The sequence below is a fragment of the Ornithodoros turicata genome, unplaced genomic scaffold (genome assembly GCF_037126465.1).
Source record: "Ornithodoros turicata isolate Travis unplaced genomic scaffold, ASM3712646v1 Chromosome78, whole genome shotgun sequence".
In the NCBI taxonomy this organism is placed as follows: Eukaryota; Metazoa; Arthropoda; class Arachnida; order Ixodida; family Argasidae; genus Ornithodoros; species Ornithodoros turicata.
The window spans coordinates 51031-123119 of NW_026999392.1; the positions used below are offsets into that span (position 1 = coordinate 51031).

The window sequence follows — 72089 nt, forward strand, 5'->3', positions numbered from 1 at the left end:
CCTAACATAACCTCAGTCACGACGGAAGCACAGTCTACATGGGCCCTCTCGACACATGGAGTACATGTTCGCCAGACCTAACCTAACCTCAGTCACAACGGATGCACAATATATAGAGGCCCTCTCGACACATGGAATACTTATTCGCCAGACCTAACATAACCTCAGTCACGACGGAAGCACAGTCTACATGCGCCCTCTCGACACATGGAATACATGTTCGCCAGACCTAACCTAACCTCAGTCACAACGGATGCACAGTATATATAGGCCCTCTCGACACATGGAATACGTATTCGCCAGACCTAACCTAACCTCAGTCACGACGGAAGCACAGTCTACATGGGCCCTCTCGACACATGGAATACATGTTCGCCAGGCCTAACCTAACCTCAGTCACAACGGATGCACAGTATATATAGGCCCTCTCGACACATGGAATACGTATTTGCCAGACCTAACCTAACCTCAGTCACGACGGAAGCACAGTCTACATGGGCCCTCTCGACACATGGAATACATGTTCGCCAGACCTAACCTAACCTCAGTCACAACGGATGCACAGTATATATAGGCCCTATCGACACATGGAATACGTATTCGCCACACCTAACCTGACCTCAGTCACGACGGAAGCACAGTCTACATGCGCCCTCTCGACACATGGAATGCATGTTCGCCAGACCTAACCTAACCTCAGTCGCAACGGATGCACGGTATATATAGGCCCTCTCGACACATGGAATACGTATTCGCCAGACCTAACCTAACCTCAGCCACGACGGAAGCACAGTCTACATGGGCCCTCTCGACACATGAAATACATGTTCGCCAGACCTAACCTAACCTCAGTCACAACGGATGCACAGTATATATAGGCCCTCTCGACACATGGAATACGTATTCGCCAGACCTAACCTAACCTCAGTCACGACGGAAGCACAGTCTACATGGACCCTCTCGACACATGGAATACATGTTGCCCAGACCTAACCTAACCTCAGTCACAACGGATGCACAGTATATATAGGCCCTCTCGACACATGGAATACGTATTCGCCAGACCTAACCTAACCTCAGTCACGACGGAAGCACAGTCTACATGGGCCCTCTCGACACATGGAATACATGTTCGCCAGACCTAACCTAACCTCAGTCACAACGGATGCACAGTATATATAGGCCCTCTCGACACATGGAATACGTATTCGCCAGACCTAACCTAACCTCAGTCACGACGGAAGCACAGTCTACATGGGCCCTCTCGACACATGGGATACATGTTCGCCAGACCTAACCTAACCTCAGTCACAACGGATGCACAGTATATATAGGCCCTCTCGACACATGGAATACGTATTCGCCAGACCTAACCTAACCTCAGTCACGACGGAAGCACAGTCTACATGGGCCCTCTCGACACATGGGATACATGTTCGCCAGACCTAACCTAACCTCAGTCACAACGGATGCACAGTATATATAGGCCCTCTCAACACATGGAATACGTATTCGCCAGACCTAACCTAACCTCAGTCACGACGGAAGCACAGTCTACATGCGCCCTCTTGACACATGGAATACATGTTCGCCAGACCTAACCTAACCTCAGTCACAACGGATGCACAGTATATATAGGCCCTCTCGACACATGGAATACGTATTCGCCAGACCTAACCTAACCTCAGTCACGACGGAAGCACAGTCTACATGGGCCCTCTCGACACATGGAATACATGTTCGCCAGACCTAACCTAACCTCAGTCACAACGGATGCACAGTATATATAGGCCCTCTCGACACATGGAATACGTATTCTCCAGACCTAACCTAACCTCAGTCACGACGGAAGCACAGTCTACATGCGCGCTCTCGACACATGGAATACGTATTTGCCAGACCTAACCTAACCACAGTCACGACGGATGCACAGTGGGCCCTCTCGGCACATGGAATACGGATTCGCCAGACCTAACCTCACCTCAGTCATGACGGATGCACAGTATATATATATGGGCTCTCTCCGGACGTGGAATACGTATTCAGCTGACCTAGTCACAACGAATATTGTAGTCGTAATGTATTCCATATACATATACATATATGTATGTGTAATTTGACGTGACATTTGTGATGCGTGAACATTCTACGTAGAATAACGAACAGAATGTGACCTTTGTCGTTAAGAGGGCATACCAGCTCTCCGTCCCAATGTATTTCCTATGGAACAGTTTTTATGCTTTCTCTCGGTAACCGCCGCGCAGATTTTGACGCGGGTGGTTTCATCATAAAGAGGAAGAGGAGATGAAGAGCATTACGCTACCAGATTTCTCATATATGTCGTATGTATTTTACGGCCACGTCACGAATGCGAAAAAAATACACAATTTTTCTCCTCCCTCTTTGAACAGGTTTTATTAAACTTCTATATGCATTTCGAAAAAAACTTTCAGTTTACTTTCCCTGGAAATGTTTCAGGAATTGATAGATATCAAATTTATATGTCTACCACTTTCCGTTTTTATAAAAAAGCATGAAACGTGAGTACGGATAAATACCGTCTCAGAGCCCCGTAAACCTCGTCATTCTGTGTCGCCCTCTAGCCGTAGCAGAGGAAAGACCGCGCGGAACATTTTGACCGTATCCATCCGCCGACTATGCGGCGCGCACGCGCACTGTAGTGCTCCCTCTCTCCTCTTTACTTTCATGGACAGCGAACTTAGGATTCCGTGCCATTACATCCAACGTGCCATTACATCCAACGCGCCGGTACATCCAAAAACGAGCCGTTACGTCCAACATGTTGTCACATCCATTGTGCCGTTACATCCAACGAGACGTTACATCCCTTTTTGGCCACTACATCCACGGGTCATTACATCCAACGAGCCAGTACATCGAACAAGTCATCACATCCATCGGGCCAGTACGTCCAACGAGCCATTACATCCACGGACACAGAATACTCGATCAATGTTCTCGTCGCTGTTCTGTGCTTGTTACGCAGCGCCTTCTATCGACCATCTCAAACGCGGTTCATTCCAACGTCGCTGTTCTGTACCTTTTTGTCGCGCCTACGTCAGTGGCCAGGAAGTCTTGAGGTCGTTAATTCCTTAGTTGTTTTTGAAACTCAGGAAACTTAGTTGTTTTGAAACTGAGTGGTCCCCGTGCGAATGTCGCGGTTCTGCGCTTTATTGCCAATGATCTGATTTATTTGCCAATGATCTGATGATTTATTGCCAATGCCACCTGGCCAAGCACAATTTTTTTATGGCTTGGCCAGGTGGCGCTGCAAACCTTGTGTGTCAGCGCCGCTCGTGGCGACCTTTTCAACACATGGCCGCTCCTTAGCAGACGACACTCAGTCTACGCTGGCCAAGTTGGTGTGGCATTGTCGTTTGTCGTCTGCTTTACGGATAGAAAAGTCAAAAAGATCGACAAATTCTTTAAAAGAAAGTTGCTGAAACACGTGTACAATGTGCAGCACGATGTACATATGCAGAACGCGTGTATGTCGTGTGTTTGTTAGAGTGCTTCTCTGGTGCATTGGGTGTGCCAAAGTATAAATTTCATTCTGAGAAAAATCAGGCTTAACAAGAACAAGGCAAAGATTAATTCGCAGGGTGCTTATCGAATTCAATGGGGACTTAACAAAACGTTTGCCGTTATTAATTGAAGATAGTTGAACAATAATAACACAACATCTAAATGAAACGCAAACTGTTTTATGGTTCAACACCCAAATAGTTGCTCTTTCCTAGGACCTCTGGCTATGTTCTCCGCGTGCGGAATGTTCACGACTCTACACATAACACTCATGAATACAGAATAAACAGTCATTGGGCAACACAGTACCGATGATTTCGAAGCGTTTTCGGGCACAGCCATGCCGCTTGAGTAAACTTCTCGACTATTTAAATTTGGAATCAGCTATTATCAGTGTTGTACGTATCGCCGTTAGAAGTAACGCCGTTACAGTAATCGATACTTTTTCGGTATCGGAGTGCGTATCGGCGATACTTTTTAAAATCAGTATCGGAAAAGTATTTCCGTTACGCATTTATGGTAACGCATCGTTACCGATACCGATACTTTTTAGTGCCCCACCGACCATATTTCTTACTCTTATTCATTGTCAATGGTCCGCCTAGCCCTCGACAAGAAGCTTGTGGACACGCCTACGTGCTCCGTAACCGGAATTATGAAATTATACCAAACACGTGTTCACCGTTTTTCTTTGAAACTGAAGGAAATAACCACGCTGTGTTCAACAAAAGAGTTGAGGTCAAGGAACAGAGGTCAAGTTCTTTAACAGTGCGCTCTAAATTCCACTGCTAAGCTGCCGTGTCGCACTGAGTGACACTCACATATACTGTGGCATTGTAAACTTCAGATAGGATTCCTGGGTCATTGGACTTCATGGTATGTGTGGGCCTGACACTAACGTAATTGTCACACTGGCCTCTGTCAGCTGCCGGAGACACCACAGCTGGCAAGGATGACAGAAGACGATTTCAAGAACCAGCTATTGCTAAAAGTCAAGCATAACGTTTCCGAGCTACATATGAAATATGCTGTCTTTTCACTGCAGAACTGTTCACGTAAGCGATATTTCCATGTTGCACCATCTCCGTATTTCAAACAAAAGTATCGCCCAAAGTATCGCGTTACTTTTTTTAGTAACGGTAGCGGTACTTCGTTACATTACAAAAGAAGTATCGATATCGGTATTTCGATACTTTTTACTCAAGTAACGAGTATCGGTATCGCGATATCATATTTCGGTAACGGGTACAACACTGGCTATTATGTATATACATATACAATATAGCCTCGTGTATATGTGCACAAGCTTTGGTTCCGTACGCATATTTAACAAAAAGTTATAGACAACAAAAAGTTATATATATGGGGTTTCTGGTGACGATGATCCAATGAAATAATTGCTTAAAACAAGTGAGCTGGTGAATGTAATTCATGATTGTAACACCTGGAGGCTAGGGACGACGAAAACAGACACATACAGATGTGTCCAAACTCTGTCTGTGTGTGCCTGTTTTCGTCGCCCCTAGACTCGGGATGTTACTGTCACACAGCGACAATTATCCGAGACATCGGCTGCGCAGTCGACTTTTAGTATAAAAAGCAGAAAAATGCAAAGCAAATACAAGAAAACGAAATCTATATGGTCAAAGTTTTTGTGTTCTATTTCATTAGAACGGATGCCTATATTTGTCTACTGCAATAATTATACTTGGATATTACACAGCCGCAATGCAAGTCTATGACTGAAAATGGTAAATGACAGCAGTAGTGAGGAATAATGATTTCAGGGCTTCATATTTCAGGAATTAGCTAACCCTTGAATACAAAAGAAAAGAAAATACCGCCGCCTGCATATCGTTAACAGCCGGAATAGCGCTGCCATTCGGGGACATTTCTTTCGGGGACATCTTTTCCGGGGACATTTCTAGGGCGGGCAAGAGCCACCTTCTTGCTGCTATGGCACCGTATGACACAACAGTAGTTCGCAATTTTTAATAGAGTTCGATTCAAGTAGAGTAGAACTCGATTTCGGAAAGAAAAAAACGGCGAACTCTTTGACGCGTCCTACCCGTTGTTAGCAGTTATGCATACAAGGCGTGAGCGGCCGCGTGTTGTAGCATTCCCACGGTAGGGGTCAAAGTGGCGCTCCAGTCACCCTCCTCAAACTTTAGCGCAACAGCTCTCATCCTCATCTCAACAGCGTCCTGGGTGTGAATCACGTGATGTGAATGGGAAGGTGCAGCACACACCTGGTCACCTGAATCCACGGGTTGAGCCAGAAACGGGCCATTCTTGCTCCCTGGACGATTCCTCTGATACAGAGACTCCACCCCGGATAGCGAAATGATCGTCTTGTACGGAGATAGCGACTTGGAAGCGCTTTTGTCGGCCGAGTAAGTGTTTTGGGACGGAAACTTTAAGCATAACTCACCAGAATTCATGAATCCCGTTGTACACCCTTCATGTGTCGATACGAGGAGAGTGCCACCCTGTGGTGTTTGCTACCACCAGGCGACGTGACACAGCCGCCCATGAATAAACCCTTGGTGTAATTCGTGACACACACCCTTTCAGTCACTTGGGAACACTACAAAGCTCAGGTTACTGGCACTTCCAAGTTGCAGCTATGAATGCAGCAGTGACAGTGTTCAGCGCTGTACGTGTGAATCAGCCGATAAAAATACTAAGTGCCGGCGCCTTTCATTATGCGACGGCGATAAATGAAAAGCGGGACTAGCTTTGCTTGAGAACCGTCTGCAGGACAATGAACAAGTACGAGAGTGGTTCAGGGTGGTAAGGCACCTGCCCTTCCTCCCCGAACGTTTCCGTCTCCCGTTCAGCGAGGATTTCATTTCCAATCCACCTCAGCAAGTATCACCTCCTCTGAGCGCTCTGCTGCAGCCCTTCATATCCTACTTCCGCAATTTTGGCAACCATAACTTCTCGTCTGTGTGACCACTCTGGCAACTCAGGAGCACGCACCATGAATGTGGTTGAAGGTTGGCACAATCAACTCCATGACCAACTCCCGAACCAGCACCCAAGCCTCGCGGAACTGCTTGCATTTTGCCGGAAGGTGCAGCACGCCGCAAAGAACCAGCTGCGGCTTCTGCTGTGCGACCCTGCAGAGCTGCCGAAGCCACAAACGCCACGAATCCGCGAGAGGAACGCCCAATATGCCGAAGAGATGGAACTATTTCGCCGCTATTTTTTGTGTGCATCCGTTCAACATGAAGACGTCGCAACGTACCTGAAGCGCGTGATAGACGTTGAGATTTTGCCATGTACATAATGTTATAGTCCGTGAATGAAGAGCTGTTTGTAACTGATGTACGTACTAAAATATAGTATGACGCTTTGCTCGAGAAACCGTGATCTTTTGCTGTTAAGTCACTGCTATACCTTTGGTAATGGTACCGTTGCGCAATTATATAGCTAGAGCAGCACACAGATAAGATCATTAAAGACACGTTCATACTTAATTCATTTAGTTATGTATTTTATTTTCAATGTCTGCCACATGTTGCAGCCACACGTTGTGGACGTGAGGCTGGCGCTTGAGCAGAGCTCCCATCGTGACGAGCCATCTTATGCTTGCAAAAGCTTTATTGTATGTGCGTGTTTCTTTTCTTTTTCTTTTTTGACACTGTCTGCGGTTAGTTTGTACTGGTTTACGTTTCAAGTTCGTCCGGGAAACAGTGGGGTGGAAATGAAAGCCACAATTTCATAAACTTTTCCGCATCGAATTTGGTCCGAATTGGTCCGAATTTGGAAGATGTCCGCGCGTCCATTGACAGCGAGACCGGGAGAAAAGAAACGATGGGCGGAACTAATACTATTGGCCAGGTACCGAAACGCGGTATTGATGGATATTCATGCACTATGCATTGTGGATGAATGTACATCGCCACTGACCAGCAACCAGGGAGGGAAGGGATATGTTTATTGAAAAAGAAGCGAGGAAAGGTTAGTCAGGAATAGGTCGACTTGCTATCCCTTCCATAAAAAGAATACGAAAAAGAAATAAAGCAAAGAAACACAGCAATCGCCTGCGGGTTGTAGTCGTCTTGAACACAGGCGGGTCACCGGTTCACTCCTGCTATTCCTAATCCAGGCCTCTCCTTTCGTCGACCTTCTTACCTCCCATCGCACCCATGGCGACGCAGTTTTTTTTGGCCGTTACGTCAATCGTGTCGTTACATCTATTGTGTCATTACGTCCATCATGCTGTTACGTCCAACGCGTCGTTACATCCATACCGTGCTATTACATCCAACGAGCTGCTACATCCATCGTGCCATTACGTCCATCGATGGATGTAACGACACGATGGATGCAACAGCTCGTTCGATGTACTGGCCCCGTACCCGAACTTAGAGCATGGCCTTGGAGACCAGAACAAAAGCTTACTTAGCTGCTCGTAAAGGAATTATCGTCAGCCAGCATTGTCGGGGGGGAGGAGGGAACGTTGGGTAGACGAGCCAGCATTGTCGCGGCCCGTGTAAGAGACCAATAAACCTCTTCTTTTTTCGGTGCGCTTATAGTGAAGTGATATGAGTTTATTAGCTTGACATAAACGTCAACTTGCTCGATTTTGCCGTTTCGGGTTTGTGCTTACTCAGTCAACTGTCTCATAAGGCTAACGAGAATCTCTCGTATTTACGGTTAGCGGAAGGCCGACTTCACAAACATTCCAGTAACGTTCAACAGGACTGCGCTGTAATGTTCGTAATGTTGAAACAGCCAGCAAGCGGATTACACACTGATAAATGTTTCTTAGGATAACGGTACTTAGAACTGCAGCTTTATTTGTTGTTTCTCTTTCTTTCTTTTATTGATCAATTTATTTTTATTTTTATCTTTATTATTTTCTTTTTCTTTTCATGAACGCTCCACGTGAACCAATAAGAAAAATCGATCAAGCGGCCGCTGCACAATGATTTCCGCCCACGCAATGAGCAACAGTCTTTTCCCGAACCGAAATTCATGTTCGCGAAGCAAGGAAAAACAACGACAACCAACGACAGCGACGGGGGAGGGGGATATATTTATTAGACGAAAACAAACAAACAGGCTTAAGGTCAGCCAAACGGGACGTCGGCTTGCTATTCCGGAAATACATACATAAATAAATAAAATTAAGAAATATGAGATAAATGAAACGGACGCGACGGAACAGCACGTTCGTTAGTTGATTATAAGGTTAGTAAAAGTTCGGTGTTTGCATTTTCATGCTACATCCACAGACGTAGGAAAGTGCGGGACTGGGGTCCCAATGCCAGCGCAAAGAACGCAGGTGTCGCTGAATATAGACGCCTGTGTCAAACCTAGATGCCTACGCGGTACCTCACGGGTACTTCTTTGAATAGGAAAAAAATAACTAAATGAAAAGAAGTGATCTGTAATACGGATTGACATTGATTGGTTCATAGACAGCTGCTATATTGGTACAACCACAAAACGAAGGTCGTTAGGGTATGAAGCATGTTACTGAGTTCCCTATTTCTCCCTATTATTTTTTCGTCAACATCAACATCAATTGAGTTCTAAGCAATGCGCATGTGTGGAGCAACGCGCATATTAATAAAATGTTAGGTGTACAGCATATGTTTTTTTTTTTTTTGTATTGTCAACAGACAGCACTTTGAAGATAGGAAAAATCGCAATGCTGCGTCTGCATTCGGGGAAGTTATCTTTGTCGCTGCTTTGTTGTCACTTTTATCATTGGCTGCCTTCGCGCCATTCGTTGTCGTAAAGCCGTGTTGGTGCTTTCTTACTTATGCTCAGTCCGGCCTTTATAGCCGGTATTTATAGCCTAATTTATAGCCGCTGGTAGATCCAATTGAGAGCCTCCGAGATACCGGCATCCGTACTATCCGATCACACTTGTACGTCGGCAACTCGGCATACAGTAAGTATGCACAAGTAAAACAATACTAAGAGCAACTAAACATTCCATAATCAGTCAGTACAGGCGGTAGTGACTTGTGAAAACAATAATTGTAGCATAAATATATAAGAACAAAAAAATAAAAATAAAGTACTCATGTAGCAATAGGAGACAAGCAAAAAGACGTGAATCGAACTGCCGACCTTTCGTGGCAAAGTCCAACACTTTACCACTCGACAAACAACTCACAGGGCGCGGGCCGCCTTACACTCGCGAGGTCAACCATGCACAATGGGGATTATTTCGGGAGGCGAACGGCGTGATAAGGACGGCGAGCGTGGGGCCATCTAGAATCGGGAAAATCGTGAATCGGAGTTGCTCCCCGACTGGTATGGCCTCTTAAGACTCCCCATGTAAAACATCACTTTTCCTCTGATTCATTTGTGCCTGTGCTAATGATTTCCAGTACTTTTGTGCACATTTCAATATTAAATGCTGTATTCTAGACATGCGCTCAAAATACGCCTATTTCACAGAGTAAAGCTCTTGCTTGACAAGCAGTTTTCTGTTTTACATCACAGTTGGCCCTAGGAGCTTTAGCTCTTCTAATAACCCTGTTCTGCCTTTCAAAAGCAGATATTCATTTCGTAGCCTGGTTTTAATGTCCATATGGTCCGTATTCACGCGTGTCGTCTGGCAACAATGACATAAAGGCGATATTCATTTCGTAACATGCGCTGGACGTCCGTATTCACAATGTCGTCTGGCAACAATGACCTTAGCGCACTCAGGACATGACTATCTAAATGATCACGAAAAACGTCTACGCAGTATGGCAACAAAATCGATGGCAATACTCCGACCCCGTGGACTATGGTCTTTCAATCGGTTCCTAGTGTTGAGAGAACTATAGAAAGCTGTGGCAGTCCCGGGCCTGACTAATGCGAATGCAGTCCGTTGTATATCATCATCGACTACGAGTTTCCTCGACTGCAAACAAAAGGAAGCAGGACGAGCCGCACTGAAGTCACACCGACCAGCCCCAAACGCGGTTATACAGGTGGTCAAGTTGCGGTGCCGCGAAGCTAGTGCGATGATTATCCCTACTGGCAAAAGTAGACCCGATCTCATTAAGCGCCCGCATCAATTTCAATGAGTTTCAATGAGAACTGAGGGAACCCGGAGCTAATTTGTCCAATGAGAACCAATGACTTTCAATGAGAACTGAGACACCCAATTCATTTAATGTGAATAACGCGGGTATTTCTCATTGAAGTAATGAGAAGTGTTGAGGGAAAGATAGCTTCATGTTTTAGCGCTCTAACAGGTGTTACAACAACAACAACTTTATTTTTCGGCCTTGGAGAGTGGGGAGTTTCATCGCAACAGGCGATACTCTACCCCAGTGCTTGGTGGAATGGGGGGAATAAAATAACGAGCCCCTTTAATAGGAAAGCAAGAACCAAATCAAGTAATTAGTTCACCGGCTGCCAATGAGAAAAAATGATTTCCAATTGGAGCCGACGTGTTGTGCAATGAAGATCTCCTTCACAGAAGAAGAACGAATTGCGCAATTGGTTTAGCATCGAACCATCATGATCACTGTGTCAATTGAATTAATGTGAGCAAACATGTTGTGCGGATAGGACTGCTCCATGCATAGATGAAAGGATGAAGATCATGAAAGACACATTCGAGGGATAGAGCAAGTTGGTGTACACTGAATACAGAAGTCAATCGTTCTAATTTAAAATATCATCTATTCGAAACGTGTTTGAATTCCTACGCACTTCAATTGGCACAAACTACGCAACTGACGAGTTTTAAATGGCTTACATTTAAATCCATATATTTTTTTGCACTGCACGAAAGTGAAAGGGAATATTCTTTTCCCCAGGAGCATGCATATAGAAATACGCAGGAGTTCCTCAAGTGAAGTATGCTCGCTACCCATGCATAGTTTTGCACATTGTGTTTGCAAGTGGTGAACAAACTTGTGTAAACAATATACAGTGAACCCTCGTTATTATGACCATGGTCGTTCCCGAAAATTTTGGTCATAATGCGGAATTGTCATATTAACGGGGGGATTTGCAGAGGTTTCACTGCATTGTTCCCCAGGAGTATGGTCGTAAAGCGCGTATGTCAGATTATCGGGGGTCATATTAACGAGGGTTCACTGTATAGCAAAACATATCCAAATAATGTACGCTTGTATGTGACAGCTGTAAGTACATATATACTTCTCAAAAATCTAAAAAAAAAATCTAAAAAACACGGTACATGACATCGTGTAAGAACGATTGATGGTTATAGCTGACGTTATTTCAGAAAAAAAGGAACTGCTAGAAAAGACATCAATGGTTGTCTCAAGATTGTCGCACTACTAATACAATTAAAAACTTCAATGATACATGCAATGAAAGAAATTTTACCAAGAAAGGAATAGGAATAGGAAAGGCACCGATAGGTTCAAAACTGAAAACGCCTGCTTTTTTGTTTTGTTTTGTTTTGTTTTTTTTTTTTTTTTGCAATATGAGTCAAACAATGAAAACTGAAGGACACTGACGACTTGCAATAGACTATAGTTCTATTCCGCACGCAAACATAAGAATGGGCCTTGAAAAAAAAAAATACTGCCGAGGCAGTTTCTATGCTGGGTCAGTGCAGGTTGAATTTACATTGTGAAACCATCCAACTGCCATTCGAAAACAAGAATAGTTCAATGCTGGATTCGAGCTGGAAATGGGATGCATCCTTGTGGGAACGTTGTGGGATGTTCCAGCGACTACGCCAGATAGTGTTATACCACTTTCACACCGACACTTTCATCCGCATTGAGCCAATGCTCATCGAGCTCAATGCGGATCCGGCGCTGCTACACGGACACTTTCGAGCAGGATCGAACTCCAATCCTGCTTAACCCGGTCCAGTTTGCTAAACGGGATTCAGATTCTCAAGACAGCTTGAAGACGCCATTGGCATCCTCGAAGTCAGCGAATTTGTAGTGGTAAACAAAACATTACATTAATTTGCAAATGTTCCTATACATGCCCATGGAATTTCACGGTTACTGTTTTAGACTAGGTATAAGGGGCGACTGCGGTTGCTGATTCGTTTTATCTCCACCACTCTCGACACCGCGCTCCCCGAAAAGGCTTAGTAAGCAGCACAATGCGGAAGAGGATGCGGTTATTCTCGACTTTTTAGGAACATATTTTTCAGTCACAGCGGGGTCTGTTAGCGCCGCCTGCCGACAAGCCAACCTTTCGATACGCATAGAGTTAGACCGTGTAGCAGTATCGCACAGCGAACGCTCTTGAGAAACTCGATGCGAATCGGATTCAATCCGTATTGAAAGTGCCGTGTGACAGGGGTATTAGCTTCCTGGATGTGAACATAAGCTGGGCTTCTATAAAGCGAAAAAAAAGGAAAAAAGAAAATAACTGTCGAAATTAATTGCACAACGTGTACATATTAAATTATGCTCAAATACAATAAAACATATTGATGAAATAATAAAATAAACGAAATAAGAATAATAATTAAAATAATAAATAAATAAATAAGATAATAAAATAACACGTATCTCATATGAGAGACTAAACTCACAAGCGTAATTGTTCCGCTCTGTTTCGCCTTCGCGGAATGCCCATTTATCGTGGTATGCCGCAAACGAAAGAGCAAACGAAAGCGCCGCCAGCCGCCGAAAACTGTCGTTTGCTAAGCTGTTCGACGAACGCGCCCTCCCCCGAAACACGGCAGAAACGGGAAATGCGAAACGCTCTCCGCGAAGTCTGCATCGGAGGAGACTTCCCAAAGTGCGCCTTCTGTGACGCACATGTGCGCCTATGGAGAATTCGGATGGCGCACCATTATGGCGGCACTTTCGGTGTGCAGTATGCGGTGACGCATCTCAGACTATTCGGACGCACCCCCGATATTTATCCATAGTTCTCTGAAGTGCCTTCATGATGTGCCATCATCCCGCTTGCACTAGACGGACTTACTTTGTCGGACAATTAGATGAGAAGGTGCTACTGGATAAGTGACGTTCGTGATTTCTCATATGCGTGTATCAGACATTGCCTGCTTCAAATTGTGTCACATATTATATCCTTATAGTGTTGTCACTGTTGCTGTCCGGTGTACACTGGATATTTGTAGTATATCTGTTTTCATACCTGTTAGTGTGGATAAACTTTGGATCAGAAAATAATGAAGCACAGTGGCGTTTTCATTGTTTTAGCTTCCTTTTTCATGCACCTTTCTTTCTTTTAAACGAGTTCGCATAGATAGTGTCTTCATTTGCTGCCAAACTGTCTCACATTCTTACAATAAATCTTCCAATCTATTGCTCATTGTCACTTCATAATTTTCTCGGCATATTTCAGCCTTTTCAGCTTCCTCGTGCAACAGTTTATCTTGAATCAGTTGCTTCAACGAGAAGTTTTCAGTAAGGATACCCTATATACATGTGTGAACTTAGAAAAGTAACCAACCTTTCCATTCTGAGGGCTTCCAAGAGCTAATATTCTCTGAAGTCCTTTGGTGGTTTCGATAAAGAGCTTCGTGGCGTCATTATTCTTCTTCTAATGATGATTATTGTTTGTTTCTTGCAAACATAGAGGGTGTTTGTTTTTATTCGCTACAACATTTTTATTAAGAACTAGTAGAGCAAAATAGATGCTATTTTTCAGTTGAGTTATATGGCCAGGCGAACATTCCCTCGAAGAAAATTATGGAACTATATGATCACGAATTACCTAAAGTCCATTAGCTTTTCAATTAGGGGACTTCTCGCAAAGGCGAAATAACAGAACGGGATCTATTCGGCGTCGAAAGTAATTTCATGTTGAAAAAAAAAACACAAACGCGCACGTGCGTTGAAATATCTGTCGCGGAATTTCGCTATGCAAATGAGCCGGAACATGAACTAAGCACGTTTCTGGCGCAGAAAGAGCGACATGCAACCCAAGTGGGAGGGCCACGTAATTTGGAGCGATGAAACTGATTGATGCTATAGACCGCTCTTCTACCCGGATAAGGCGAAGGTTGCATCGTTTCTGCGTTTGCAAACTGCGTATTTCTTGTTTCGCCTTATTTGCATGGCGAGATTGAGCGATGAACATTTCAACACAGGTGCGCATTTAACACATATTTCCACATGGAATGTCTTTCAACGAGGAACATATTCCTTTCCGTTTCCTCGCTTTTATGCGAAATCCCATAATTAAAGAGCTAATTAGTCATTATTAGGTAATTACTGATCTTGTAGTTACATACCTTCTTCCGGAGAATGTTCAGCTGTCCATATTACTCAACTGCAAAACCGGCGTCTATTTTGCTTTGCTATTTTCTAACTACAATTTATGTGACGAATAAAAGTAAACACCTGCAGAATGCTTCTTTGGCTTCACACAGCCACGTACCTGTGGCAGTCCGTACAACGCCCAAGAACACAGTGTGCAAATTCAAAATATGGCATGTTTATTAGTGCAGCTGGTCATTTATATCCGCAGACATTAGAGGTTGTCCTTTAATGACTGCTGAATCTCTCTCACTGCTGCTTCACCAGTCGATTCTCTTGGGGTGTTAATGGTGATAGGGTCCATGGCTGAGTCATAGTACTCTCCTTCATGGTAGCACCAACTACATCCACAGTACCCGTGAAACCCGACATTGTTTTGCATGGGAGGCAGAGATGCGGAGTCGACACAGCAGCATAGTCCAATAAATCTGCTTTGAACAATGCTTCCTGACTTCCATAACTTTCACGACTTCAATGTCACATCATTGAAAATATCCTTTGCATCGTCTACTGAAACGAGGAAGGTGTTCATGTCCATCTTTCCTTTACCACAATCTGCCTCACAGTTTGCGGCAGCTCATTTATCATCACGTGAATTGACCAAGCTGATTTTTGCTGATTTAACTTGTGCTACTTGTGCCCCATCGGTATTAAATGTATAAGAGAAGTTGTCAATTGATGACAGGACCTAACCGGGCTGGGATAATGCTTCATACTTTGCTCCGTCCAAGATACCTTCAAATTTGTTTCTCCTAATTCTGTACAGTGACTGCCGGCAACCTCTTCTCTAGTGTTCGGTTTACACTGCTTTGTTGCGCTTTATGAGGTGCTCCGGAAAAGAAGCAGGAGTGAAGGAGGCTGCGCCTTCAGCTACTGCTAAATGTTAATTACATCTTTTAGATTTTCTATTTCCCACTATCTGATGCACGACAGTATTACTAGCCAGACATTGCGCATCTGTGAAGGCACAGTGCGACTGAGAATATTACACCCAAGCTGAAATATGTGCTGTGATAGAATACAATATGTAGTGCATTGATCCAGTAAATTGTCCAAATCACATTGAGTCTAATTCATTTTTGCGGGAATTCATTTATACTCATTGGAAAGCTCTACACATCTAATGTGACTATACCACAACAAACCTACTGGCGAACCGAAATGGAGAACCATTCCAATGAGAAATTTCCTGCTGGGGCTCATTGGTTCAATGAGACATGACGGGGACATTCAATTAGTTTGAAGCCACCACTTCTCATTACATCTCATTAACACTTTCTGTGACTTGTCATTATATCTCATTAAAGCTCAGCTACGCCGATTTTCGAGTGTTACAGAATGGAATGGTACTCACACGATGTGTTCATAAGGGAACACTGATTATGTATGCAAAATAGTTATCCCAAACTCCTCGCAGTTTTCCGAAAAAGTTCATTTTTAGTTTTACTGACATCCCGTCTGGTGGCCCGCAAACCCTGTGTCGACGACACATTCGTGGTCTGCCCGCGCTCCGGCTTGGCATGACTTTTGGCTTGGTTTCTTCCGCCAAGCCGGCCAGTTTCTTCTGCCGAGCCGTCTGCTGCGCAGATTCACATTGGGGAAGTGATAAACAGTTCGCTATTAGGGAGCCAGTATATTTCTGGACTTCACTAAACCCACGAGGAACGTGAGTTTTGCTTCCTTTGACTGCAAAGCATTTGCTAGGCCAGTACAGACTTCCTGGTGTGATTCGTGTTCTGTGCTGCGTGCCGAGAATGTGTGAGCGTTTTGCTCCCGTCTGCAAGAACACTTCAGCATGCAGTTCCAATGTTTCAAACCACAATTTTCCGAAAGGCGAAAGAGAAATCTATTGACTGCAACAATCGGTTACAACTCCGACTGGGTGCCACCTTCGAAAGGAGCGATTTGATCTGTTCATCTGGCTTATACGAATGTTACAGAAGCAATGCGCAACTTGTTTCACAAGAAGCTGAAGATGTCTCGTCCGGGATGCTGTGCCAACCTTATCTGCAGCAGGAGATTGCAGGGGCAGGACTAGGCAGCAGATAAAGGTAAGACGCGTAATATGTTAGACAAGTCAGTCATGCGGTGCAAATTGCATCACGTAGAAGAGAAAAATACGCTATCTGTCGGTTACTGCTTCATCCTTTAGAGATTACGCCCCAGCGGGTGTACTCTGTACAGATTTGGAATTGCCTTATTTGTTAAATGATTTCGCAGGCATGCTGGCACCACCGAAAAGCTTGCACTCCACGTCTCAACTATCACCGTCTGGGTTTCAAGCTGAAGGCTGTCACCAGTGCCAACCAGACGCCCCTTCAAAGTTCATCTGTTTTTGTTGACGGAACAGTGACACCTGGTACTGAGACATTTCATTTTCTGATTAATCAAGTGCATTCCATCACTTGTGCTCTTCTTCTTGTGTTCGTATACCCTTGCTGTTGCTCGCTAGCTTAGAGCAACCATGCCTGAGGTGGCAGCGCTTTCAGAGTACATTTAAGCAGTATCATCGTATCATATGCACGGCAGCAAATCTTGTGTATTTTGAGTAAGGTATAAATTCAATGTTGGCTCAGCTGTTGTATTTTGGTCACAAATAAGGTGTTTTTCCACAGCGCTCGAGAGCAGTTCAAGCAGTTTCATGTGTGCAACAGCACATACTTTTTCTCAGTTTTGACTAAGGTCAATCGAAATCTTCCAGTTGATGTCTTTTGGTCATAAATTATGTTTTTCGAGACATTCAAACAGCATCATGTGTGCAACAGTGCATACTTTTTCTGGGGTGAAGTAAGGTAAATCTGTCCGCCGTGGTGTTCTGGCAGTGCAGCAGAAGCTTGTGTTGCATTCAAGTGGTATCATGTATACAAAAACTTGGTTTTATGCCTTTCTGTAGCTGCTGTACTAATATTGTGAGTACAGAGACATTCCTGCAGAACATATCGGAGCATCATGTGTGCTATTGTTTGTATCATCTGCAGCAGTATATTGATAATGCTAATTATTCAATGACATGCTAACATTTACATTCTTACTTCCAGGTAAACCTGTCACGCAGATGCCCTACCCCTTGGTATGCATAGTTCAAGATTGTACCGAAACAATCCACCTGGAGCATTATTCTTCAATTGGCAGTGGCATTACTATCACAACACACCACATACTGCATGTGTATGGTGCGTGTACAATGCATCAAACCTATTCTCAGGTACAGACGAGCTGGTACGCAATTACAACATGAAACAACTGACACAGAGACCGTAAAGTCATGCCTTTTCCTCCGCACCTCGGGTTTCATGTTATTATCCTCACATGCAGCTAAATTCGCCTGTGCTGTGCAGCATGAGCAAAAGCATATATTATTTGTGGTCACATGACACGGAACACAAATACAGTGAAACCTTCCTATGTTGGACACCCGCGGTGCAGCCAAAGCGTCTCCTACTTATAGAGGTGTCCGAGTTACAGAATATGATGGCAACAAAAAATGGAAGAGATCACAGCTGTGAGAAATGTCCCCCTTCTTCAATTTAAGGTCCTTAGTGGTACCTCTACCCACTCTTCACTGATAATTATTACTGATTTTAGTAAATTCAATTCCGTTCAGATTCTACTCAATGGCATTACCTCTGGAGCTTTTCGAGCAGCAAGGACTTGTCTCTGAAGCGTCAGCCCACTTCTGATAGCTTTGGTGCAGTGCTCGTTCAAAGGCTCTAGACAAACTGAAGACAAGTGCCCACATAAAGAATTACAATGTAGACTGACAGCACTTGTTTTTGGACTCTAAAAACTAAAGCAATGAAATGCTGTGACCAGTATAGGGAAAAAAGGGGCAAAAGTCAAGGCCATTGGCTCATTTTGGGTCTTTTTGGTGCAAAGATGGGCCGATATTGAGGTAATTTGGCCAGGGTTTTGTCCGACTTTGCAGGGAAAACCCTATCCTACTTCCAAGATAGGGAGGTGTCCGACATAGAGAATTTCGTCCCCATGTAGTTTCAATGGGAGCCTGCCCGTGCAATGAAATCGTGGGGAGTTGTCCGAGGTAGGGAGGTGTCAGACTTTGGAGGTTTTACTGTACTATAGAGCATTCTACATCATGTAATCTAACAGTTGTTCACGTTTGGATATTTTAACCATGGAATTTACCCTGCATGCACCATACCATGTCCAAACACGAACAACTGCTAGAGAGCAGCATGTACTGCTTCCGTATAGCACTTATGGCTTGCGTCCTGTGATCGAGAACAGTGATGTCTTTTTTTCTGCTACAACCAGTAAACTACAGTAAAGATTTAGAAATACTGTGTCATACCATAAAGCACTATGGGAAATGGCAGTTTGAAAAACTGGAGAAGACTGTCATTAGAATGGGGGACATGTTCTACGGTGAAATTTTTTACAGTGTGTGCTGTACCACGTAATGCACTGCAGGCCTACCACAGTATGGTAACGCTCTGAATACTAATTTGCTCAAAAAAGGAATGTGTGCGTTTCTTGTACTAACTTCCCCTTATGCAAGGTTGTAGAAAAATGTTTTCAGCTAATGGGGAGGGAGAGGACATCATTCTGGAGTCTCGTTGACCTACAATGTGTCGTGTGTGAAGGTCATTTTGAAGAGTGTAGGTGGTAAAAGACTGTGTTCCCACATTCTTGGCAGTGTTGACTAATAACCATAATGAACTAGAGAGTACATTTGTTGCTTCATATATTTGTGTCATGGCAAAGTATGTAGAGATACATCTGTCTCAACATGCAGGTGCCAAAACTGCTTTTTGTGCCTAAAATATGACAAATAGTTGTCTGTTCAACACCACTAATCATGTGCCGGCCTCCATGACCTGTCTGTGACATTCCAAAGCGATTAACATGTCCCATAGATGTGTGCAATGCTGAAGATGATTGTGTACCTTCTATGGATTCTTGTTTCAAGAAAAGTACTGTGTGATTTGCTAACAGCACCTAGCTGTACCTTCACAATTCTACATAAAAATATGTCAAGTTTCCGGAAGGAAACATCATGAAGGTCCATAGCGAGAAACCCTGAGACGAGGGATAGGAAGGGACATACACAATGTCTCAACATAGCGTGTTTGTGTCCCTTCTTGTATCTCCTCTTCAGGTTTCGCCATCATGGACACTATTACCAGCTCGCTTGCTGTTGAACCGTTCTTTCAACGATAAGGGTCACTTTCATGGACTGGATAGCAGCCAACATGCTGTCAATAAAAGAATAATGGAAGGAGCTAAATATGATCCTTAGGCTGTACGTGGTCATTGCTTTCTGACAAATGGTGACTTAGAATTTCAGGACAGTGCCTGCAGTGGTAGTATTCTTGTGTTCTCACCCTTGACGCCCATTGTGTGTCATCGGTCACCTGTAATCTGCTAATATGCACATAGCTAAAACAAAGTATATTTGTATTTCTTTGAGTACAGTTGGTACAGCACATTGTTTTTTACATGTTCTATGGAAAATATAAATAAAAAAATCTCTACTCTGCAAGTCTCCTGTCAGCTCTACAAAGCAGCTTCGAACTTCACTAGAAGCCACGTGTGAAACCTGGACCAAACTAGTGGTGAGGGTCCATATAGGTCATAGATAGATACTATTATTATTATTATTAGATCATAGGTCAGGCTTAGGTCCTGGTTGGTAGCAACGCATTTGAATCTTATTAAAAATTGGTGCAGAAGGTGACCAACATAACTAAATACACCAACTGACTCTCACAAATTTTGTGGTGTTATACTTTTGAAACAACATTAATACGCCGCAGTGGTCTTTTCTCCTTTGTTCCTTTTAACCTAGAAATATTAGGTCTTCGGCATCACCAGCCTTAGTTGCTGAGCATGCAGTTATTTACGTTGAGCACTGCAGTTTCATATTTGTTTCTCTGGACAAGCAAGCCCGCTTCCCCCTTTTGATAAGAGTCTTTCAGCTTTGACAGGGCATTTGTGGACAAGGAAAACATTTGGACTATTGTGTATTTTGCTATGAAGTGCACCGTACAAGGCAGAGGACACCATCAACCATTTACACCAAGGTTATTAAATTTGTGATAAAGAACATATACCTTTTGTCACTGACTAATTTGGTGGCAAAGTTACTTGAGTGGCAGTTGTGGAATTTTAAGCACATGTTTAAAAAAAATAGGATATGGGAAGTGCCGACTGCACTCTGAGAAAAAAGGGAGTCAAAAACACTCCTTTGTCGGGGCAAAAAGCTGTAACTCCCAGGTGCAAAATTTTAGGCTTCTGAGGAGTTACCTTAACTCCAGGACAAGAGGGAGTAAGGTTAAAAACCCACAGCGGAGTTCCGTTAACCCCCTGTTGCGGAGTATATTAAGCACCTCTGAGGGAGTTGAGCTAAACCCTGTCACAGAGTATAATAAACACCCCCCATGGTGTAGGGTTCAACCTGTGACAGAGTATACTGAACACCTCTGACAGAGTTGGGTTAATCCATATGCTGGAGTATGATGGACCCCTCCAATGGTGTTGGGTTAACCCTTGTCACAGAGTATATTAAACACCTCTGATGGACTCAGGTTAAACCATGTGATGGAGTACACTAAACACCTTCAATGGAGTTAGGCTAACTCCCATGGAAGAGCATACTAAAAGCCTGTGAGGGAGCTTATCAAACACTTGTGGGGGAGTATATGAAATGCCAGTGAGGGAGTATAGTAAGCTCTGATGATGGAGTTATGTTAACCCCGATAGTGGAGTCCAACTAACCCCCAATAGACGATATGCATAAATCCCAGGCGCCAGTGCGATGCAGTGTCTTGGGAGCCTGTTCATTCCCTGGCGCTTCCTTCTCCTTCCTGATGGCATCAGGTTCGGAATGAGGGAGAGAAGGATGGTGCCAAAGGAACGAACAGGCTCACAAGATGTACCGCATTGCACTGGCATCTGGGATTTATGCATATCGTCTATTACAGGGTGAAAATAAACCTCTAATGACGACTAGCTTCCTCAAATTCTTCCAGGACGCACAGCATGACCCTACAGTGCACTCAAAAGCACCACCGCAGTCTTTAATTTTGAAAGAACGTTCCCAAGCAGCACAAAGGACCGGGGCGAAGCCGGTCCAGCATCGGGAAAGAATCCTACAAAGTCGGGGGCATGCCACCAGCCGATACCGGTCCTTCCTCCAGTTTGCAACACCGGGATGATTAAGGACCGACATCGGCAGCAAGTATTCGGTCCCAGCAGGTCCCCGGCGGATCCCCGATAATGCTGGCAGGGGCTCCCCCCATGCATATTTACCCCCCCCCATGCATATTTTGGCATTAATATGCTTATTTTTAATAATTACAATAATTTTGAGTGTAAACAGTGTGTGTAGAGCCCAACATTTTATTTTCGGAGAGGAAATAGACTGACACAACACTTGGAGCACCTCAATAGACTAAACGACGAGTGGTGTACACTAAGCAGTCTGCCTGCATCATCCAATGCATGCCAATTGTGTCTGAAATGAAAAACAAAAAAAGAGGGGTATACAGAAATATGCAGCATGTCCGCATAACTACTGTCATTGCCAATGTAGCCTGAAAAGAAAAGGGTGGAAATGGTCTACCGTAATATCCAGCCTGCCTGCGTAACCACTGGCCCTTCAATGGTGTCTCAAAAGGGGGGGGGGAACGTACACAGTAAGAGGTGGTCTCTGAAAGGAAACAAAAAAGGTATGCAGTAGTAGGCAGTCTGCCTAACCACTTGCACTTCGGCAATGGCCCTGGAAGAAATGAACGGCTTGTAGCATTAATATTAGACGTAACGGTAAAATTGCTGCATGGTGGGAAATGGTATACAGTAATATGCAGCCTGCCTGCGTAACCACTCGCACGTCAACAGTGTCTCAAAAGAAAGAAAAAGTATACAGCAAGAGGCGGTCTGCCTGTCCAAGTGGTGGTGCCTCAAAGAAAACGAAGTTATGCAGTAATAGGCAGTCTGCCTATCTGCTCACGCTTCAGTACTGCCCAGACACAAAAATGAATGGCATGTAACATTAGACGTAACGAAACAATTGCTGCACTTCAGCACAAAATAGTATGTGCACGGTACGTGGAATGAGCTTTATCAAAAATGGTAAAATGCACAGCGTAGGGATTACGAAACTCAAGAGTTACCAAGAGAAAATTTAAATTATGAAAAAATGACAAAGCCAACGACTGGGAGAAATGCAAGTCCAGGAAAGAGAAAATAGTTCACATCCAGCGCCTTTGGTGCAAATGACTAGCAATTACTACAACGAAAACTGTAAAAAATGACAGCTGACCGGGACTAGAGCTGACAGTCAATGGTGTGCGCATATTCAGCGTTCCTTCACAAAAACGTCAATAAGCAAAAAAAAAACATGGTCAAGGAGAAGCATCCCTATTGAAAAAAAAAAGCGACATCAGGTCTGATGTTAACATCACAGCTGCTCTGATGATGTTAACATCAGAGCTGCGCTGGCTGATGCTCACATCAGAGCTGTCTTGATGCTGATGTTGACATGAGAGCTGCATTGATGCTGGTTATGGCAATCTTGAAAATGCTGCAGTCTTGGTTTACTGAAATGTTCTGCAAAGAAAGCCCCTCATGCCTGCGGTATATGAGTACCGACAAGAACCCTCACGAAACAGGAGATAGCAGCAACGAATCACTTCACCAGAACAATTCACCACTCCGGAGTACGTACCTTTTAACGCATATCCATTTATCATCAACATACCTAAGCGTTGAACTCACGGGGGCACAAAAACTGGTAATGATCGAACGGTGAACAACAGCGCAAAAGAGCACACCTAGGTCCTCATTTCCGGTCCAACTTGTCCTTCTTCCGAAAAAGCACTTCTAAGCGTTGTCATGGCCAGCAAGAGTCCCCACTGCATTTGAACACGGTGCTTGAGTTTCTCTTGCTGAAGGCCGCTGCGTCATACACGCTGAACCTGCAAGAAATATCGTTCCAGAAAATACGATGGCAGGACACCTATATGTAGAGCAGTGTAGAGACATATGACATACCGTCTGCACAAAGTACACAGTCGACTTCACTTGGCGTTCTATCTCCCTGTCGTTGCGCAGATCCCTGCAAATAGAGTAAAACGAACAATGAGAATGCATGGCGCAGTCGAACATATTACTTCAGAGTTATATTAATTACACACCTGAAACGGCAATAATCCTGAAGGCGAAGAACGATTTGGCTTCACATGCAAGGTAGCGTCTTCACTCTTTGACATGTCAAACGAGACCGACTGGTTTGCTCGCGGTTAGAAGAAACGCTTCCACTTACAGACAGTTGCAATATCAGACGGGTTGCAAGAACGACAGCACCAGGTGAGAACAACAATACAAAGCCTCTAAAACGCTTTAGACTTGCTGGAACGCTCGCAATTACGCGAACTACACGCGGCGACGAGAAACGACCGTTACAGCAGCCAAAGCGAAGCCAACAAGAACAGCGCATGCGCGACAGGCAGCGCGCAGCGCTGGCTGGTGGCATGGAAGACAAGCGACGACGCGCGAGCGAGCGCGGGTGAGCCTGTGTTGAAATGGGCATGGAGCCAACATCTCCGCGCAATGGCTTGGCGGACGAAATATGACGACGGGTAGAATCGTACTACCTCTTGAGATTGTGGCCGTTCCAGGATCTTTCAGAAATGCTGCTGTTTTCATAAGAATCCCTGAATGTTGTGTTTGAAGCAAAATTGCAACATGAGATTGGCCAAAGCTAAGGTATTAGTTAGTTATGATTGTGAACAGATCGGCAGTGCAACCTGACAGTGAGAGATCAATAGAATCAAAAACAACAAAACACTCACTGTTTTGCCGACCCTTTCTCTAGTGTTCTTTCTTTCTTTCTTTTTTTTTGTTTGTTATAATGAAGGAAAGCAAGGTTAAATGCTACATTTTTCTTGACTGTGTGCGATGGTGTACATCGCAGGTTCCTCATGTGCCATGAATCTACTTAAAAGCTGCTGATGGTGGCAGGGATTCACATTTATAACAGTGACCAGAATGCGGCAGGAGTACTTTTGAGGCACTCTGGCCACGTTGACCACAAAACGGCGTTCCATACTCCCTCCGAACCAAACTTTGCAAAACTTGTTGCTCAGAAACATTAAGAACACACACGCCGGCCATTTGCACCCAGCAATGACAACCAAAACAAAGATGATGGCGATGGCAGTCGCGGTAGCCCAAATGCAGGGAGCTCCATCGTAGTCTTTGCGGGTTTCGGTGCAGCGGTTTTCGTCCGATCAGTTCGACTTGCTAAAGCTCTCTTCGTTTCGTTTCACGTGAGTTTTTCGATTCGGGAGATTCGGTCGCTTCGTTCGGGCGTGGCCGACTCTTCCCGAGTATCTTGTACTTGCGTGCTTTGCAGTGAGGCTCCATTAATACTTCTGTTCAGGGTGCTGCGTGTGCATGTTTTCCGTCATACAACACAACACAACACAACACATGAAGTGAACTGCAGCCCAATGTTTGAAAGAGTTACCTCATACCAGACAGCCAAATTCCTTCCTGAAGGGATGCTTCACTGTCTCGTACAGCTTGGGACAAAAGTTTCTGAAACACGGGTGTTTTGTATTTCACTTCTCTACGCCTCCCCTGCGGCCTAAGGGGAACACTTGTTGAACAGAATCCCCAAGGATTCTGCTCAACAAGCATTTCCCAAAGGTGGCTGGGAAAAGTCCAATACAGAAAACCCGTGTTTCAGAAACTTTGTCTCGAGCTGTACCATCCGATCACGTGTTACCGAATCTGCATAAACATCGGGAGACGAGCGGGAAGAAATACTTAGCCAGTACACCACAGCAGATCGGGACGTTAACGGGGATCCATCGGGAAAGAATCCTGGCCGGGACGCAAACGGGAATCTATCGGGAAAGAATTCTGACCGGGACACGAACGGGGATCTATCGGGAAATAATTTTATGTAGTTTCCCTCTCCCTCAATTCTTCCCCCTCACATAGTCGGGAAGCAGTCGGGCTCGTGACGGCGATATCGGCCACCTCGAACCCATCATCCCCGTTACGTTCCCAGCCGAATCCCAGTCCTTTGTGCTGCTTTTGTTTATTTAGTAGCCTCACCGTGAGGAAAATATCACAAGACAGCAGATACAGGTCTCAAACTCACTCGTATGGTATACATATCAAATGACCTACTTTCCTTCCACTTGGTTCATGCATGCTACAGATGCACAGAACAGACAAGAGGTCACATTTTGGGAAAATTGTTTGAAGTACGAGACAAACACGAAATGCTGCTATTATGTTGAGCCAAGGAATTTTCTTTTCGTCTACTCTCCTTTGCACACTTCCCATTTGAATTTTTTCAATTTGAACCCTGTCCCAGGGAAAGTAATAAGCTTCACATTGAACAGCCAGAGCAGAGGTACTTGCAGTAAGTCAAACCTGGTTCGCGCCATTCTCGTCCATTCTCAGGATTGGCGGCAACCCGAATTCTGGGAACGGGGACAAAATCTCGTCGGCGTAATATCGAAACCTTTATGTCATATGCAAGACAGCGACACAGTAATCGTGAAACAGGTTGCGCACCTTGCTAAAAGGCACTGCACTGAAAATCACGACAGAGCACAGTTTCGGTTTCTTTCTCATAGGCTACCATGTATAATTTTTTATTCGCCAGGGGAACAACAGAGATTAGAGGTAGGTGTGTGCTCCGTATTTTATTAAGTAAGTTACACGTCGAGGTAACCGAATCTGCTTGCGCACTTGCAAAAATTCTAACCGCTTTTCGCGAAAACGCGTTGTTAAGGAGCATTGCAGGGGAAGCACGCTTCCAGGCGAAATTGGCCGCCGATCCTGCTCGTTTATTATACTCTCATGACGGAGTACAGAAAGGGTCGAAGGAGTTACGATAACAGCAAGACGGAGTAACCGCGAGCGTGGGACTTTTCAATGGAGTTATCTTGACCCGGTGGGAGTAAAATAAACTTTTACTCCTGCTTAACTCCAGCTTGACTCCCTTTTTTCTCAGAGTGTGGTTGAACATGTGGAGTACCCAATATAATAATTGGGGGTTTACGTCGCGAGACAACTGAGTGTGGAATACACAGCACAGTGTAATGTTCCTTATTCTGGCAATGTTAGCATGGTTCAAGAAGTGGGAAATGTTGCACTACCCTTAATAACATCTGTTGGATACACATACAGGATACACAGGATACACATACCCTGATCTGAAGACACTATGCCTAACTCAAAAGCAATATGAGATCGACCCGTACGTGTTTATTTGCGAAACTATTATGAATGAAATATGGCCTGTGTGGTATAGAACAATGCGCACACTCAAGTAAACATGCAAAAAATACGTATAAGGGCTCTCGACCTACATGCCGCGATGCGCTCTACGAGATAAACAACACACTACAAAACTACATCCAACACTTTTTGTGCGGGGCAACACTATTGAGCACTTTCATATAACCCACGAATGGTTCAACGAGTGCAGTTCGAGTGGTCACGATACATTCCTACGTCGTTCATTGCAGTCGCGCTATGATGCTGCACAATATATGTATCTCGTGTAACAAGCCTGGCAATCGCACGATGTGCATGGGCAGAAATACGGCCTTCTTTCTTTGAAGACCAGTCCTCTGCAGGTATATGCTCAAACGATCACCAAGTCACACGTTGTTGCTCAATCGCTGCCATTCCTGCACTTGTAGTAAAAGCAGCAAACGGGTTGACGTGAATGGCAGCTGAACGGTTGAACTGCGAAGTTCTCGAGCACACAATCATAATTTCACGCCGAAAATGATGTTGAGGTGAGTTCGCGGTTGTTGTTTCCATCGTTCAATAGTTCTCGGGATTACCTCGGACGAAACGCTCATCGTAGCCGGCGGCCATAACTGGATTTCCTCGCAAACGGGAGAAGACGCCAGGGAAGTCAGAGAAAGCCTCAGCTTTCATCCAATCAGACGCACGATTCTCTATCTACGTAGATGGAGCAGGTTTATCCCATCTACGTCACAAAAATGGCTGCGCCCATGGCTTGTTTTGGTTTCTTTGATGAATTAATTTTCGTAATAGGAAGACAAAATTGAGAAACGAAGGTGCGTTTCGGGGGCAGTTGGATGTGCTCGTTCTGAATATCACAACCGTTTCAACACATCGGGAAATCGGCGTAGCTGACCTTTAACACTTGCTGTGATTTCTCATTACATCTCATTAACACTTGCTGTGATTTCTCATTACATCTCATTAACACATACTGTGATTCCTCATTAAGACTAATTGAATATGGCACCATTTTCAATGTAATATTTGTCCCAAATCATGTATTGGGAATGTGAATTTTCGCAGTCACTGAATGAGATTTGTGTACATGATATCCAATAGGTTCAATGAGATTTTCATAGGATTTTGAATGAGACGATTTCCAGCAGGGATGTTTAAAGATCGAGCCAGGACACTGCCAGAGTCATGGATGGTAAAAAGCTTTATAAATGCATGATCTATAATGATACCCGCACGAGGTGGAGGAAAAAATCTTCTAAATGGAAACGTGAAATCGGCCTGCTGGAAAAGACATTGGATGACGCGGACCGATATCATGTAAGAGGGATCTCTATAGTATAGGCTGGATCGCGCATAGGGTGCTCCACAGCGTGGTCACCGGCCGCCATATTGGATTCTGTCGTCTGCATTTAATTCAAGCGGGGCTGCCCGTATTTTTTAGAATTTACTTTAAACTAAAGGGCATGTCATGCCAGTTTGTTATAGCTTTGAGTACACTTCACACGGACAGAGAAAGAGGGATAATTTTTCACAGGTGAGCTCTTTATTTTGAGGAAAAATCTGTTTATTCGTATCGCATGCATCTGATAGCTCGGACTTGTTTGCATTGCTACTTCGCTGGTGCTGTTACGTACTAAGAAAGCATTTGTGGCTGTTCCTATAAATCTCACCCCATGTATCAACAATGCGCTTGTGCTTGCAGGTTCCCGTCACAGTCGCTCAGCTGTGCCGAATTAAGAAGCGGATGCAGAACCTACGCCAATATGCCAATTTGTTCCACTGTTCTTTTAATTTGTGAGGTACGGTGGAAGTAAATAAACCGCTGTGTTAACCTCGTATGTGCAGTCACTCCTACAGCGTGTGAAGTCATGCACGTGCATGCTCTTCGTGCACAGCGCTTCGAATTTCTGTAATGAAATACGCTGACAGCTGAACAACTGCAAAGCACTCGTGACAATAACGTTATTTTAAGATGAGGAATGGGGAGTTTCATCGCCAGGGTCTATACTCGACCCCATTGCTGGTGGTGAGTCCCTTCAGAATAAGGAACGAGGTCTTATTGTAGAACACACACAGAGACACTCGTAGAACATAATACGATAACGGAAAAAGTCAAACGAGAACCGTACAATACCAAACCACATAATAACGAACGAGAACCACGGAACACCACACGAAAACCGAACAACAAACGAAAAATATAAAGACGGAAGTACCTTACAATAACAAACAGTGCGAAACATTTCTTAGCATCTCCGCGTTTGCTCGAAGGCTTGAATGTGTAAATAAGCGTAGTGCTCTCGCAGTTAAGAAGCTGCTAAGAATCGCGGAAGTACGTTTTGTTTTATTTGAGATAAAAAGGCACTCGAAGGACACAAAGGTTGTTGTTTGACATCGTACAGGATGGTAGTATAAGTTGCATGACTGGCAAGGCACGACTGCGGGATCTACATTGTTAATGGTGTGCACTGATTATTATTACTTCCGACGAACATCTCGCAGCGTGAGGAAATGATGTAATTGAGCACATTTGGATTCCAGCTGTTGCACGACAGCGTCGTAGCGCGCGTTTCTACCACCCCCTTCGCGTGCACAACGTTTTGGGAAACGGGAACGTTTTGTCGTAATGGACCATTTCCGACAACGCGTATGCGCATGCCCAGCCCTTGGGTCCGCCATTTTTGAGCGGAAAACATCGCCATGGACCCACCTGCGGGCGACTGTCATGTTCATTGTGGGCAGATAATCGGTTTCAATGTTACGCGGACGTTTGAAGTCTGGTAATGAGTACAATACGCTTTCACTCTTTCCGCATTCTTCTTCCAATCTTCTTTGGCTACTTTCTCACGCAACGTACGCACCAGTTCTTAAAGCGTCACCATTATTAGAGGGATAGACACGACGTTCGACATTCCGCCGCCAGGGGCGACGCGAATATGGAAAAGGTCCATTGTGAAGCATCCGCTAGGGTACAGAGGATAGAGTTACATTTCACATGACACCACACATGAATTTAATGCCAAGGTGCCGGAACGCACTTTCTGTCACAGGTTTGCAAACGCGGTAGAGGACAACAGTACACGTACTTCAGTTTAAGGAAGAGATCCCGAAGACGATTTTCATCTTGGTGTGCGGTTGGGGTGTGAAGCCCATATCTACTGGATTTGAGGCTTTTTTAGCTTGGGTAGAATACCTGGTGTAGCGTTTTGAGCAGCATGCTTGTGCTGAAGTTAATTGAAACTCCTAGGCATGGAACTGAACATCAAAAGTCAGTGTTATTCAAGATGTCAGTGTTGGAACAAACACATTACAGACTACATACCGACTTTCTTTTCTGTTCCCAAAACCGCATAGCATGTGACTAAAACGTCGCCATACACGAAGTTCTCTTAATTGCTTCACACGTACGCAGATAAAACTTTCCCAGTCCCAGCTTATGCGGCGACACCACATAGAAATTCCCACATATTCCGAAAATATCGCGTCCGGAAACTTGACAGATCTTCAAACACATCATTCCCTCCACGCCATTTAAATGTAGCTTTCCAGCACAACCTTTGCTTCCTTTGGAGTAGGTCCCACCTATGACACGAAAACGAGGCAACAGAAATTGCAAAACAAGATTGGAGCTGACCAGAAAACATTAACTCATTATTGGAGAAATCGTTATTAATTTTTATTTCACAAACACTCGTTTTTAACGCTTCTTAGTAGAGTATTCGAGGACAAACAGCGCATTGCCTTGCAGGAGATTTCGCGGAGCTAGTACTGGAGGGAACGCGAGCGCTGCGCCGCGGCCAACAATAGACTCGAGGAATTGGGACGTCATTCTCCAGCCGAGTTCGGTCTCCTTCACTGATCTCTATAGTAATAGGCTGGATAGCGGATTCAGGGTGCAACAGTACGGTCACCGGCCGCCATCTTGCGAAGCTCAAAACATTGCCGTCAGCGACTCAGATGCATATTCTGCATGCGCCTTTGCGTAGCATTTTTGTGGTGTCATGCCCGCCTGCTGTGGTTATGGGTGTACTGCCCGTACTGGCAAGATACCGGGAACGACATTTCACAAGTAAGTGACTTAGTTTTACTAATAAATGTGATTTATTAGTCCACGAGCGGAGCGACAAAACGTTGCTGTTTAAGCATGTGCGCGGCACCTTGTGACTCGTATCTCAAGATCTAAACGTTAAACTTTAAGCAGTACGTTATCTGGATAGAGTCATTGTGATAGTCCAGACTTCCTGCAGTTCACGAGTATGGTCTCGGCACGTAGCAGGCGTTGATGTGCGCTTGCCAGGTGTGGGATCTACGGCTCAGTTTGTTGGTCACGGTATCGACGATTGCTTGCTTGGATCAGCCTTGTCATCCCTGCCGTAACTGATGGCATACATTGTTCAATGCAGGTTCCCTCACAGCCGCCCACAACCTTTAAAAAAGTCTGTGGTGAATGTCAGGCGAAAGGACTGGACGCCGTCGAGGACATCACTGGTCTGCAGCAAACATTTTAAAGACAGGTGCTTCGACAGAACAGGGCAAACCGTTAGACTGAGGCCTGACGCTATGCCCAACAAGTTCGACTTCCCAGAACATCTAAAGAAAGTAATAATGCATGCGTCATATGTAGAGGCCGGATTTATATGCACTACAAGCTGGTTGAACACACATGCATGAAAAATTCATTAATCTTGATCAAAATATGCACCTCTAGAAATTCACTTGTATGCATTTAAAACACGTAGCAAATTCACTGGGGCAAAAGTATCTTGCTTTATGCAGTGTACAAAAACCATGCAGAGTTGAAAGCATAGATCGAGAAGTTACCCGTCAAAAAAAACTCCCTACGAAGTTACCGTGTGAAAAATGTAACTGCGTTAATAACTAAGTTATTCAGCCCGAAACGTAACTCGCAGTTACGGAGTAACTTAAAAAAAGAATGAGTTACTCCCAAGTTACTTCGGACACAAAATAGCACTACACAGGTGCAGCGCGTGTGAGCAGTTGAGTTCGACCCTGAGTTGCCTGAGTTGAGTTTTCGTTTATGTCCAGCAATGCGAACGCTTTGCATCTTATTCCTTGTGGGCACACAATGGTTCAGCTTCATTTCAATAGCAGCGGTTCTTACTTCCTGAACAGAATACTGTCATTGACTGAACGTCACGTTTTATGACATAAAATGCCATGGAAGAACCGGAGAGTAAGCAAGAAAACAAGTGGACGTGAGTGAAAAGCGAATTAAAAGTAACTTGGAACTTAGCTTAAGTTACTTTGACAAAGTTACCTGAAAAAGAAATGAGTTCCTCTGAAAGTTACCACGGCGCAAAAGTAGAGAGTTAAGTTGTAAGTTACCAAAAAAAGGAACTTAGTTACAGTAATGAGTTGCCTCGAGCTCTGGTTGAAAGTGTGTATTTGCATGAAAGTCTAGCCTCTATGAATCATGTTCCCTAGCTAAGAGTTTCAAGCGATGGTTGATGATTGGAATCAGTACTGCATGAAGGGCACCTTAAAGCTGCAACTAGTCCAATATATGAAAACACTCCTGAATTATGCATTCATATGCAGTTAAAAGCCACTCCATATTGGATAGGACAGTACTAAGATGGGCAAAAGCATATAAAGAAAAAGTATTGCGTGAATATATTGCCTAACGTACAAACTCGTATTAGTGGGACATACAAACACACCAGGCACATGTCTCTTTGGTGCGTTCCAGCATGTTTACTTTACTTAGAGACAATAAATAATTTTTTCAACCTCGAATGTCTACTCTTTACTCTCCCTGCTTAAGTTTGCGACAATATATGTTTGAATGCAGCCCAAATGAAAACAATGTGATCCGTCTGATCAAAGAAGTTTCCAAGTGCTACAGCAGTATTGGACTGTACCACCTTGCCAAGGAATATACCGAGAAGGTGACAGCCAGGCCTCATCTGCGAAAGAAATTGTCAATGTTGATCATATCCAACAACCAGTAATGCACTCTGCCCACTTACCTGGTTGACTGCTCTAAACTTGCTGTTGCAACTGGACTTGTGATACTTTGATGTTGGAGCTTTCACCACAAGACCTTGCTACTTAGCCTTTTTATGACTTATTCACTCTACCTCTAGTCATTTTGAACTGTCTTTACCGGCAATTACCTCCCCAGTGTACATATTTCTAGTCGATACCGTCATTTAGCCTTTATATCACATAATATCATTCTAGTCCTTTGGAAGTGCTTTAGTGCCGTTCGGCATTTCGTATCATAACTAGTCATATCTAAACTTCCTGTGTAAAGCATAATGTTTATACCCAAGCATATTAATGTGGTTACATAAACAACCCAGGCAGCACAGCGCGACGGGCCAACGTGGGTGCGCCGGCGGCGACCGACCCGACCGGGTCGGCTCCCAACCACGGTCCGGCATACGGTTTGCAACACGGGGATGTTAAGGGTCCGTTATCGGCAGCCTGTATCGTACCCCAACGATTTCCCGAGGTGCAGCCAATGCGCACTTACGGGTGCCTCCTACCCCCAAAACAAGAGTTAATTTGCGCGATTTTTAAAAACAAAATCAATATGTCATTGTAGAAAACTCTTTATTGCATCATAGTCACAAGATACATGAGTTCTTTAATGCATCACTTAGCCAGCAATGAAAAAAATGAGTGTTACATTGAAAGTATATAACCACCAGTCCCGCATATGTACTATTTACTTCACAAATATTCACTTAACACAGGTTATATGGAACAGAGATAGAAGTTGGAACTCGTTGCCAGTTAAGTTAGACTGTTGAAAGATGGAAGTCACTGGAAAGGTTAGCCAGAACATAATTGTAGGCCGGCTCCACGTTAGCTCAGACAGGGAGGTCCCATGGACCCCCTGAATTTTCATGATTTTTTATATATATTTAGACGCTCATCGCAGATGATGATCAACATTGGTAAAATTAATCATTCGAATACTTTCCGTGCAAAAAATCGATAGATCCAGCCTTGAATTCGATTGTTGCAATTTTGCCGTGTTTCCACGTGTATACACCCCGAGTTTTAAAAGATATCGTAGTGCATTTTTTTTTGTGCTTTAGTATACCTACCTGCCAGCACTCCGAGCGCAAATTTAGGCGCACAGGTGCAACACTGTATCGTATAAAAATCGGCGAACATGCTCTGTCGCGCAGTTTTGTTCAAACTTCGACGCCTCTTGCTCTGGCTGTAGATATCTCCGACACGTTCGTACGCAGTGGATCCGCGTTTTAACGCGCTAATCAGCAGTATACGCCTTTGGAGAAGAAGTTTTTGCGTTCGATGAAAGGCCTAACATCGGGCCATATCCTGGACCGTTTTGAGAAATACACGCGCAAAATCCATGTTTATTTCCAAATATGCCTAAACATAAGCATAAGATATCAGGCGTCGAAATTAGGACAAAAGTGCGCGAGAGGGCATGTTCGCCATTTTTATAGACACACAGCGTTGCACCTGCGCGCTAGAATTTGCTCTCTAACAGCTGGTCTGTAGGCATAATAAAGCAGCATCAAAAAATTTCACAACAATATCTCTTAACACTCAAGAGGTATACGCGTGCAAACACGGCAAAACTGAAACATCCGAATTCAGGGCCGGATTTTCTCGATTTTTTTGCACGAAAGCTACTCGGCAAAAATGTTGATCATAATATACGCGAGCTTGTAAATATAACAAATAAATAAACAAGTAAATATAAAAAATACTGAAGACCCAGGAGGTCGATGGGACCTCCCTGCCTGAACTGACGTGAAACCGGCCAGTAACTAAATTTCAAACGCAATTACACGTAATAAAACGTAATGAAAATTGACGTGAAGTTTCTAAGCTACTTCAGAAATGTAATAGGTTACCTTCAAGTTATTTTCTACTCAATACATATACTTTTCAGCTCTTGACTTCTCTATATGGTTAATTCAGACGTTGCTGTCACAATGGGCGATTCAAGACGTTTCAAAATAGTGTTGATATACAAAAATGATATCAGTATCTGCTACAACAAAAGAAGCCTACATTTATAGGAAGGGAGTTGCCTCAGGACAGAAGCCGCCGATATTTCGAACAGGGACTGTTCTTCTTCTGGGCATTTGTAGGCTTATTTAGGGAGGGATTTGATGATTTTGATCTCGTAATAAGGCACATAAAAAAGGAGCACAAAGCAAATTTGTGCTCTACGAGTTGCCCCCTACATACATATCGTAGAACCGTACAAAGTTTTAATCCTGCTACTCAATGCCCTCTATCATTATAAATACACTGCTTATCGTTAAGATGCGCGATACCTGAGCTTCCTAATGCTCGGCTAAAACATAATTTGTAACATTCACCGTGGAACAACGGGAGTTAGACGCGCCGTGCACGTGCCATCTTTCACCTCAAGTCATGGGGGGAGGACTCAGCCTGCGATGTTTGTAGACCAGAATCGAACAAAAGGAACTTTGAACTTTCTTCAAGTTACTTTGACAAACTTAACCCCCCACCCCTGAAACAAAAGAAAACGGGAAAGGAACGAGCTCCTCAAGAAGTTACTGGAGCTCAAAAGCAAAGAGCTATGCAAAACGTTACTGAAAATAGCTAAGCCGAGTACCCTAGTTATAGTATCGAGTTACGCCCAACAACATGGAACACGTGAACAACTTGAGAATCCATACTACATGTGTCATGATCGTTCCATACCTTCTTTCAGAAAATAGAAGAAATATTTGCGCACCTTTGCTAATACGAGGGCAACATACACACAATTTGGGAACCACAATCTAAGATAAAAGGCGTGAGAAGGTGGTAACTGCCTTAGTTACCTCCTAAGCCAACATAGCGTCTGATAAAGGGTGTAAAAAGGTGGTAAAAGAAATTATCATCCATCCAAATTACAACAAAAAGGTGTACGCCCCTCTCGCTCCCGGAATCAGAAGCGGTAACCTTATTATTCGTGGCAGAGAGTGAGGTAGCAGATAGAACTTTGCAACCTTTTAGGCACAACATATGCGACAACTATTGCCTCCTAAAAGCTCTAATTGCTCCACCCTTTTTTCTGAGAGTGCAGTATGGCACGTGTAAAGTGCCTCGTACACTTGTTTTTATGAGAAATATTAATGTATCAAGAAGATGCCTTTTCTTATGGCTTTCTTGCTACGAAGGCCTCTTATTATGGATACCTGAAGTCCTTTTAAAAGAAAAACAACACAGCATACCAGATTGTATTCCTTTCAAGCAAGCATCACAGCGCGATAGGTTCACAGTGTTGCAACCGAAGTGCGGGGTGGATTCTGAAAATGGAAGATAGCTTGAGGTCAGGGTTACACTGAGGAAAGTACACCACACCACAAGATGCACACGTTATTGAATACAGACCAAATGGCTAAACTTACAGTTTTCAGCATGACATGACAAGATCCGCTAGAAAAATCTTGACCATCATCACTGGCTCTGAGGCAGAGATCTGGTGGTGGGCACTTCGGTGATACCTTCATCAAGGCAAGCACGCTCTGGTAGTGGCCCAGCGTGACATTCTGAATGAAAGATCAGGATAGCTTTCATTCACTCACAGTTTCAAACAAATTGACATATCATGCGACGATCACATTACGCAAACGGATTAAAGCGGAGTAATTTATTCACTTCGGAGGTTGCTTTTTTTCTTTTCTTTTCATTTAGAATGACTACAAAAACGAACCTTGAGCTGAAGTCCTCCAGCATTCCAGTTTTGCACGCACGCAGGAGATGGAAAGCACAGCTGCAGCACGCAGTCGTCCTGAGAAATGGTTATATTTCGTTTGATGTCAAATACACAATACATACGATTCCACACTTTACTGAACCATATTTTCACCAAAATGCAGTCCATTATCCTAAAAGCAACGCATAAACCACAATGGATCACTGAAATCGAAACTATGCCATGCTGCAATGCTAAGTTTTGAGAGAAGCCTTCTAGAACGGTGTCACTCATGTTGAAAAGCATCTATGAGTAACGTTTATCAATGTGAGGAATACCACAAAAAGAAATAGCACTTACCACTCGATGAATCGCTTAAAAATGTTGGAATTCCTCGAAAGTTTCGGGAGTACGGCCGGATACATTCGTTTCTCGCAGCGAGAGCGACGGGGACTCCGACAGTGCAAACACGGCTGGATGATCGAGGAACATCATTGGTCAGATTCGAAACTGTCGGTTACGTGATTGCATCACTCGGCGCCCGACAGTCTGGGAAGAGAAATCCGTTGCTGCACCCTGGTCATGTGACTGATTATCGTGAAGTGATCAGATCAGCATCGGGGAGCGATCCTATATTTTGGTCATATGACCAAGGTCAGTCCAGACCGGGAAATGATGAGACCAGCATCGGGGAGCGATCTTATATTATTGTTTACATGACCAAAATGAGACCAGAGCGGGAAATGATAAGGGCACCGTCGGGGGACTACCTTATCTTCTCTTACGTTCTACCTCCTCAGTTCCCACACCGCCGGGAGCCAGTCGGGCACTATCGCCCGTTCAGGAGCCGAAGCCCCCATTGCGTTCCCATTCTTTTCCCGAGAGTTTGTGCTGCCTGGGCGTGCCAAACATTCCCTGGCGTTCCACACCCCCGAGCAGAAAAGAAATGGGAGAAACACGAGAAGCAACACGCTGCACACGCTGACAGAAGACAAAGGAAGCTTAACACAACAAATACAACACCACACAAAACCAGCAAATCACATAATCGAAGTTGAAAGTACAAAATTGGAACGACACGACCTCACACGAGTACAAAATAGACAGGAAATAACGTGTATGTGACGGGATTTCACACAAAAAACGAAAGGAATCCAATCACGAGGGATTCCTGCAGCGATCCGTGGCAAAATTTTAGCGAAGCAGCAAGGGAAGCGCTCACAAGCAGCAAAACTTCTCACAGCTTACATGCATTCCAATGGGCTGTAATGGCTCTTTTGAGCCAGGGGGTCGGACTCGCTCAAAAAAGCGTGACAACACGGGGCCTGCCATCCGTTGGTCATGGAAGGCGTTGCCTTGCGTTGGCTGCTTCATTCCGCTAAACTTGACGTGCTCGTTTTCCTAAATTCATCACATGCTAAATTCGGCGTACTATCTGTGTGTCTCATACATGCGTGTCGTTCGTTAAACAAATAAGCAGTGAATATTTTCCCATTACAACACTTGCTTGTGTGCTGTCGTTCGTTGGTCACTTTAATATCACGAAACTTGACAGACCAGAGCATGGAATGGCGGGCGGTTTCGTTTTTGCCATTTCCGGTTCCCGTTGGTTCGCAAGCATGAAAATGGCAGTTTACTGTGTGTATTCATCTTTGTAACACTGTTACCTTCGGAAATACATGCCTACATTCGTTACGATGGGTAACGATTAATTGATTTCGCTCGCAAAGCATACAAACGCCACTTCAACATGTCATAGGCGCTAAACATCTTCATCTGTGTCGGTGAAAAGCAAAGGGTTGGCGCTTTCGCAGGCAATCACATAGGTACGATTCACGTTTAATATGACGTTTACCTTGTGATTCCGATAGCACTACTTAATTCTGCACGTATCCCGGAGATTCGTACGTTCTCAACGCAATTACACGGCTGGCCTTGCTTTCCACGATGGACGTCGTTCCCTCCATCGGCTCGTAGTAGTAATGTTACAACCCAAGATTTACACAGAAAATCCACGGCAGGTATTGCACTTTTTACTTTAAATTATTGTAAAATTTACATTTTTAAAATTTTAAATTGGGCAAAATCTGTCTCAGTGCAATACTTGTCGTGGATATTCTATGTAAAACTCGGGTTGTAGGAAATAAACTAGATAGAAAGGAAGCAGACAGTGGGAAATGATTTATTTGAAAATCAACGACGCCATCTTGAAGAAATCACGCCGGTGCGGGCGACTGGAGCACGAGGGTTGCAGAGGCAAGTGGCACGCTAGTTCCAAGGCATCACACCAGATGGCGCCAGCATCGTAGCTCTATACGAGAAACACAGAGAACAAGAAAGTACTAGCGACACGTAAAAATGGCAACGCTGCTCGACAAGTCTAACCATGCAGGAGCGCGGGGAAAAGGCCTAACCGCTACTGCTAAACAGCACGGAGAAAACACTACACATCGGGGGAAAAGGCTTAAGGCAATCGACAAGGCCTAACCACAGCGTCACAACACTACGCGGCTAACACATGGCGGGAACCACTAGCCACACGATGGTAAACGTGCGTCAACAGGCTTGGACACCGCTAAACAAGTCTAAACATTCGCGTAAGACGAGAAAAGGCTTAACACGAGCACGGTAAAACAACGCGCAAACATCGGTAAATCACTCACCTTTTTCCCCGCTGCGACGGAGCGTCCGCTCTCGTCGACAGCCAGGGATCAAGTGACGACGGAGCGACCGGCCGCACGTCTTCTCCCTACGAGAGCCAGAGCTGGACTGACTGAGGCGACGCGCCGCGGCAGCTACAGCAGCTAGCATGCGCGCGCGCGCGCTCCTAGCTCCTTCTGCGCCGCCCGCGGGTGTTTTCGGTTTCGGCTCTCCGCTGCGCGCGCGCACGCTCCTAGCGGCGACGGGTGGCTTCTGAGTTTCGGTTTCACTCTCATTTCTTTGCGCGCCCGTTTATCTGTATAAAGGCAGCGCGCACCGCGCTCGCGTCATCACTACGTGAAGATGTTCAGCTACCACTCGTTACAAAATTGTTCCCGCACCCACGCTTCTTGGGAAGAAGTGGAGAAGGAATGTTTCAGCAGCGAAAGTCCCCGCAACGAGCTCGTCATCACTGGTTTTCGCTACGCGATAGACATGGTAGGCTTTGGCAATATAGGAGAGATCTCGCCGGGGCCGCTGCAGGAGATGGTGCGTCGGATCTACGCCCGTTACAACAACGTCTGCATAACGGTTCCCGACGGACCCCTGGGACTGATGAGCGAATTTGTGAGTCTGGCCAACTCAGAATTCAACTACATTGCTGCAGACATCGTGGACCTTCTCGCTCGTGCCATCGCTCATATTAAGCACGCCCTGCGGAAGCAGCGACATTTGCAAGCAGTCTACATCGCCAACTTTGTCATTGATTTATTGAAATACCGCTTAGTTATTGACATGCAACGCATTAAACAGTCCGAATAACGTTGACGAGACTCTGTCTTTTCTTTCACTAAAACGTGTTTATTGAATACAAACAAAGGAGTTGGACGATAGATGCCTGCACCCTCCCTGACTTGTCTGATCTAACGAACAGAACGAGATGATCAGACGTGCCAGAAAAGGGGAATCTTCATCGCAGCGTCGTCATTGCACGGGTCACGGTACCAGCACGATGACGGTATGGTCATTCTTTTCGTACACCCATTCCGCTACCACACTGCCACGATGACCCCTACTTCTCCTGTCTGTGAGAGAGAGAGAGAGAGAAGCATATCTCGACTACAACTTTTATTCTCGATTACATGCGCGTGCAGCTCTTTGTTCCACGGTTACTCGATCCCTGACGACGCTCTCGGGCTCTCTTCCGGGTTTTCCGATGCTGCACAAAGAGAGAGCACTATCGTAATCTTATACGCGTCAAAACACTAGGAAAGCTTACCGTATTCGCAGCTTCCATAAGGGAAGGAGTGTACGGCATCCACGAGATAGCGCTTGTCGTCGTAGGGGACCAAGCTCTTCTTGAGTCTCGAAATGGTGTACATCGTTTGCTTTATACTCTGGATGGTGCACTGCTTCTGAGAGACCATCTTTTCATTGAACAGAGAATCTCGGTACACTTCGTGCAATAAGTGTTTCCTCACCACGTCTTTCTTAACTCCTTTCGCTCTCGCGATCTGTTTGTGTGACCCAGCCAAGAGAACGCTGTACATTTTCGCTCGGATGGCTACGACTTCCTGAATAACACCACCTCCCGTCTCGTCTTTGAAGTACCCCATCTGGTTCGCGTGCTCGTCGTTGAAAAGCGGGTGGTCCGGTGGATAGGAAGACAGATCTAACTCATTCTCAATCTTCATGAGCTGTTCTTCCAGGCTTTCACACGTGAGAGAAAAAATTATGCTGTCCGTATCGCTATAGATCAATTGCACTGGACACGTCAAGCGAGAAAAGAGAGACTCGTAGATGAAGCTGTACATTCGGACTTTGGATATCTCTAGAATGGCAAAGCCCACGTAAAGGGGGTGCGTGCATTTGACCCTCCTATTCTGCATCTCGTATAAGATGCACTTGTCACTCAGAATGTGAAAATGCTGACTGCTGACGGAGCTAGCTTTTCGGAGCGCGCTTTCTTTGTCGTAGGTTATAGCGTACCTTTTCATGCGTCTCACATTTTGTATCGACTTACCGAACGTACTGTTGGACATGGTTTTGTACAAAAGTCGCTCGAATTTCGTGGTGGCGGCATTCCTCAACGTGACGTTTCTGTGCACGAAGGATCGCAAAAAATTGTCTTGGCGGAACGAAAGAATGCTGTGAACACGCTTTATTTTCATGCCCAACCTCACATACAGTGCGAGCAATGCATAATGAACGACACAGCGTTCTTTATCGTAGCACGTCAGCAAGAGTTTCTTTGTGGGAGGGGCGTTCAGCGCCAACGCGTCTTGCAAGTGTCGCTTGTAGGGGGAGAGTTCGTTCTCGTTCACACACCTGTGTTCGGGTGCCAGGGGAAAATCCCTGGTGAGTGCGTGCAGTTCTTCGGGATATGTCAAGTCTACCACGTAGACGTAACCCACTTCCGAATCGTGAGGAATGTTGAGAAAATCGATCTCGCTCCACCTCGAAGGATCGACCCACTTAAAACCACCTGTCGGGAGATGGAAAGTCATCGCGTACGGGTACAAACTATTCACGTCGAGGTACTGGATAAAAGTCTTTTCTTGCTGTGGATCGTAATTGTCGCACTCCTCGTGATTAGCCCGACAGTATCTATGGAAGCTGTTACAAATGCCTCCCCTGATTCCTTTCTCGATCGTTTCGTACATCTCCTGATCACTTATGAGCTCGAGCTTGACTTTAGTGAACTTCAGAGCGCTGCTCCACGCGTAACTGGCAAGGGACACGGTGCGTAAGATATCTATCCTATCCGTTTCTTGCGCAATTCTCCTGAAATATAGCACGACGTCACACAGCTGACAAGTGTCGAGCGTAACGTAGAGACGCGTGTAATCGCCCAGGTCCTTACATTCGAACAATTCGAAAATCTCGAGGGCGTACTGATAGTCCTCGTCCGTGATATCTTGGTCGTTCAGGTCGCTTTTGAAAGCTTCCTTTGGCGGTAGCGCGGGCAAATTGTACGCTTCGAAACTGTCGACGAAGGTGTACGGGTAAGTGCCCTTCCTGAGGAGGCGTCGGAAACGGTCACCAAACATTTGACGGGTACAATGAAACGCGCTCTCGCCTCCGCTGGCGAGCAGAGTTTCCACCAGGTTCGACAAGGAGAGGTTGAAAAACTGCGTGGTATCGCGGAAATAGAGATCTCCAATATTGAACCCTCTTATCTTTTCCGAACTCGAAGCTAAGATCCACGGTTCACCCATATTTAGAACGTGCATGTATCGGAGAAGGGAGCTCAAATCGTATTGCAGGTTGTGCACACACACGACGAGTTCTTTGGTATTACGACACCTAAGGTTACACGTACCACACAGCGTCGCGACAAAATTCGAGGACCCGGGCTCTACGAAGTGGGTGTGGTCGTGATGCGACACTTTCCGTGTGTGTCGGTTAAATTCGATTCCACAAAATTCGCAGTGCGTCGCGCACTGGTGTCGAAGGCGGTCTTCCACACTCATGACCAACGGTGAGGGAAGATGGTTCAGCCTATGGATTTGTTCGCTAAATCCCTTGAGCGCGAGCAAGCATTTTTCTGCCGCGTTGGGTCCCAAATAGCCATCTACGCCCATTATTTTCCCGTCCCAACTCCGCACTACGACGATGCTGTACGAACTCATCCTGTGCACACTCACGGCGTCCTTAACAAGTGCATCCTTTTCCAAGACGCTCTCCGTGTCTAACACCGCGAAATAGGGGTAGGGATGCATGTACTCTATCTTGTTGAAGGAGACACTCTCTCCCGCTTTTGGCATTTCGAGGATCACTTCGTCTACGTCTCGACACAGACGTTCGTGCTGCTCCAACGCCTGTCTTGTCCCATAGCCACTCGTACACTTCTCACAATAAAAATAGTCACCACGTCCCATGAAAGTGCTAAATTTTTTAATGCCATAGAAATGATCCCTAACCTCGAGTAGATAGACTTTATCCTTATAGAGCGTACAGGGAACCCGTCCGGTAGATATCGAACTCGTCTGCTCGTCGAACACGTAGATGTACACGGAGATTTTGTTTTTTCTCTCCCACAGGGTAATGTCTTCGTAAGTGACTGGGAAGTAGGGGGGCCAGTACGTCACGCGCGTCTCCGGGTTCCGCGGATTCATATATTTGTGATATCTGACATAATGGTTTGCATTCCTGTTTAACGGATGCAAGAGTGCCAGCACGCTATACTTGAAACACTCGTTTTCGTGATTCGGTGGTAGCTTGACGTTTGTGAGAGTCTTTCGTTTTCTTTTCAGCAGCTCGGGAAGCTCGATCGTGCACCCAATCCGCTTCGGTTTTAAGCGCGTTAGTTTTAAGTCGACACATTGGACGTCGTTCGAGGTGAAACCAGACCCTTCTCTCGAATAGTTTTCTACGCGTTGCGAGGATTCTGCGATGGCAGCATTTATCGCGCCTTCGATTTCTTGGTGGTTATGAACCACTCTCATGTGAAGGTTCACGTGAAGGAGATGAGAAGTCAACCCGTCGGCTCCGTCCTTAATCATGAGCGCTTTCGAGCACAGACAAAATTTGAAAGGCATGGGGTACGCTTCGAGGACGCGCGTGATTACTGGAGCTATGCTCGGTAGATAGAGTCGCAAATCGTCGACGTTGTCGTCGTGCGGGGAGCAGAGAAGCGTGTACCTAGTAGCCGTTCCGTCGAATGCCTCGTCTGTGACAAAAAAAGGAAGGAATCGTCTCTCCGTGACGGAGGGATGATTCTCTACGACGTGTTCTCGCAATTCAACGATTCTACGACCCTGGACAGGCTCAGCTTCGTTTTGAAATTCTGGACTTGCATCTGGTGATTCATCTCCAACCCTACCAGACAGAGGAATGAAATCTGCATACGACTGATCCCCTTCCCACATGAGCAATTCGTCTGCATTATCATGTCCATCTAGGGGTTCGTCGTCGTCGTCGTCGTCGTCCGTTTCAGGTATTACGAAAGGCGGACTACTGACTCTGTCGTCGTCATCTGAAAGGACGACTGGGCTATTACCGAGATTCTCTATTCTAGCTTCGTGCTCTCTTTCTACGGCCACGAGCATGGCATCGATGGGGTCGTACTGACATACGAGACAGCGCGGCACTGCGGTCAAGCAAAATCAGTACGAGATTTCCCCTCACGAAACAATGCTCACTTTTCCCTTCAGTTGAGGAACGCTTGAGATTGATGATGAGAGAGGATAGGATGAGTCCCTGTGTGTTCAGTGTCATGCGGTGACAGCGGCTATTGGTTCCTGAAAAAACAATGCCATACATAGAATACACTCTCACAGCAGAGACGGTCAACTTACATTTTGGTCCACGAAACGACGCACGTCGTGGATGGATGCCCCCTGTGGGCTTTCGATCAATCGACGTAGAACCAGCGCACCTTTTATAGTCGCTACACCGCTCTCCTCCTCCTCGCATTGCGACGGTGTCGTCTGTACTTTGACCACCCCGCCTTCCGTCTTTCGCGCCTTTTTGCGATATCGCATATGATAATGATACCATCGGCGTTGAATAAAACATTACACTAATTTCTAGCTAACACTCTGGGCCGACTTGTATATGTCGACGAGAAGACCCAGTGTGGGATTTGAACCCAAGAACCTCCTACATTGGACGCGACACACTAACCACTAGTCTAATTCGTACCGCGTGACGTTTTTCGTATTGCGGGGTTCGTGTCTACACACGTCACAACATGTTCAAACACGTCCAAACATGTTCAAACACGTTCAATGGCGTCATAGAGAGGGAGAGAGAGGAACTAGTGTGTCCAGGGGCAACTTCGACGGTTCGCCGCCCGTGTCAGAACACTTCCAAACATGTTCAAACACGTTCAATGACGTCATAGAGAGAGAGAGGAAAAGCTTTACTATAAATATCGAAGCGAACGTTCTATCGTCATTCTCGTGTCATCATGATCAGCTTGGTAGATCCTCGTAAGTAATACCCATGACGTCATCATCGTCGAAATGTTTGAAGAGTTTCGTTTCCAGTGTACAACACTTTTGCTGCGCGTGAAGTCGGTTTTTTTCCGCCTCACATATTTCGGGGTAGCGCCCGCTTCTTCTGCACCAATTGCGGTGGATTGTGGTCCAAAGCAGAGAGTCGAACCGAACCCGAACCTGAACCGAAAACCGTTATTAACCGTTATTTTTGGCCGAACCGGAACTGAACCGAACCGAAAGAGTCGACGCCATCTTGGAGCTAAACCGGAACTAAACCGGTAACAAAATACCGGTTTCCGGTTCAAATAACGGTTCACACGGAATTAAGTGCGAAAGTTTGGATGTTGTGCATGAACACAAAAACTATTTTTCGTATTTTTTCTCCATTTATTAGCTTCGTAGACATCGTCTTTCGCCGAAAAAGTCGTGCCCTGCAATAATGATTTGGATCTTCTTGAGTCACGAAATAGCAGCAGATAGTAACTGAAAACTGCCAGGACTACTAACGTCTAAGACATACACATAAATATATATAAGGATTAAAGGTCAACAGGACGTTAGGGACAGTTTTGGGTAGTAGTCATTAAGTGACATATTACAATAGTATACTGGTCAGAGTAAGCTATACACAGGGTGTCCTGGCGCCGCATTTCAAGATCAGTCCGTTGCAACAAAAACCTGTCAGTTTTTCTTTGACAGCGCTATGTCTTCGAGGTCATCTCTACCGTTATCGCAAGCTTCCTGTACATAAATACCAATACGCGGACCAACCGACGTATATGTCGTCGGCTCTGCGACCTTCGGTCTTTCAAATAGTCTCCCCTTCGTTGATTTCTTAGGCAATTTGAGGCTTTGTTTGTATCTGTCCCCTCTATGTTGTTCCAGCCTCAGAACATCAGTGTCTCTCTTGTTCTCCCCTTCGTTTTTTTTCTTTTTCTTCGTCTGTTCTCTTGCACGTAATGCATTGCGAAAGCAAACTACCTGAGCTCAGCTCTAGTACGTGTTCGTGTATACAACGCTGCAGCATAATTCCAAACGTGTGCGCGTGTGAACTTACCTAAGCCCCTTATACGCTAGCCACACTTAATGAAACGGAATGGCGGTAAGTTCACCTCCTTACCAATTATAATCTTGTGTGGCGTCGTTCTCTCCTGGGGACTTAATCGCTTCATCGTCGTTACAGTCGTTATGAGCTAACGAGCAGCGGGAAATTCAAAAAGGCGGGCGGGAAATTCGAAAAGATGGGCACGTGGCACATTGCGCGTGACGTATCCCACGCCCTTCACGTATCGCGCGAAGAGCGCCTTGCACGTGTTTTATCACGTGCCCTTCTCGACGAGTGCCCGCCTCTCGTTAGCTCCTAACGCGTGCAAATGATTAAGCCCCCTGGCTTGTTGAAAGCAGGGGCGTGTTGAAAAAACGCAGTCATTCGGGACGATGGTTGCTCAGGAGGTGAAGTTACTGTCATTCCGTTTAAAGCATTAAGTTTGCCGCGTGCCTAGGGTACTAGAAAGTAAAGCACCGGCCACACTCATGCTGGTCAAATGAAGAGAACATGAGTTGAGAACATGAGAACAAGATAAAATGAGTCGAACTCTCTGTTTGCACTTGCTTTGTCTTTGTTCCACAGACACTTCACGCTAATGCCGAGCACGGCGGCGGTCAGTGCTGACACATTAACGCGCCCTTTACACATAAAGTCCCCGAGCTCACGATCGCACCATTCCAATTCAACTACATACCGTGAAGTGTCGTTATTTGATTAACGTGTATTCGCGATCCTGACTGGTAACGAATAATTTCAATTACTTAAATGGCTTAGGCCAAGGTAGCAGGCTTGGTTGACAGATATTCCTGATGAGATTCCGCAAACAACCCCGCGACCTGAGCTACGTGCGAGGAAAGTCAACCCAAACTAGTAATTCATGCGCATGCTCTTCTTGTACCCGCTACTAATCTTGTCTTTCATGTCGCACAAACTCTTCCAAAATCCTGAACCACCACTGACGCCTTCCTGCCCACTTCAAACACTGTAACACACACACGGAAGCTTCTTTTAACCTGCCTGCTGTGCTTCATTCGCACCCGTCGTTCCTGAACCGGTTCGGAAACCGAACCGTTTGGAAAGAACCGGTTTGAGCCATTATAATTGCCTTCTGGACCTCAACCGGATCCGAACCCTTATCGCCGAACCTAAACCCGAACCGGACCGTTAAACGTTTCGGTTCGACTCTCTGGTCCAAAGGTACGCTTCCTCGTTATTTTTTTTTTTAAATACGTTCTATAATCGTTCACATTTTTTCAGAGCAAAAGCATTGGACGGACCGATTGATTCGCCCGTTTCTCGGCTGTCGGACGGTACCGTTCGACGTACGTTGCGAAGGACTTCGACTATTGAAGGAAGATGGAGAAGATGGACCATCAGTGTCACTCTGTGACTGAAGAAGATTGTACGTGTGTGTGTTTGAGATTTAAAAAAAAACACGCGTTTCTCACGCTCTTTTCGTTGCAGATTACGAATGGCTACTGACGGGAGATCTACCCCTGATCCTAACCTTCAAGCCTCCTCCGAAGACCTTCTTTTTGCGGATCGGCGATCAGTTGACCACCTGTCGATGCGGTGGACTCTGGTCGAGAAACCCCAGCCATTGGTTAGACTCGAGCCTTCGTCCGTATTTGGGCTGCCTTCCCGGCTACGAAACCAAAGCTGGAGCCTAATTCATGTGTAACCTCTCACGAGAAATAAAAAAGGTTGTCTACTCTCATTCCGTCTCAGTCATGATGACGCCCGAGCAGAGGTTTGCAACCTTTGTGCAAACGCGAATGTATCGGGACTTGCTGCGATTACGCGATTATATTTATGGCGATAGCTGCGAGGGAGGCTTTCGCTCGATTCTCAAGACGATACCCGTACGTCTGTTCACCGTCAGTGGGAAGATTGCAAAGAAAATGAAGCGATTCGTAGATTACAAGCTCGAGCTGTTGGAAAAGTATAGACGAGGTGAGACAGTCGACCCGTGTCTCATCAACGCGGGATTCGACCGACCTATCGTCCGTCGCTACTGGCTTCTCCACACATCCCTCGACGTCACGGTGACCGGCGACGACGAGCGTCGGGTCAGCACGTTGGAAGATTGTCTCGCAAGCGTCTTGTGTATGTCGTGAAAAAATAAATAGACTATTTTTACGAAACGAGTTCGCTCACGCGGAGACGTTTTATTGTTTCGTCATTCTCTTCGAGGTTACAGGAAAACATGGATACACAATTTTTCAAGCTGTAGCGTTTCGACATGCGCGTGGCTACGTAGATACAAAAAAGCCCGCAGTAAGGCGAAAAGGGTGATTGAATACACTTGTCGTTATACTCGTTCACTGCAGGTAAAGTCCTTCGAAGGTTTGCTTCGATGAGGGGAAGTCCGTAGCTGTCGAAAAACACGGCAGACCCGTCGTAGTTTTTCAAGTAGAACACCCAGTGCTGCCCGCGCTTTCTTCGCTCTTCCGTATTGATGATTAAATAGCCGGGCTTGTGTAAAATGAAGGCTTCGTCGGAAGCGCAAATGCCTCTCAGCATTGAGGAAGCGATGGGGTTCAGGGACACGAGTTCCAAGATGTCGCTCGCGTATATCTTTTCTTATGGGAAGGTGACCGCACGGTCCTTGTCGACGCACATGAGCTTGGGACACTCGGAAATCAAGAGGACGGTGACCGCGTGTGGAAGGGCTTTAGCGAAGCGTAATTGCAGGCGAACGTTTCCTTTTCGCCACTCGTTCAAATGCGAAGGAGAAGAACACTTGTCCACGTCCAAGTTGAAGTAGAGAAGGAACCCGTTCGTTTTAAATCGCCCGTAGCTATACTTGAAATGTTTATCTCGCAGTTCTTGCAAGAAGTTAAAGTAGGGAATTTTGACGAGGTCGTTCTGAAAGTCGAACTCGGCTCGCAGTTGCTGGCCGTCCACGGAGAGCATCGAATGAGACAGGTCGTAATGGCGGAATTTGTAGGGGTTCGATTGGATGTCGCCGAGAAAGTCGGACGTGGCGAGCAGGGCGACGCATAATTTGGAAGGTACCCTTTTGGGGTAAACGTTTTCAAAGTGAGCGTCCAAGCTCCCGGCACTCATGCTCCGCACCTTGGTTTCCAATCCGCGTAACACGTAGATGGCTGGCGTGGTCTGAAGCCGCCGCTCGTATTCCAAAAATAGGGAAGGTGCCAGCGTCACCTTTTTCAAGTGTAACGTCATTTCTTTAATGTCCACCTCGTAATTGTACGTTTTCTTGTCGTTAGGGACCGATATGAGTTTAAATTCGTCGTTGTTTAAGAGGAAAACGACGCGAATCTCGACGGCAGGTACCACCAGGCGCGGCTGTTGAAACAGGTCGGTATTGATCTGTCCGACGAGGTTAAAGTATTTTCCACCCTTCGTCGCTTCGTAACGTTGTTTCGGACGGCGAGACGAGACGTCGTAATCGTTCTTTAAATGGTCGTCGTCCTCGACATAAAGTCCGGCCGCGTGCACTGTTTCTTGAGCCATGGGCGTGGAATGAAGCACGACGTCCAAAATACTCCTGCAGGCATACAACTCGTTGGAACTGACGAGCTTGTTGTTCGCATAAACGGTGACCGTCTTAAACATGCCGCTCAACAGGTGGTTTATTGGGAAAACGACATCTTTCTCGTCCATTTCTTCCCCGTCGTCGCGAACAATGCGCACGGTCAAAGACACGAAACTGCCGTAGAGATCCAAGTGCGCCCTCTGCAAATTTTGAATAGAAAATTCAATTACGGAATTATTTACTCCGTTGACAGGATAAAAGAGTTGGTACGAAGTATCTTCCACGCCGTATTGAATGGAAGGGGGGTCGAATATCATCACATCACTCGTTAGACAGATCGGCGTCTGTATTTTTCCTTTCGTTGACGTCATGACGGAGCGCGCGCAGCGGATGTGTGACCTTCACGGCGTACCAAAGATATCTGCAGGCGCGTCGTGTGTCGGCGCCTTTTGTTGTCTTTTGCGGCGTTTCTTTTCATTGTTGTTGTTTCCAGAGCCCTCCATGGAACCCAGCACGTCTCTCCCCGTTGCTATGGCCGTCTTTTTTACTGCGCGCGATATTCCTTCGCCATCGGCCAAATTCCGCGCCAAGCGCTTCAACGTTCTCTTGGCGATCGATTTTATTTGCTGCCAGAAGGGAACGATAAACTTGGATATGTTACTGAACACACCGCCCCCTCGTTGGAAAAGGGGTCCTGTGTACACGGGAATTATTTTGGGGGAATTACGGTACATATTTGAAATGCAATGTTAGATTGGTTCTGCCTTTGGACCACAACGGCAAACGTCTTCCCGTTTCGTCCGCGAGAACGATCGTCACTGAGGGAATTTCGAATTGAGACAGGTTAAAATACTGGATGTTATCAAACGTGTAGGTGACGACGTGCTTGTCTTTCTCGTAATAAAAGGGTAGTATTTTTAATATCGGTTTTTTCCCGCTCCCCACGTACGTGGGTTCCACGATCTCCGTGTAGACGATTATGTTGTGAAACGGTTCCAGGAGTACCTCGACGGAGCTCGTGGCATCCTCCTCCTCCCCCGTGAACAGGGTACGCGATTCGAAGCCCAAAAGCACGGCCAGGTACTTGGAAAGTCTTAAGGTGGAGGTGCCCTCGGAAAGCCGAATTTTACATTTCTGTTCGGTTCCGTCGAAGCTGAAGCGCGCGCGTACGCCTACGCGCTGGTTAATCGCATCCAGAAGTGCTTGCTGCGTCGCATAATAGCCGGGAGGCAGATGTACTTGCAAACATCGAGGAATTTTCGTCTTGATCGTGAAAGAAAATTGGCGCGCTACGGGGAGAGAGACGCGTAGCGTTTCTCCGTGTCCCTCGACGGGTGTGAGATGTAGCAGCTTGACAAAGGGTTCCGGTACGTGCAACCCTTTCGGCGTTTTCAGAGAGTAGATGTTATCTTTGAATTCTAGCGAGGCGTCCAGCTTGTGCGTCTGGAAATACTTGTTGAGTGTGTTCCGTAGGGACGTGGTTTCCGAATTCAGAGTGACGTCGCCGAAAGCGACGGGTGCGGCGTGCTCCAATAAGATGGAGGTGGCTTCGCGTTCGCTCAATTTGGGAGGCTTGACTGCACGACCTGCTTCGCGGGACGCTAGCGAGGCGTCGAGCGCCTGTGCGAGCCGAGGGTCTAATTCCACAGCTTTCACGTCCACGGGTAAGACGAAGTCGTATCGCGATTTATTGTACGCGAAAGAAACGTTAAATTCCGAAAGGGCTTTTCCCAAATCCCTCTCGAGATCCGAGGTGACACGAAAAGTTCTCCCAGCTTCGACCGTGTCCTCGAAAGAAACCTCGATTTTCGCATCTTGCTTTTCGTACCCGATATTTAAAAAATCGTTGCTTATGCTGAGATCCATCAGACCGACTTTATAGCGGTTCGAGAGCTGAAGTGGACTATCGAAAGCTACGGTGAAGGCGTTGAGTTTATTCGAGGGAAACTTATCCATGCTGGCGTTCGAGAGCAGGTGGACGTAGATGTCTGACGTCATTTCCCAATCTTGACCACGTCGCTGCTCGGAACCCAACTGTCGTGTTCTTTGTCGTAACCGAACCAGCGAACCAAGGAGAAGCTCTGACCGTTCACTTGCTTCTTTCTCAGCACTTTCGTTACTGGCCAAGGCTGATTGGCGTCTCGGGTTATGACGAGTACCTCCTCCGGGTAGAAAGATCCGTCCACTTCCTTACCCCGGTAATCTTCCAGGTGCACGACGGGAGGGGAGGTGTCTCTCAGGCGGGAGACGGTGAAAATCTGAGGGGACCAACTCCCTTCCGAGCTCTTATGAAAACCTTTTCTGTGTAGTAGGACCCTCACTTTATCCCCCACTTTGAGCATCTTTTTCACGGAGGGTACGACGGACTTCCCATTTATCTTATTGAACAGCTCCAATTCGTTTTCGGGTGTGACTTCGGATGGGCTGATACCCAAAGTCCTGTGTTTGGTGTTGTTGTAGTCGCGCACGATCTTGGGAAGCGCGGAAACGAAGTGGTATTTTCCGGTTACTCTAAAATAGTGGAATATTCTGTCGCGTAAAGTGCGTATCACGCGTTCAGCCTGCGATGCTTTGATTACTGGAGAGAAGGTAGAATACATGTGTACCTTCTTTCGTGAGAGATACTCCTTGACGGTCTTGTTGTAGAATTCCCCTCCTCTGTCGCAAAAGATGCGTGTAGGTACGTTACCTCCCCGAAAAAGTCTTATCATGGCCCTTTTCATTTCCGCGGGGCGCTTCGTCTTTAGCGGGAGGGTGCGCAGAAAGCGGGAGAGGGAATCGATTGCCACGAGAATGTAGCGGTAGCCACCGTTGAATCTCTTGTATTTTGAAAAGTCGGTGAGATCCATTTGCCACACGTCGTTGATCTTGAGCGCGATGATGCGTCTCCTATTAAACTTTCTTCTGACCGGATGGTGTAGCGTGTAGGCATCCAGCTTTCTGAGAATGGCGAGAGCCTTCTTTTTGCTCAAGTGATGCGCTTTTCTATAGCGTTCCACACACCCCAAACCACCCTCTGGTTTCTCATATCCCTCCATAAGTCGTCCACGCAATGGAGGCCTGCTGCTGCTGTTGAGGCTCGCGACATTTGGGCAGAGAAATCAGGCGCAATAGTTTCGAGACTTTGGGGAACCAGGAAGGTTTCTTTCCCGTCTTACGCTGCAATAAATAATTGATGAGTTCGTAAACAGAAGAGTGTCTGATGGGCTTGCCCGACACGGAGACACAACCCTCGCGATCCCAAGAAAGAACCTTCTTTAATTCCGAGACGACCCTTTCCGCTTCCGCTTCGTCCACCTCTGGAGAGAGGAGCGAATAGTCAAAGTCATTTGTAGCGTCGAGCGCCTTGTTTTTATTGTCGTAGGGGTCAAATCCGTACTGCTTGAGTATGCGATACAGTGCTTGTAGTATGAGTTTCACTTTGACGTCGCCACTCTCCTTCGAGGAAAGAATGTTTCCGATGGAGGAGGTGGTCACTTCAATTCTCTTGGCCATTTTCGAAAAGGTTCAACACGGCGGAAAGCAGGAGAGGAACCACCGACGAAAGAACGCCCTGTCCTCGCTGCTGAGACAGATAGCGCTTCAAACGTTGCGGATTCTTGTGAATCTTTTTGTAGGCGAGCCGTCGTAAAAAGCGTTTGTGCTTCTACAAACGCGCGAACGTATCTGGAGCTAGAGCGACCTTTCCGTTCAATACATTGAGGCAAATTTCGGAGAGATGTTTCATGTCGGACGAGGACGAACGTCTCAAGACGTCGCGACGGCGTGGAGGGGGTAGAGTGGAGAGTACTTTGAGTAAAGTGAGGTGAGGGCGGGGATTCATTTCGGAGCGTAGATATATTGACGTTCTCCCGGAAAGATATTGCTACGCAACCTGTGATCCTCGTGCGTATAGTTGTGAAGATCCACGAGTAAATATGCGTGGGGCGACGACATCGCTTATTGATATGCGTCCAGAAAATACTCCAATCTTTTTCTGCCAAATAGCTGTTGGCCGAAATGTTCAATCTGGTGCACGCTGCGCACGGTGCGCCACAGGACGACGTAACTGGCGTTGTAGGATATTGTTCTAAAATGGCTACTGTCGAAAAAGATGTTTTCAACGAGTAAGAAGATCGACGCGTTGGCGTGGTGAGAACCCCGAATGAAAAGATCGGTCACCTCCTTCAAGGAACCCGTGTCGGTCATGTGATCGTCGACGACGATCAGCGTAGCGCGCGACGTGTCCCACTCTCGCGGTAGCTCCTTGGTAAATTTTACGGAGTCCCAGAATTCGTCCTGCATGCTCGGCGAAGCATATTTCTGCACGTAGAATATTTGTGACGGAGGCTTGTCCACCACGTCGTTCAGGTTCCTCAGCACGTTAGCAACGAAAGTAGATTTGCCGCACATGGAGGGGCCGCTTAAGATACAGCGAAAAGGATGACGGAAACGAAAAGGTTCGGGGGAAGACATGTTGCGTGCGTACACGATGAGAGACTCGAATGAGAATGAGAATGAGATGAGAGATGAGATGAGAATGAGAATGAGATGAAATGAAATGAAATGAAATGAGATGAGAATGAGAATGAGATGAGAGAATGAGAATGAGAATGAGACTCGAAGAGAAATGCATCGCTTTTTTATTTACACGTTGTCGTCTTCGTCCTCTACATCGGAACTGCGTTCCCAATACAGATTATCCAGGCTAAAGTTGGACTTCTTTTTCGCCAGTCGATTCGCCGCTAAGATGCGGTCGAGCGTCTTCATCTTCTCCTGACACATTTCTTGACGCGCTTGCAACCATTCCAGGCGGTGGACTTGAAAGGCTTCCTCCACGATGCCGCTTATAAATTCGCGAAGTTCTTCGTTTTTGTCTTTTCCTTGCGACGACGAGAAACGCAGGAGAATAAACCACACATGGCGTTTTCCACATATCGGTCAGAATGATGACGCGAGCGCGGTGCGCGCTGCCTTTATACAGATAACCGCGCGCGCAAAGAAACGAGAGTGAAACCGAAACTCAGAAGCCACCCGTCGCCGCTAGGAGCGCGCGCGCGCGCAGCGGAGAGTCCAAACCGAAAACACCCGCGGGCGGCGCAGAGGGAGCTAGGAGCGCGCGCGCATGCGTAGCTGCCGCGGCGCGTCGCCTCAGCCAGTCCAGCTCTGGCTCTCGTAGGGAGAAGACGTGCGGCCGGTCGCTCCGTCGTCACTTGATCCCTGGCTGTCGACGAGAGCGGACGCTCCGTCGCAACGGGGAAAAAGGTGAGTGATTTACCGATGTTTGCGCGTTGTTTTACCGTGCTCGTGTTAAGCCTTTTCTCGCCGTACGCGAATGTTTAGACTTGTTTAGCGGTGTCCAAGCCTGTTGACGCACGTTTACCATCGTGTGGCTAGTGGTTCCCGCCATGTGTTAGCCGCGTAGTGTTGTGACGCTGTGGTTAGGCCTTGTCGATTGCCTTAAGCCTTTTCTCCCGACGTGTAGTGTTTTCTCCGTGCTGTTTAGCAGTAGCGGTTAGGCCTTTTCCCCGCGCTCTGGCATGGTTAGACTTGTCGAGCAGTGTTGCCATTTTTACGTGTCGCTAGTACTTTCTTGTTCTCTGTGTTTCTCGTATAGAGCTACGATGCTGGCGCCATCTGGTGTGATGCCTTGGAACTAGCGTGCCACCTGCCTCTGCAACCGTCATGCTCCAGTCGCCCGCATCGGTGTGATTTCTTCAAGATGGCGTCGTTGATTTTCAAATAAATCATTTCCCACTGTCTGCTTCCTTTCTATCTAGTTTTTTATTTCCTACAACCCGAGTTTTACATAGAATATCCACGACAAGTATTGCACTGAGTCAGATTTTGCCCAATTTCAAATTTTAAAAATTTAAAATTTTTTAAAAATTTAGAGTAATTTTAAATTAATTTCAAGCAAAAAGTGCAATACTTGCCGTGGATTTTCTTTGTAAATCTTGGGTTGTAACATTACTACTGCTCGTTCCCCAGTTTGTCATACCACGTGACTTCACAGAGTTGGCAACAAACGGAGCAGCTCCGCTGTAGTTAGGGGCTGAAATTCGTCCACTAACAATGTCCATGACCAACGTATGGCTGCGCCCGGGCGGTCACGCTCGGGGATAGGAGAATCCCTTTGACGGCGCCACAGGGGTGGCACTCAATGTATTGCTCCGTAGACGAAAGCGTGCTGGGCGAATGCAATGCATCCTGGACAGGTCCTGGTCGCACGTCACAGTAAACGTCAAGGCGCAACTAACCTTCAAGATAGCGGCGCCCGTGATCGGCGGCCAAACTGTTTGTAAACAATGCGGTTGTTGTTTCTGCGCGACGTTTTGGATGTCTTTTGATCACAGTAACTATTTTTATCCGATAATCTCGCAGTAAAATGCACAGTTTTGCACATAAGGCCTCGTACTGTTGACGACTTCCAAAGATGTGATGACGACCGCCCGTTAGAACTCACCGAGCCGATGCGCCGTACTTAAACTAAGGAGAAATGGGGTACCATGTTGCGGAAGAAGCACCGCATGGTTTACGCTGGCAAAATATGTTAATCTCTTGGCTTTATGACGACGGAGATATGTCGGTAAGCGGCAAAACGACATGTAAACAAAGTCACATGACCTCAAAATGACGTTTTCTGTGACGTGCGACCAGGACAAGATGGCAGTTTTGCCAAAGGCACCCGCTTGAGGGTAGTTACAACAATGGCGGGTTTGTGTCACCCCTGTGGACGGCGCGCCAAGTACGTTCTCTAGAGTCTTCCTATAATAACTCTATGTTTTGAGCACCGCAATATGGCGGCCGGTTGGCGTACCCTTTCCCGCGATACCCTCACCCATCCGCTATCCAGCCTTTATATGTAGAGATCAGTAGTATATGATCAGCTCAACTTGCCCACAACTCACACAGTGGCCTGGACGCCATTAATGAGCAATTAGAGCAATTTGGGACGCCCTACAGTAATTAGGATCATTCAGTGAGTCATTACACTAATTGGGGAGCATCTAAGACGTGTCCAGACCACTGTGTGAGTTGTGGGCAAGTTGAGCTGCTAAAAAAATAAAAGATAGGTAGAAAATAAAATAAATAGATAGAAATAGAGTGGGGGGAAACAATTTATTCGAAAATCAACGATGCCATGACGAAGAAACAGCTCCGGGGTGACCAGCGCTTCTTGGCGTCAGGTAGTTGAAGAGATCGACGACAGACGGCCACTTAGTTGCAAGGCATCACACCAGATGGCGCCACCATCATAGCTCTATGTGAGAAAGACAGAACAACATGATACAAGCGGCGGGTAAAAAATGGCAACACTGCTGAACAAGTCTAGGCATGCAAGAGAAAAGGCCTAACCATCACTGCTAAACAGAAAACAGTACACATCGGGGAAAGGCAATCGCTTAGGCCTAACCACAGCGCCTCAACGCTATACACCTAACACAAGGCGGGAACCGCTAAACGTGCGGCAACACGGAGAAAAGGCTTGGTCACTGCTGAACAAGTCTAAACATGCGCGAAAAGGCTTAACACGAGCGCAGTCAAACATCCGCAAATCACTCGTTGGTCACTGCTATACATGCAACGGCAAAAATGCGAGAAAAGGAGCGCGGCAAATCACTCACCTTTTCCCCGCGGCGACTGCCCATCAGCCAGGCAGAAACTGAGCGAGCACACGTCTGCTCTCCGCGACAGCCAGCCAGAAACTGAGCGAGCTCGGGGACTGTGGAGCACCCAAGCACACATCTGCGCTCCACGACAGCCAGGTAGAAACTGACTGAGGCGACGCGCCGCGGCAGCTACGCATACGCGCGCGCTCCTAGCGTCCTCTGCGGCGACTACCTGCGAGAGGCTAAGAGAGAAGAGCATTCCTGCGCCCCCCTGCAGGCCGTTCTCATTGGTCGTGACGTCATCGTATTGTCTCAGGTCTACCCTGTTTTTTTCCACTAATGCTCCTTTGGACAAGGTGCACCTGAAACAATAGTGCCGCGGTATGGCATCATCATGCACCTGCGTGGCTCAAGGACGCGTTCGCTCTAGACAGGGGACCTATTATTTATTGAATCACTATTCCAAGATTATTTCCTTTATTCTTCTATAACGATTGCATAGGAAGCTATTGCAGAAGAGCACCATGTATGAAAGCTGATCCTAGGAATTCCAAAGTCTTACTAAATGAGACTTGCAAAAGAACAAAATATCCAAACACGTAACTGTAAAACGTAAGCGCAGATGTGTGCTCGGGTGCTCCACAGTCCCCGCGCTCGCTCAGTTTCTGGCTGGCTGTCGCAGAGAGCAGACGTGTGCTCGCTCAGTTTCTGCCTGGCTGAATAGCAGTCGCCGCGGGGGAAAAGGTGAGTGATTTGCCGCGCTCCTTTTCTCGCATTTTTGCCGTTGCATGTATAGCGGTGACCAACGAGCGATTTGCCGATGCTTGACTGCACTTGTGTTAAGCCTTTTCACGCATGTTTAGACTTGTTCAGCAGTGACCAAGCCTTTTCTCCATGTTGACGCACGTTTAGTGGTTCCCGCCTTGTGTTAGGTGTATAGCGTTGAGGCGCTGTGGTTAGGCCTAAGCGATTGCCTTTTCCCCGATGTGTACTGTTTTCTGTTTAGCAGTGGCAGTTAGACCTTTTCTCTTGCATGCCTAGACTTGTTCAGCAGAGTTGCCATTTTTTACCCGCCGCTTGTATCTTGTTGTTCTGTCTTTCTCACATAGAGCTATGATCGTGGCGCCATCTGGTGTGATGCCTTGCAACTAAGTGGCCACCTGTCGTCGATCTCTTCAACTACCCGACGCCAACAAGCGCTGGTCACCCCGGAGCCGTTTCTTCGTCACGGCATCGTTGATTTTCGAATAAATTGTTTCTCTCCACTCTATTTCTATCTATTTATTTTATTTTCTACCTATTTTTTATTTATTTTTTTAGCAGCTCAACTTGCCCACAACTCACACAGTGGTCTGGACACGTCTTAGATGCTCCCCAATTAGTGTAATGACTCACTGAATGATCCTAATTACTGTGGGGGGTCCCAAATTGCTCTAATTGCTCATTAATGGCGTCCAGGCCACTGTGTGAGTTGTGGGCAAGTTGAGCTGATCATATACTACTGAGATCAGTGGTCTCCTTATGGCGAATTCGGGTGGTCATTTCGGAGCAACTTTTTTTGCCAGATCTCGAGCAGTCATGTTCGCTCGGTCAAAATGAAGCAAATCTTGCATAATGTAAAACCCCGAGACTGGGGAACACGAAAGGACAGACACAAACACGAAGTCTCAATTGAGACTTCGTGTTTGTGTCTGTCCTTTCGTGTTCCCTAGTCTCGGGGTTTTACATTATGCATCATCTTCACCAGCTCACTTGCTTCCATTTTTTCATTGTCAAATCTCGCATGTTCGCGTGGCGCTTTCCGAGCGCTCGGAATTTGCTAGCTAGCACTTTTTTTGCCCGGTCTCAAAACGATCGAGCAGCAGATTGCTCAACTGTATCCGATGTCGTCACATCCGCGCTGCAACGGTGGCGAGTGCCCTCATCGGCCCGCATGTTGAAATCACGTGGTTTAGCAGACGACAGAACTCGAAGACTTGCGACCGCGACGCCCCTAGCGTGATCCAAGTACCTAAAACCGCTAGATTCCTAGCAATCATGTTCGGGTGGCAACGGTCACGTGATCCAACTCAGTCGCCGACCTAGCAATTTCCGAGCGCTCGGCCGTTTTGCTACGAAATGACCACCCGAATTCGTCAATACTTCTCCTCCGTGCTATAGGATCATCATCATCATCATCATCTGCTAAATTTACACCCATCCGTGCGCTCCGGGATCGTTACTAAACACGGAGGAGAAGTAAGGAGACCGAACTCTGCCGCGCCGCCGTTGAAAAAGTGTGGTCCCGATTCCTCGAGTGTAATTGTGGCCGCGACGCGGCGCTCGCGCTCCGTCAGGTACTTGCTCCTCTGAAATGACGTGCTTGTAATGCGCTGTGTCAGACTTACTAGTGTGTCCAGTGCAAGCAGAAAAAATATTTTGACAAAGAAACACGATTGTCGTGTATCAAGGAACGATCTCTCTTTGCATTTTTCGCCTGGAGTTGTTGTTGGTGCAAAGCGGGAGGCTTTCATTTTACAATGTGGGGAAGCCGCTGTCAAGAGGGATCCGCGTTTGCTCAAGGCTTGAATGTGTAAATAAGCGTAGTGCTCTCGCAGTTAAGAAGCTGTTAAGAATCGCGGAAGTATTTTTTTTGTTTATTTGAGATCAAAAGACACCCGCAGGACACAAAGGTTGTTGTTTGACATCGTACGGGATGGTAGTATAAGTTGCATGACTGGCAAGGCACGACTGCGAGATCTACATTGTTAATGGTGTGCACTGATTATTATTACTTCCCACGAACATCTCGCATCGTGAGGAAATGATGTAATTGAGCATATTTGGATTCCAGCTGTTGCACCACGGCGTCGTAGCGCGCGTTTCTACCACCCGCTTCGCGTGCACAACGCTTTGGGAAACGGGAGCTTTTTGTCGTAATTGTGAAGCATCCGCTAGGGTACAGAGGACAGAGTTACATTTCACATGACACCATACACGAATTTAATACCAAGGTGCCAGAACGCACTTTCTGTCACAAGTTTGCAAACGCGGTAGAGGATTCAATACACGTACTGAGGCCGTACAGTTTAAGGAAGAGATTCCCCAAGACGATTTTCATCTTAGTGTGCGGTTGGGGTGTGAAGCCCATATCTACTGGATTTGAGGCTTTTTTAGCTTGGGTAGAATACCTGGTGTAAACGTTTTGAGCAGCATGCTTGTGCTGAAGTAAATTGAAAGTCCTAGGCATGGAACTGAACATCAAAGTCGGTGTTATTCAAGATGTCAGTGTTGGACAACACACATTACAGACTTTCTTTTCTGTTCCCAAAACCGTAGCATAGCTAAACGTCGCCATACACGAAGTTTTCTTAATTGCTTTACACGTACGCAGATAAAACTTTCCCAATCCCAGCTTATGCGGCGGCACCACATAGAAATTCCCACATATTCCGAAAATATCGCGTCCGGAAACTTTACAGATCTTCAAGCATATCATTCCCTCCACGCCATTTAAATGTGGCTTTTCAGCACAACCTTTGCTTCCTTTGGAGTAGGTCCCACCTATGACACGAAAACGAGGCAACAGAAATTGCAAAACAAGATTGGAGCTGACCAGAAAACATTAGCTCATTATTGGAGAAATCGTTGTTAATTTTTATTACACAAACACTCGTTTTTAACGCTTCTTAGTAGAGTATTCGAGGACAAACAGCACATTGCCTTGCAGGAGATTTCGCGGAGCTAGTACCGGAGGGAACGCGAGCGCCGCGCCGCGGCCAACAATAGACTCGAGAAGCAGCACGGACGGAGCCGGAAGCGGGTGCGGAAAGTGGCAGCGCGAAATGGAAACTCCGGAAAGGTCAGTGGAATCCTTTTATTACCTATTCGCCTTGGCAAGAAGAGAGACACTGTTGACATGGGAAGAGAGAGGACCGTGAACAAAGTTGACAACTCCATTCAGTGCGACTTCTGCCTGCGATGGCTATACGTAGACGAAACCAAGTACAGCAACTTTGAAGAGGCTCAAAAATCGCAGGAAGTGTTTAAGTGCAAAATATGTGAAAGGTTCGAAAGAATCGAACAGGATATTAGTAACTGGGAGGCAACGTACACGAAACTTGCGGAGCTCGTAAGCGCCTCAGAGGACAAAGTGAAGGCACTCGGAGATGAAAACAAGGCCCAACGGGACGTCATCCGGGAACTTACCAAAAAGTTAAACACAGTAGAGCAAGAAAATATCGAACTCCGAAAAACGCCGCAAACATCGCAAGTCAACGCAGACACAATTGAGTCAACAACCGCAAATGAAGCCCAACCCGTCATACAACCTAATGGCGACGGAGTACAAGAAAATGGAGAAGGCAGCCCCTCTACGCAAGGGCAGCAAAAGTAGGGCAGGAAGCCACAAGGCTAAATCCCACCCCCTCAGGCTCGGGACACCCCAGCAATGCCTCAAACGGGGTCAGCCCTAACAAAGCGACCCCCTGCGACAACCCCCGACAACTTGGACAACCAAGGCGAGTTAGATTGATAGTTAGACTCGAACATAAATAGATTGCAGAGACCGCTTCTCGGAGAGCTGGCAGGTGACAGAAGAGTAACCGTGTACGGAAAACCGGGAGCGAAAACCGACGAAATTCTGAACGAAATGACCAAAGTGCCATATGGAGAGGATGAAGAAGCTCTAACGATCATCATGGCGGGGCTTAACGACATACTATAAACGGCATGTATCCCGAGCAAATAACGTCGCTCTTGACAGTTAAGTTGGCCCAATGGCTCGAAGAACACCCCAAACACACAGTGTGCATATGCTCTATCCCCTTCACGAAGGAACGAGGCCAGGAGGTCCAAAAAAGTATAAAACAAGTAAGTAAAAGCATGCAAATGGCATGCCACGAAACTCTCAGGATGGTATTCCTCAACAGCTACTACATTCTCAATGGTCTGGAATCATCAGGAATTGTAGATATCCATTTCTCGCCAGAGGGAAGCGCAATGGTCGCTCAACTTCTCGCACAGAAGATAAGCGATTTTTTAGAGGGAGAGAGGCACACAAGATGAAGATATTATGTACGCAACAGGCGTCACGAGAACTACCCGGACCACCACGCCGGCAGAATGCACACACAGGAACACCCGAGAGAGTACTCACAGGATTACCCACGGGAGCACCATTGCGAGTACCCGTGGGAGTACTCGCGGGAACGCCCACAGGGATACCCACGGGGGACCCATCGCATCCGGGGACGCGACTGCAGAGGTGGAGGCCGAGCAGCTGGAATACCCAGCAGACCCACCCCCACAGATGGTACTAACGAGAAAGAACAGAAGAAAGAGAACCCGGACTACCACATTAATATACAAGGAGGTAGCAAAGTCAAATGGGTCGAACTCGAAATAAATGCCGAAGAGGAAGACATCTACACCATGACGGAAACTCATCTTAGAAACGACGAAGAACCCATGCTCGGACATAAATGGGCCTGGGTTGGCCTAAACAGGCAACAAGGCGAGAAAAAAGGGGGTGGGATAGGCATCATGTATAACAGAGAAAACATACAATTAATCTCCATCAAGAAGTGTTTTGAACACATGTGGGCGCAGCTCAAGATATCCCCGGAGAAACATGTAATCAACATTGGGGTGGTATACACGGCTACAGCAGACGAAGCAGAAACATGGAACGAGACTATCTGTGATTGGCATCATAGAGGATATAGCGCAAATGAAACAAAAACTCCCCGAAATCCCCATAATGTTACTGGTCGACTTCAATTGTCACATCCTGGAACTCGGTGGAAAAGAAAGCAAGTCGCAACACCTACGATCTATAGTGAAAAAACATGACCTAGAAATATTAAACCTACATGAAAGGTGCGTTGGCAGTGTGACGTGGAGCAAAGGACACCAAGAAACCAGCATCGACTACGCACTAGCCTGCGCGCGTTGGCAACACTATCCGTATACCATACAAAATGTACATATAGACATAGAGAAGCAATACAGCAGCACAAGCGACCGTAACAGAATCAAGGTAACTATTAAAGTACCCAAAAAAACTAATGGCAGACACCAGGAAGACAGGAAAGAACCGAGATGGAAAACAGGAAACGAGGAGAACCTACACAAGTTTGCTACAGAACTCGAGGAGGCTCTCGAAACTAAGGGAATACAGTACTCGACTATAAGACCTTCACACAACTGATGGAAAGTACGGCACTGACTACGGTAGGCAAAACAAAGGGAAGACGAAGGAGAGGACGTAAGAGTAGTATGTAGGGGTGTCGAGGGAAACTGGTGTCCAGTTAGCTCTATGGGTGTCTGATTCGAACCCCACAGCGTCAGGGACACCGTCGCGTATTTTCCCTGCGCGGCGCCTGTGCCTGTGTGAGGGTTGTCCGAGCGCTTATCGGCGGGGGGAGGGCTGCGTGCGCGCTTACTAGCTCACATTTTTCAGCCTGGGTCAACTTCTTTTGTCATTTTTCAATCTGCGCCGAATTTTTTTCGCGACTTTTTCCCGTGCGCGACAGGCGGCGCTCGGGTGGAGGGCTGCTGCGGTGGGGCGGAGCGTGGCCAGAGGGTTGCGTGAGCGCTTACTTGCTCACATTTTTCAGTCTGGGCCGACTTCTTCTATCATTTTTTCACCTGGGCCGACTTCACTCGCAATTTTTTTTCCCGCTACAGCAGGTGTGCAGTGGACGGTTTACATGCAAAGGATTGTCATACACAAAAGTACAAGTGAAATCCTTCCATAACGTAAAAGCGCTAAAACCAGGACGAACACAGACACACACAACATCGAGCGCTCACTTTCAACAACTTTACTGACATGTCACATGGCAAGTGCTTATAATCATTGCAACAGGTACTCCCTTTCCCTTTCAGATATCGAAATACTTTCCGAGCTAATACACGTGTTGCCCGCTTTCTTGATCAGGCAAGCCTCCCAGATCTCTCTGCTTTTTATATCTCCCTCTTACCTCTGTTTTATCAAAAATGCCATCACAGCCGCACTCTCTTGTGTGTATATACAAGTTACCTTGTTTACTATTTTTACAATTTTTATGTTCTTTTAGGCGGGTGTTCAGACATCTCCCTGTTTGTCCTATGTATCTCTTCCCACAACTTAATGGAATCTCATACACCACTTCTTGTGCACATGGTACCTGAGCTTCCAGATGCCTAACTGTACAACCTATTCTTTTATCTCTGTTAATAGCTGCAGGTAGAGACGACAGTTTTTTATTACGCCCACACATTACCCGAACATGATGGCTACGTGCCATCTTGATCAATCTATGTGATAGCCCATGGATATACGGAATTACAACAATCCTATCCCGCCTACCCTCCGTGTTATCCTTGTCTCGCCCTGTTCCCTTAAGAACCCTACAACAAACACTGTATATCATTCTCAAGGTGCAACCGGCGTTTTTTAACCTTTCTACCTGTCCCCGAAAGCTTTCGTCTACCTCATGGCTGCACGATCTGGATAGAGCTGCTTTGATAGCCCCTAGGACCACGCCTCTTTTCACTGTTTTCGAAATATTTGAGTCGAAGGGCATAACAGGTTTATTTGACCTTTGTTGGTAGCGCCAACAAAGATGGTCTTCTCTGACGATAAGCAGCAAGTCAAGGAATTGTATTTTTCTTTCATGTAAAAATTCAGTGGTGAATTCCAGCTCTGGAGCCATGTCTTTGAACACCGAGATTATCACTTCTCTGTTCACCTCATTACACTCGTCCGCTATCACCAAATAATCATCTACATATCGGAAAATTGTTACTCCATCTATCTTTTTTCTTCTCAGATTTTCCTTGATAGACCTGTCTATTGCAGCTAGGTATATATTACTTAGTGCCGGCGCCACTTTTGATCCTATACACACCCCTTGCTTTTGGATGAAAATTTGTTTTTCATGTTCTATGTACGTTGACGTTAAATATTTCCTGAGAAGCCACAAAAATTGGTCACACCCCATGCCCACAGCATTCTGAAACCTTACACTTCCAAACTCATCAATACAATTTATAACCTCCTCACACATCTTATCAACCGGTAAGCTGTAATATAAATCCGTTATATCGAGTGAAAATACATTCTTTTCCTTAGGTCCCAGTGTTTTCAACGTCCTGCACACCTCATCCGAATTTTTCACCATAAAGGGATCCTTCACTGTCAAAAGAGATAACCACTTCTGTAGAAATGTGCTAAGGGCAATCTGCCATGTCCCTCTCTCAGATACAATTGCTCTAAAAGGCAAACCCCTCTTATGTGTTTTCGATATCTGAAAGGGAAAGGGAGTACCTGTTGCAATGATTATAAGCACTTGCCATGTGACATGTCAGTAAAGTTGTTGAAAGTGAGCGCTCGATGTTGTGTGTGTCTGTGTTCGTCCTGGTTTTAGCGCTTTTATGTTATGGAAGTCTATCACCAACAAGCCCAAAGGGATGTTTTAACGATACAAGTGAAAATATATTTATTAAAGTCATCAATGTCAGGAATTATGTTATGACTCCATGTGAAGGAGAAAAGCTCAGCCAAAAAATCTGATGCAATAGCATTGATGTGGTATTTTATTAGTGATAATCATGGAAGTTTTCAATTAAGCAGAAGGAGTAGCACATTTTTAATAAAAGAAGATAATCAATACGATTACAATCAAAATTAAAAGTTTTATTATAAAAAGTCTAACATGACCACCATATCAGAGTTTTAATTACATAGTTCTAATATGTAACTTCATAAGCAACAGCTAATATTCCATTATGATACATTTAATCAAAGAATATATTTTTAATCAATATGATTACAATCAAAATTAAAAGTTTTATTATAAAAAGTCTAACATGACCACCATAGTGGAGTTTTAATTACAAGTGCCGATAGATGTATGTGGACAGCAGAGAACCTGGAAGACCATGAGACACGAACACGAGAGGAAATAAAGTCTGTAACAATACATTGGTTAATCAAAACAACAGAGGAGGAGAATAATCTATCATTTTAACTATCATAAAATCATCCTCGTGACTTCCCCATACAATTTTCATTCTAAGAGACACTACAAACATTACTTTGTTTTATGAATTCAACACAAAAATATATTAAAAAATGAACCTCAACACATAGCACGCTCCTAGCCAACAATCAGCTCTAATAATATTTGCCATGATTTGTTGAAGACGGGATGCGTACACCTGACAGTTTTGAACATTTTCGAGCGCAATAGGGAAGATTATTCCAACATTACACAATTAATCGATTTCTTATTAAGTAAACAGCATAGACATACGGAAATAATGAGAAAAACGATCAACAGCTAATAGAGAACCAGAACACGTCACATAAACAACAGACACATGCAGGAAAATAAATGGAAAAGAATCTATCAAAACGATCAACATGCACGGATGAATGGCAGAGAAACACATTGAACAGCACATGATGAATAATTTAATACAGCACAGAGCTGAGCACGCTGAATAGCAGAGAAACAATCTAAACGGCGCATCTGCCAACGTGTAATCAACAGACAGGAAAATATTACTGAAACAGCTAATAGAGAGCCAAAATCCAACACGTAAACAAGAGGTACACAAAGGATAAATAGTTGAAGAACAATCTAACAAAACAAGAAACATGCATGGATGAATAGCAGAGATGCACTCTAAACGGTGCATCTACCAACGGTAAACAACAGACAGGAAAATAATTGGAAAAGAATCAATCAAAACGATAAACATGCACGGATGAATAGCAGAGAAACGCTTTGAACGATGCATCTGCCAACATGTAAACAACACACAGGAAAATAATAGCGAAACAAACTATCAAACATTACAATTTGAAATAAAATATCTTTTCAACTATCATAAAATCAACCTAGCGAGCTAACAATATAGAATTTTCATCCTACTCAGGCACTATAAACATTACCTTGACAGAGTTATCCAAACACGCAACTCAGCTATGCTTTACACAATACAGACAGACTCGAGACTCGGTGGGGTCACACTCTCCATCTATGCAGCCTGGTGGGGTCACTCTCTCCATCTATACAGCCCCAAAGCAAGGAACCGGTTGTCAATCTGTGGGTGGGGAAACCATCTCTCTTTTTAAAATTATTTCCTCCAAAAGGAAATATTCTTAGGACCGGTGTACACAGGCGAAATTTTTTATTGATTGCAAATAGACATTGGAATTATTCGATTCTCAAGAACACAATAAGAATTCCATCAAAAAAACAATAGCACGCAAAAAAAAATCTAAGAATAGACTTTTATGTCAGTGCAAGCTGGTTTTAGAGAAGCATTATCTAACCAAACGAGAAATATTATCAGCGCAAACAATACCAAAGCGAGAAACGTTGCATTTAATGTATTTCAGATCAGACACAACTATTATGCATTCATTATTCTCAACTCACAAAATATCATTCGAGTGAAAGTCAAGTTTATTCAGTGATAGAAACAATACTAATTCGAAAACGAGAAACAAATTTAATTACGTCGTTTTATGTTAACTTTGCAATACAAACAGAAGCCACAAACAACTCATCTGAAATGTAAATTATTGTGTTTGCTACAGCGAAAATCAACGCACACAATATTCCCAACTAGTAGAATATTTTTATTAATATCAATCGAGTGATCACCTGAAACAAAGTCAAAAGCAGTAATTAATTTATGCAAACATTTTTTGTAATCACGCAGCGCAAATATACATCACAGAAACACGTCTTTTTCATTCAGGGCCCACCAGTGGAAACGAGGTGAGAGGGGGAAGCTGAGTTCCCGTACACTTTCGTTAAGGTTACACCCGCAGGGAGTAGGCGAATCCAACAACGGTCTTGGTATACAAGGCCATAAACTCGCTCCTACAAGTCAAGTTAGGGAAGGAGGGGCTCTAGCGCTGTCTTGTACATAGAATCACTGAAAGCACACTTTTTTTTTCATTACGCATCACATCTTTTTTTGTAAATTGACTTTCATAATTCTAACGTCAGGTGGAAGATTATGAACCTGATAATACAATTTTAATAAATAAAATTAGCACCAATATTATTTAATTAAATGTCGAGGCGCACTACAAAAACAGAACAGACAACTGATATACATTGAAGAGATGGACAGATTTTGTACTCGTTACCATTCGTCATGGGAGGACCTGATAAAAAGTTGCTTCGAAAAGGAGGAGCCGCGAAACGATTCATTTATCGCTGCATTTCAATACGTCCTAGACATGGTCGTACTCGGAGATATGGTGCAAATTATGGAATTCAAGATGCGAGAACTTGTATGCCGAATCCACAATAGTTATAAAAATATTTGCACGTCGACATCGGAAGGACCATTTGGATTGATGGTGGAGTTTTTGGGATTTGCTAACGAAGAATTGAAATACACTAGACCAAACGTAATTGTAATCATTGCAATGGGCATTGCATTAATCAAGAAAGCAATCAGATCAAATTATCATATACAAGCAGTCTATATCGCACGATTCATTACGGATTTGTTGAAATTACACCTAACGGTTGAAATAGCATAAAAAATCTTATCACGTGGTATATTCCACCCTAGAACCTCTACACATTTATTTTATTCTACCAGTCAAGGATGTCGAATGAACAGAAGTTCAATATTGTCGTGCAAGGTCTGATGTATCATCACTTATTGAAACTCAACAAACATATCAATTGCGGTGGGCCACCGGACGATTTTCATCTAATACTCTCTTGTACGCCATTCAAGAATCTTCATACAAAGAAAGGAAGCATCAATAAGAGACTGTGCAAATTCGTCGCAACAAAGTGCAAGTTGTTGAAGCAATACAAACACGCCGACAACATATCACCTGCGTTAATCAACGCTGGATTCAAGCGCCCAATAACAGTCTCTGTTCGAAATATCGGCGGCTTCTGTCCTGAGGCAACTCCCTTATTACATCTCCACCGGTTCGCTGGATTTCTACCCATCTACGTTCGCTACTGACGATCCGATGGCCTCAGGAGGTCTAAGCAACCCGTCCTCTCTTTCTCACATGTCGCAATCCTAGGAGATAGCTGTTACAAGTACATACACGAACACATCCCAACTGTATCTAATAACAACACACCAACAGAAAGACTCTCGAAATTCCTGGACCACTATTTAAACCATAGTCCGACAACACTGGCATCGCATGTACAAGACACACCCCACCTCCTCAGAATAATCAGAAATATAAACAACACTCGTACGTTTGGTAGGGACACAATACTAGCCACGCTGGATGTGACATCACTGTATACTAACATCCCACACAACGACGGAATCACAGCCCTCTGCAATACCATTTCTACAACAAACACCAGAAAAGACACGGAAACCATACTCGCTCTAATGGACTTGGTCCTCAAACTGAACTACTTCGAGTTCAATGGCGAATACTACCTACAAGTACACGGTACAAGTATGGGCACACCTGTTGCACCCACATACGCAAATATCTTCATGGGGTTCTTAGAAAACAAAGTTCTCAGCGCCCTCTCATTAAAACCCACGGTGTACCTTCGATACATCGATGATATACTGATATGGGAACACGGGGAACATGAATTTCAAAAGTTCATAGATCTACTGAACACCGCGCATAGCAACATAAAGTTCACATCACAACACTCAACTCACTTAACTTCCTCGACACCACAATATCACTAGACAACGGCAACCTCATCACAACCCTGTACAAAAAGCCAACTGACAAACAACAATACCTTCACTTCAAGAGACACCACCCGCGTCACTGTAAGGTTGGAATTCCTAATGGGCAGAATGTAATACTACGCAGAATTTGTTCAAACGACACAGATTACGCTGAGAAGCTTGACGAACTCTGCAGTACACTTGCCCAAAGGGACTATCCAGACTCCCTCCTAACCGAATTCCGTCGCAAGGCACTCACACTCGATCGAGACGAGGTTCTGGAAAACCGAAAAAATCCTGACGCGTGCCAAATAAGCTTCATCACAAGATATTCCAACGCACTTCCAAACATCAAAGCCATTCTACAGAAGCACGAGCCCCTCCTCCAAAGCAGTGACCGGCTTAGCAATATATTCACAAATCCCATACAGGTGACATACCGACGCGCAAAAAAACCTGGCAGACTCCTTGGTCAATGCCAAAATCAGCAAAACGAGCACCCCGTACACGGGAACACGACCCTGCAACCTCCCGCGCTGCAAAACATGCAAGCACGTTCAACACGCTAACTCCATCAAAAGCACTGCGAGCAATTACACCCACCCCGTCAACCACGCATTCACATGCACAAGCTCCAATGTCATATACTGCATTGAATGCGGCGACTGCTCTATGCAATACATTGGTGAAACCGGCCAACAAATGAACAACCGCCTTACCGGACACAGAACCGACACGTCCAACGAACTCCCCAATGCAGTCGCCGAACACTTTAACGTTCCTGGTCACAATTTTGACAACATTAAACTATATATTCTGGATGACAACATTAAACTATATATTCTGGATGACAACATTAAACTATATATTCTGGATGACAACATTAAACTATATATTCTGGATGACAACATTAAACTATATATTCTGGAAACCGGTGTAGTGTCCGCTGTGTTCCAAACAGCCGCAGTCAACCACGCTGCATCCGATCTCGTGCCAGGTACCGAAAAAAGCCCCGTTTATTTCCTCGTCCTCTTTTACATCCTCGTCAGGCGAGCATGCGTACATCGTCAACAAACCATATCACCATTCGCATTAACACCACATCTCCCTTTTTTTTTCTTTCAACATTAACCATACCCAAACACCTGTTACTACCCCACACACAAAACACAACCCAGTTTAGCTTTCTTCAATGTCCGACTCAAAGTCCAAGTCTGTCCGGCCTGAAGACTTGCCGCCCGTACCGAGATACACGGGCGAATCTGCTTGTGCGGTCTTCGCTAACTCGTTCAGGTGGCTCTTCCGTGTCTGCCTTCTCCGAAGTACTTCAATCGGCAGCCTCGGACTCTTCCAATGGCTGAGGGTCAGGAGCACTATGTTGCTCTGGCGACGGAATCCCTGGACTCTGCGTGTGCCGGTCCGGTAGCAGGTGAAACGTTCCGGTAGCGTCGCCCCTGCTCTGACGTTCTAGTCGAACCAGGCTTCTCCGGTTCCTTCGCAGCATGCCCGCTGTCGTTCGCACCACGTATGACCTCGGAGATCCAGAATGTCGAACTATGACCCCTTCTGTCCTCGCACTCCGGACCCAGACCCTGTCTCCTTGCTGCAGGTCCGGCAGCGGCCTTGCCCTGTGCCTCTTGTCATAGTCTCTCCTCTGTCTCTCTTTCCTGGCAGCTTCCTTTTTTGATATCTCACGCTGGTTGAGGTTCTTCGGCCGCAGCGTCGCGGGAAGTACTGGCACTCTGTTGTGAAGACGCCTTCCCATGAGCACTTCGCTTGGGCTATATCCCGTGTTTTCAGGCGTACTCCTGTACGCCAGCAACGCTAGGTAAGGATCATCGGCTTTTTCCAAGAGTCGCTTTACCGTCTTGACCATGCGCTCGACTTCTCCGTTTGCCTGGGGGACAAAGGACTACTTGTTACGTGCCGAAAGCCGCAAGTATCGGCGAAACGCTTGAAGTCTTTTGAGGAAAATTGCGGGCCGTTATCCGATACCAAGATATCCGGAATCCCGT

The 72089-nt window shown here is 45.6% G+C and overlaps 2 long non-coding RNA genes across 5 annotated transcripts; one reads left to right on the plus strand and one right to left on the minus strand.

The window, feature by feature from the left end:
- Window positions 1-16209: 16209 nt before the first annotated feature.
- On the plus strand, window positions 16210-18129 carry LOC135374564 (uncharacterized). The gene is made up of 3 exons (XR_010416963.1): window positions 16210-16798; window positions 16968-17106; window positions 17786-18129. It is a non-coding gene; the product is annotated as an uncharacterized LOC135374564 (long non-coding RNA).
- A 3961-nt stretch (window positions 18130-22090) lies between these two features.
- On the minus strand, window positions 22091-24936 carry LOC135374563 (uncharacterized). Of its 4 annotated transcripts, XR_010416962.1 has the most exons (5): window positions 23903-24931; window positions 23760-23823; window positions 23219-23683; window positions 22330-22416; window positions 22091-22221 (listed from the first exon to the last, which is right to left on the minus strand). It is a non-coding gene; the product is annotated as an uncharacterized LOC135374563 (long non-coding RNA). The 4 variants fall into 4 exon arrangements; XR_010416959.1 differs by having other exon boundaries at window positions 22330-23683; window positions 23903-24936; XR_010416960.1 differs by having other exon boundaries at window positions 22091-22416; window positions 23903-24928.
- Between the last annotated feature and the right edge of the window lie 47153 nt (window positions 24937-72089).